Here is a 59,627-nt window from a genome sequence, read left to right on the forward strand (position 1 = left end):
AATTAGACTCAATGGAAGTTTGAAGATTGTAATTTGGGATTGTACAACATTTGGGCTAAACCTTATGAATTAATTCAGTGGATTTGGTTTCTGATTCAAAATGCTAATGAGAATCACAAATTTGGAATAAATATGCCAACATGCGTACAGGTGGCTAACATGTTAACAGTTTAAAACCTAAATCATGAAATAATTTATTGCTGTGATCTGTGCAGGAAGCGACTGTCTGCCAGGCGCAAGCACACTCTGAAGGTAGGCGTGTGTGTGTGTGTGTTTGAGCGGTAATATACTGCGTGCATATACTGTTTACATGTGTGTATTTGAGTACTTGTGAATATGTAATTTGTGGAATTTAAGTACTAACTGAGCCTGCGTCTGATGTCAGAGTTGCATGCTGGTGGTGGCCAACAACCTCCTGGAGGCCGAGGCTGCCGAGAAGGCCGGGGAGCGAGAGAGGTTCCTGTCCGACAAATGTCCTCCAATGGACATTCCATACTCGGGTGATGAGCTGCGGGTGAGTGAACCCCCACCACCTGTCTTTGCTGACATCAATATGCTCAAGCTCCTGCGATGTTCTCCTTAGGAGCTCTGCAAGAAACTCCGCGAGCAGATTGACATCAGTGAGGAAGAACGTTACTGTATTGAATTCAAGCTCAACATGGTCCTCAATGAGGTGAATAAAGTTTCTTGTGATATGGAAAAAAATCTGGAAGGTGGGCTTTTTGTGAATAGACCATTTATCGTCCATGGACCTTTGTGAGAACAGAACATTTTCTGGTCAATGTTATGTTTTGAGATCATTTCTACTAATAAGAGAACTTTCTGGTCCAATTATATATATTAACCTGGAGATTCAAAATTATCTCAAAGGCCAAAATGTTTTTTTTCTTTCAAATGTTTATTCAATTTTGTATCAAGCCTTATACTCGTATGAAGTCCACTGTCGTCCAGCACCGTTACATCACATTAGAACATTAGCTTAGCTCATGTGCTAAGCACTTATCCTAGCAGAGGACACAAGTTTGCGAGCCTACTTTTTCCAGTTTTCAGTCTTTATAACAAAGCTAACATCTTTACAGATACTCATGTCAATGTGCGTGATCGTCAGACTTAAAATCCTGGCTGGTATTACGGTGTAACACTGGGTTGTCAAACCGATTCCACATAGGGCCGCAGTGGGTCCTGATCTTTGTTCCAACAGATCCAGCACAGACAGTTCAACCAATGAGGTTTTAATTTTCATTTTAATGCTGTATCAGGACCCCTTCCAGAACTAGTATCAGTGCAACGCAAGTATGTATTTACGTATGTATGTACAGTATGTGTGTACAGGTAGTCCCCGGGTTACAATGTACCCGACTTACGTGATTTCAACTTTACGACGGCGAAGTCTCGTCCGCCATTCTGTCTCCAGTTGTGTTCTTTTTTTTTTTTTAGTCATGTAAACATTACCTAGTTCTTGCTACGCCCACCCCAACCTCATGTTCTTCCCTGGCCGCCGACAATGCGCCTTGTTCGATGCTGCTGCTGCCGCCGCTGCTGTTGCTTCTCCCCCGGCGCCGACTCCTCATGCGAGTACCGATCCGTTTTTTTGACGACTGGCTTGCGTTAAGAGAGGCGATCTGAGCAGCCATGATTTTTCCCTACTCTCTCGCCTCCCTACTCTTTCCACAGCGCCCTTTTCTCTCAGCAAAACAACTCAACGCGAGGAAAGCAAGAATAGGTTTTTTTAATTCAATTCAATTTTATTTGTATAGCCCTAAATCACAACAAGGTTGTCTCAAAGGGCTTTGCAGAGGCAATATGATACACAGTCAGAAACAGCAAATGAAGTAAATAAAGATGAATAAATAAAGTTCAAGTCCTGGGCATCCCCCATCCTTGGACCCTCCATGTCGGCAAGGAAAAACTCCAAAAACTCCAAGCTCTTTGGGAGAAAATGAGAAACCTTGGGGAGTATCACAATCAGGAGAGATCCACTCCCAGGACGGATAGACAGGATGCACCAGGACTGCTAATTGGAATTAGCAGACGGGGTTACAGTTTGTAAAGATGCAGTAGAGTAAAGGAACAAGAAGAGGTCCATCTAGCCAGATGAGACGGGGCTGGCAACGAGGACGTCCATCCAGCCAGGGGTCCAGATAGTCAGGAGGCTGCAGCTGAAAAATAGCCCCTCCCCAGAGGAGAGGGGGGAAAGAGGACACTGGGTGACTAGTGATGAACAGACTAGTTAACTAGATATTAACATTGGAAAATAGAAATAAAGTAAGACAAGTGGTAGGTAGGGTGAGAAAAAGGAGATAGAACTCAGTGGCTGTACTTCCCCCAGCATGGTAGCTCCTAGTGCATCTTAGACTGAACTGTGAGTCTAATGCGACTTCAACTAGCCTGACCATAAACTTTGTCGAATAGGAACGTTTTTAATCTAATCTTAAATGTGCAGACTGTCTCGGCTTCTTTAATATTAGCTGGAAGCTGATTCCATAAAACGGGCTTGGTGGCTAAAGGCTCTAGCTCCGACAGTACTTTTAGAAACCCTGGGAATTACCAGTAGACCTGCATTCTTGTATTTAAAAAAAAAAATTTAAAGCCCAAATAGTCATTCAATATAATAGCATTTAAGACAACGTACCGCAACAACATATCTTATTTTTTACATGATCTTATTACTATGACATATAATACATTTTTTTGGACAGTTATTTTGTATTTAGGGGTACTTAAAGGGTTAATTCTGACTTACTGGGAAATTCGGGTTACATCGCCAGCCTAGGAACGGCACTCATTCATAACCTGGAGACTACCTGTATTTTATGTGGCTTAATGGATGGTGAGATGAGGCAATTTCTTTTCAACTGGTTTTTATGAGAAGAAAAAAGGCATTTTTTTGGTGAAATGATTTTTTTTTAAGGACAGCGTGCCAGGAAAATGCTAATATGTTAAGAGTCGCGTAACAAATATGTTTCAAGTTTTCCTTCCGGTTTTACGCGGAAATCCGGGTTACATCGCCAGCCTAAGAATGGAACTCGTTCGTAACCTGGGGACCACCTGTTTTTTATGTGGCTGAATGGATGGTGAGATGATGCAATTTCCTCTCAACTGTTTTTTTTTTTTTCATGAGAAGAAAAAAAGTCTTTTTTTTTGTTTTATTTTTTTGTGAGATTATTTTTTTTTAGGACAGCGTGCCAGGAAAATGCTAATATGTCAAGAGTCGTGAAACGCACAGGTTTCAAGTTTTCCTTCTGGTTTTGTCTTGCAGGTCCGGGACCTGAATATCAAGATCGTAGACCTGAGGGGCAAGTTCAAGAGACCCCGTCTGAAGAAGGTGCGCATGTCAGCTGACGCCATGTTGAAAGCTCTTCTGGGCTCCAAACACACCGTCAACATGGACCTCAGGGCAAACCTCAAGCAGGTCAAGAAGGAGGTCAAGGAGGAGGTAAGAAGTGTATTTGGTAACAATTCGGAAGGTTACAGAGATATTTCAAGAGGTTAGATGATCCTTTAAAGTAGGGTTCAGTAACCTGTATGACTAACAGAGCCAAAAACCCACATATTTTAAAAACTTCATAAGAGCCACACGCCATATATAGTATATAAATGCCACACACAATGATACTAGAATACCTAGAACTGATCAACAGGAACCAACCTTCATCCAGAACTCAGTAGGGATGTGGCAACCATAGAGGCCAAGGCCAAGGTTCCTGTGGTGCTGGGAGGATAGCGTGGTTCCCGTGGTCATGGGAGAACTTTCCAAACTGGGAGAGTGGCTCCAGCAGATCCCAGGAACCTCAGAAGCCTCAGTTCAGAAGAGTGCAGTCCTAACAAGCTAAAAAGTACCGATTGGTATCAGATATTTAGACACGTTTGTTAATCGTTTAAATGTTTGAAGATGTTAACAGATCTTTGAAACTGTTCTTGAAATGTTTTGTCAAAGTATGTTGGCAGATTTCAGTAATCTGATCATATAGCTCTCGATGCATCTAAGAAATGTGTCAATTTTTGCTAGATGACAACATGTTTTGTGTCTTTTCAGGATAAGCAGCTGCGCGACGTTGGAGACTGGCGTAAGAACATTGAGGACAAATCAGACAGGAAGAAGATGTTCGACAGCTAAACATCGATGACACCTGGCAGCTTCAGCTCGTCTCGTCCCAAACTCAAGAGTTTTAGCCCAAAATGTGAAAGTGTGAAGACATTCAACATAATGTATTCTTTAGGTGCTTTGTAAGGTTCAGATAGAAGACAGGAAGTTGAAATAAATGATGGTTGGGTTTTGTGGTGTTTGTTAGCCTTCATGCTAGCTAGAATACTTGTTTTGTTTGGAATAAAACTCTTGTGCTTGAGCCACATTACTTGTTTCTGGGTTTCTTCTCATGTTCAATACTACAGAGCAGTGGCGGGCCGTTGCTCAGTGACCCAGCTCTCATCATACAAATGTTTGTTGGACATGTGAATACAATATACCTATATGAAGATTTGCATTTGGAATTAATTTCTACCTCTCTTTCGCTCTTTTTCTGTCTCTGTGTAGAAACCCTTTCTCGTAAAAAAAAAAAAAAAAAGTGCCAGTATGCCAGACCGATGACACTACCTCTTTCCCTCACATGGCAAAGCTGTTCTTGCAGGGACTTTAACGTAATTAATGATGACACACCTATCTATATGTTAGTGACTAAATGTAGGTAAGCTTCGCACTTAGTGAAGCTGACACTGGAAATAACTATTTCTTTGATTTATGTCCAAATAATCCATTTTCAATTGTTTACTAATTTTAGTTTTGTCAGTCTTTATTTTGATAGTACTTCTTAACATTGTTGAATCCTTCTAAAGTCAAGTTAGTCAACTAAAACAAAGTTTTCAGATTTTAACTAGGGCTGTCAAACGATTAAAATTTTTAATTGAGTTAATTACAGCTTGAAAATTAGTTAATCGTAATTAATCGCATTTCAAACCATCTATAAAATATGCCATATTTTTCTGTAAATTATTGTTGGAATGGAAAGATAAGACACAAGACGGATATATACATTCAACATACGGTACATAAGTACTGTATTTGTTTATTATAACAATATATCAACAAGATGGCATTAACATTATTAACATTGTGTTAAAGCGATCCGTGGATAGAAAGACTTGTAGTTCTTAAAAGATCAATGTTAGTACAAGTTATAGAAATTTTATATTAAAACCCCTCTTAATGTTTTCGTTTTAATAAAATTTGTAAAATTTTCATTCAAAAAATAAACTACTAGCTCTCCATTGCTGATGTCAATAATTACACAATGCTCACCCATAAAATCAGTCGCACCCAAACGCCAGCAGAGGGCGACAAAACACCAAAAAACAAAAGTAACAAGTAGACCTTACACTGTGCTGTCATTTTAATCTGTTTGAGCAGGGCATGTGCGTTAAATGCGTCAAATATTTTAACGTGACTAATTTAAAAAATGAATTACCGCCTGTTAACGCGATAATTTTGACAGCCCTAATTTTAACAGTCACATCTAACGCTTTTGTTATTTGACACAATCACTTTGTGTCAACTAATTGACAGAGAATATCAGTAATATTAATTGAGTTTCAATACTTTCACATTTATTTTACCTGAAAATATATAGTGGTGCTTACCTAGATTTATCAAGGGAATTTAGCTTCTCTTTAGTATGCTGAAGAAGTTAGGATGACTTGTTATACACCTTTGCTAACAGATGAGAACACTCACGCACGTCATGAATTCACCAACTATGGACAATGACAGTTTCATTCCGAGTTGAGTCTTTGCGCCATTCACACTATCGGTACCACTCGCGGTACTACACAGCTGCCACCACTAGGAGGAGGCTGTGTAGCGTTGCCAGAGGCATTCCCTGTCTCCCAGTCTTCATTTTAGTGCCATTATTTGCGTGAATGGTGCAAAGACTTTTGGATACAACTTCCGAGTTCCGTGCTGTACATAATTGGTGAATTCATGACATGTGTCAGTGTTCTGTAGATAAAAATATTTTTAAAAATAGGCCTAACTGTGTCTCCTGACCAAAGGGACGAAGAATTTCCTTCTTTATTCTAGTGGTGGGTAGAGTAGCCAAAATTTTTACTCAAGTAGGGGTAGTGTTACTAATATCAAAATAATAATAATATTACCTAAATAAAAGTAAACGTAGTCATCCAAAAAATATACTCAAGTACAAGTGAAAAAGTATTTGGTGAAAAGAATACTCAAGTAATGAGTAACACTATGAGTAACAGCTTACGATATTAAATTTTTTGTTGTTGTTGAAACAATGTTTTTTTTTTGTCTCAGAAGTCGATATGAACTCTTATGGAGTCATGGCTTTCGAGTCATGTTGATGGCAGTGCTCTATGTTAAATACTTCATTTTTTACGGTGCTTTAAAGACACCACGTGATTGTACAAGCTGGCGTCATTATAGCCCTCCGCCTTCGTGAGGTGGAGCTCAATATGAAAAACAGGGAGGTGGAGCTCATGCATTTGCGCATCAGGGCCTGGAGCTAGAGCGGACCCCATGCACATCCACCCTCTTAGCCACGCATGCAACCATGACGCAGCCCAACCCATTTGACGCAAATAAGTACATTGCATTGGTTCCTACGTTTCGCGACAGAGAGGTCGACTTGTATTTTAACGCCTTTGAGCGCATCGCCTCTGCTCTTGCTTGGCCGAAGAATTTGTGGAGCATTTAGCAAATTAGTAGGGAAGGCGCAGGAGGTGTGTTCATGTCTCTCCATGGACGAAAGCATGGATTACAATACTGTGAAAGCTGCTATGTTGAAAGCGTATGAACTTGTACCTGAAGCGTACCGACAGAAATTCCGGGAGTGTAGAAAAACGCCGACTCAAACTTATGTTGAATTCGCTCGTGAGAAGGCATTACTTTTAGATAGATGGTGTATGGCGAGCGAATTAGTCCTCCTTGAGGAATTCAAATTGTGTCTGTCCGAAAATTTAGTTATGTATTTAAATGAACAAAAGGTGGACTCCGTGTCTAAGGCTGCCGTTATGGCTGATGAATTCGTGCTGACTCATCGGGGCGTGTGGTCTGCTGATCGCCACGATTAAGTCTCGGTTAACTCTACTTTGAAAAGTCAAAAAGTGCCGCCTAGAGGGTCGTCGCGGCCAAGCTCAGTTTCTCCTTTTAATGGGGAGTGTTTTTACCGTCACCTAAGAGGTCATAGAAGTGCTGCCTGCCCTGTCCTGCAAAGGAAAGAGCAACGTCGGACCTCTAGTCCGCCCAAATCCGTTGGTTGTATCCAACAAACCTCTGCACCGTCCAATCTAGCAGCAGAGGGGGTTAATATTGACAAAATTAAGGAGTTGTATAGGCCATTCACTTTTGAAGGCCAAGTATCACTATTAGCTGATGGCAGTAACTCGGTGCCGATAAAAATCTTGCGTGACACTGGTGCAAGCCAGTCCTTCGTCTTAGCCTCTGTTTTACCGTTTTTCGGCTGTCTCGTCGTTTCGCTTCAATTCAATTTTATTTGTATAACCCTTAATCACAACAGAAGTCTCAAAGGGCTTTACAGAGGCAATATGATACACAATTAGAAATGAAGCAACAAAGATGAATAGATACAGTTCAAGTCCTGGGTATCCCCTATCCTTAAGACCCTCCATGCCGGCAAGGAAAAACTCCAAAAACTCCAGAGTCAATTGGGAGAAAAATGAGAAACCTTGGGGAGTACCACAGTCAGGAGAGATCCACTCCCAGGATGGATAGACAGGAACCCCAGAACTGCTAATGCTAATGACTTCAACTAGCCTAACCATAAGCTTTGTCGAATAGGAACGTTTTTAATCTAATCTTAAATGTGCAGACTGTCTCGGCTTCTTTAATACTAGCTGGAAGCTGATTCCGTAAAACGGGCTTGGTGGCTAAAGGCTCTAGCTCCGACAGTACTTTTATAAACCCTGGGAACTACCAGTAGACCTGCATTCTGAGATCGGAGTGTTCTGTTGGGGCGGTATGGAACCAGAGCATCGGTGAGATAAGGTGGCCCCAACCCATTAATGGTCTTAAATGTAAGAAGGAGTATTTAAAATTTAATTCTAAACTCGACTGGAAGCCAGTGAAGTGCCTGGAGCACAGGGGTGATGTGCTCTCTTCTATTGGTTCCTGTTAAAAGTCTTGCTGCTGCGTTTTGGACTAGCTGAAGACCTTTTAGAGAGCTTTTAGGACAAGCTGCAAGTAGGGAGTTATAGTAATCCAATCTCGATGTAACGAACGCGTGAATTAATTTTTCTGCATCGCTTTTAGATAAAATATTTCTAATTTTGGCGATGTTGCGCAGGTGAAAGAAAGCCGTTCTACAGGTTTGTTTAATGTGTGCTTTAAACGATAAGTCAGGGTCAAATAAAACTCCTAGGTTTTTAACTGTGGCGCTGGAGGCTACACTTACATTGTCCAGAGTGACTATCTGGGCAGCTAAAGAGTCTCTAACACTTTTCGGGCCTATTATAAGGACTTCTGTCTTTTCAGGGTTAAGTAGAAGATAGTTAGTGCTCATCCAGGTATTTATATCTCGGACGCAGGCGCTCAGTTTTTCTACTTGCCTGACCTGCTCAGGTTTAATTGATAAATACAGTTGTGTGTCACCAGCGTAACAATGAAAGTTAATGCTATGTTTTCTGATGATATTACCTAGAGGAAGCATATACAGCGAAAACAAGATGGGCCCGAGGACAGATCCTTGCGGCACACCATAACTAACTCTAGAGTACGATGATGATTGCTGGTTTACATTGACAAACTGGTACCTATTAGATAAATATGATTTAAACCAGCAGCTGGAGCTGTAGTGAAATCCAATGTGGACCGTGAAATGTTTATAAGGGCTCAGCAATGTAAACCAAGTATAGATTTGTGTGTGTGAAAGCTACCCTGCCGTGTCCTGACAGTTCCACAACTTTGGTAAACAAGGCCGTAGTTAATAAGTGGTTCCCTCCTTTTGTTAGTGACGAGGGGTGGGACTCTGTGGGGCCACCAAAACCTGGTAACGCCAATGTGTGCGCCCACTTGGCTAAAAGAAGACCCTATCGTGATTGGCCCTCCGAAATTTGCAAGTGTACTTGGGGTCGAACCAGCTACCGCTAACTATTACCGTTACAATAGGGTATAGGTTTGTTTTTAAGGTGGGGGGTGTGACGGCCCCTGGCCGTTTAATAGTTAATTTTCTGAGATTATTCCAGTCAGCTGATCGTCGCCTCCACCCGCTGGCTGCTTCCCCTCCCACTGTGACGACAGCTGATCGACGCAGGACGGACTGACGACGTCACCGCCGCTGATTGGCCACGAAAAAAGGCGCCAAGCTTCTTAAACCTGCCGCTGTCAACGCTCTGGGAGGTCGTATTTGACAGCATTCTGCCGTGGTCCTCCGCGCCAGCTGTTTGCCCGCCATTCACTCTCATTTGCATTTGATCGCTAGTTTGGTACACTCCCGCTTTTTCGGTGAGGTCTTTTGTGTTTATTCGTTATTGGATCGTTTTTGTTCACCACTGTAAATAAGAGCACTGAAGCAAGTAGGGGTAAGTCGCCATTTCTGTTCAATCCGTTTTCTCCTGTTTTGTTTAGCGTAAGAAGCTAGGTTAGTGGCTGTCTTTTCTTTGTTCTTTTTCATGATCAGGGTTTAGTTAGCGGGTGGGGTTCAAGTGTAGATTCCTTTTGTTTGTTGTTTTGGCTTGGGCTTACCCTGAAGCCGCGCTTCATCCACCTTTTGTACATATTCATTGCGAGTTTGATTCTTGTGTAAATAAATTTGTGCCACTTGTGAATTTGTGTGGCTCGTTTTATGTTACGCCCTTCGCGAGCCGTCCTTGGGACGTAACAAATGGCAAGCTTGAGTCTGATTGGTATAATGGAGTCATGTGATTTTTGTTGCATCGTCTCTGGTGAAACTGGTTGATCTACTGTTGGCATTGCGGCACAAGAAAAAGTATAATCTAATATGTACATTAAAGAGAAAAATGTAATGACTAGTGTAGCCCAAAATAGGACATGAGTAGGGTTTCTTGTTCACAAATCTACTGAAGTAGATGTAAAAAGTATGGCTTAGTAAAACTACTCTTTGAAGTACACATTTCTCAAAAAGGTAGTTAAGTCAATGTAACAGTAAATGTCATGCGTTACTACCTACCACTAGTTAAATCTCGCAAGTTTTACAATATTTATTAATCCAGTGTTTTTTCTTTTCTGAGTGACTGCACATTTTTACAATATTACTATCTTGAAGCACACCACAAACTGAAAATGTTCCAAAATTACTTTCTGTACAGTATATTTAGTTATAAAATGTGAAACATTTCAACAAAATGTGTACATGAAGGTTATGCTGTCATATCATCAGTACCAATGTTGAGACCAAACTTACGCCTTGTATAGGTCAAAAACTATTTTGCTGCCACTTATTGAGCAAGTTATGTTATTGTGTAATGATGCAGAAAATAGGTATTTTCCCAATAGAAAATGTTCCATTCAATACTTTGCAATTTAATATCGAGTTTAGACCGGAGTTCATATAAGGCCACTTAACAATAGTCAAATGAATTAGCATTGGCTGCAAGACCAATGACTGCAAAAAGAGTCAAGAACCAGCAACAAATGACCTGTGACCAAACTTGCAGACAACAGACAACACATTTCTCCTAAGAATACATGGAGGAAGCTTATCTGGGGCTTCTTTGCTTCATCTGGCAAAAGATGCCCTGAATCTGTGCAGTGTACAATGAAAGACTATCAAGGTGCGGTAGGTAGCAACAATAAGAAAATGTTGGTAATTTGAGGGTAATATCTCTCTACAACTATCAACTAGTTAATTTTTGGAACAGTGAACATAGTTTGAAATTTGAACTAATCAACAATAGACTGAATTAGGTCATTATAAAATTTGTGAACCGAACTTTGAATAAGGTCAGGTAGGAAAGGAACTCTCTTGGTCTAAAATCACTGGTAAAATTCAGGTTTTAAAAACATTCTAAATATCTTGCTCACGTGTGTGGGTGTACAACAACAAAACAAACCATTTCCGCTTTCTGCCAAAACCCTATGATGAATAAATGGTCATTCAAAGGGGATGTCCAGGTAGTCTCCTGGGTTACGAACTAGTTCTGTATATGCTAGCGACGTAACTCGAATTTCCTTGAAGTCGGAATTTATCCTTTAAGTACCCCTAAATGCCCCCTAAATGTCAAAATAACTACCCAAAAACATGTATTGTGTTAAGGCAGGACAGGTGAAGCCAGTGCGGACCAAAATGCGACCCGGAAGCAGATGAACTGAGAAGTGATATTCATTGAACACAGGCAAGGTGTTGGGTGGCGGTGGGGGGGTGTGGGGGGTGGAGGGTAATGAGCCAGTGTATAGCTGTGGCAGGTGGCTATGTTCTGAGGGGAGGCCTGGCTGGGTGGTTTTCCAGAAGGAAATGATGGAATTAGATAGCATTCAACAATGAGAGTCAGGCTAAGGCCATGTCCACACCAAGCAGGGCTTTTTTTTTTTTTTTTAACCAAGGATGGTGCCCTAATACATCGGGAAATTTTTTTTACGTCCACACCAGCACGTTTGTAGAAGAAAAAAAAAGCTTCCGCAGCCAACCACATTCATTCGTTTTTAAGTATGAACATTAATAACAATGCGCAAAAAATAATTGTTCATAATACGCAACACCAATCCTTCGCATGTGTTCTTTAATACGAAGCACTGCAAGAGTTTGTAAATAAATGGAAGCAAAAAAATTAAAATTAAATATAATTTACTCCAAATGTAAACATTGGTCTCATGTGTGATGTAGGGAAACAGTTTGTCGCAGTTGGTGACGTTTCCACAGTTGTCAGTTATCAGTTAGAGTTATCGGTTATCAGTGTCCACATGATGGTGCCACAAACGCAGAATTTGCAAATCTTCACTTCTGAAGGAGTTTGTAAGAACTCTCTTTAAATGCACGTGTGGATGATAGGCCAAACCGTAGAAACATTTCTTCTTTTTGCCAAATACCCTGCTGCGTGGAGACATGGCCTTAGTTGGCCGATGTACCAATGTTCACAGGCAATCATCTGGCCCCTGCTTGATGCCCAGTCCGCTCCTTAAAACCAGTGGTGCTTGCAGATGAGCTGCAGGTGTACTCCCAGGTTTGCCACACCCAGCCTGCCAAGTTTGAACTAATGCCACAGGTCAAAACAGAAAGTGTTACAACAATAAAAGTAAGTAGAGGTGGATGTGGGCAAGGACCACCACATATTATACATCATACTAATAAAATAAAGTTAAAAAAAGATACTGTACTTACCATCAATGCTGAGAGGTGTTTCTTTTTTGGGGACATGATGCGAAGACAAAATGGTGGATGAGACTCTGGCGTCGTAAAGTTAAAATCAGGTCAGGTACGTCGTAACCCAGAGAACTACCTGTATATACATGGCCAAAAATTTGAATGCGCAAAGGGTTAACCGAGGGAGGGTTATCAGGTATAAAATAAAGCTAATTGAGCATATTCATGTTTTTGAATGTGTTTAAATTGCGTATGACACCAAAAAGCATGTTTATTTCATATTTCACGCGATGTTTTATGCTCCTGAATGAAATGGACCGCTTGGATGTGTGTGGAAGCGATCGTTTTATATATTCAATTTTTGAATCCCGTGCCATGAAAATGAGTAACTTCCGGCTTCAGTCTCGGGTTTAGGACGAATGCGAATGTGACGTCACACAGGTCAGCATCTCACAATCCAGCATTGCTTTATAGCATGCAGATGGACTGCGGATTCAGCTGATTTTGCTGATTAATTCATTAATTTTCACATCACGCCAGCCAAACGGCTCCAGAAAATTAATGCTGCACCAGGGAGCCTTGTTGAGTTTCAAAAGGTTCCCGTTCACAGCGGATATTGGTCAAAACAAGTCAGACAACTGTGGGACCATTTGACTTACGAGAAAATGAGAAAACTATGTGTTTTGTATTATGTCAAAAACTGGGATCATGGCACACGTTTTAATACAGAGGTGGCTTGCATTTTGTGGCTTATTGTCCACCGAAAATGCAACTCGGCTGACAACCGGCAGCTTGTCGCCCCCCACCCCAATACTCGTGCTATACTGGGCTTATTGCCCTCTTCGTGTGCCCGATGTTCTGTAAAAATTTCAACCACATCAGAAATTGCAACTTTGTGTTAAAAATGGCCGCGAATACAGCGATTACAAAGTAAACACTACAAACTTTCTTTAAATAAAGGACTATGTACTTACGTTTGATCATGGACGGAAATGTAGAAAAGTTCTCCTCAGACACAACCTGCCATGTTAACTGCACGGCACTCTCTGTTTACGTTTTCGCCGTGTAGTAAAGCATTATTTTACGCCAATCAGCAAAGACAATCAACAACCGCGCTATCGTGTGTGTGACATGATCCGGGCTAGTTTTGTGTGATTTTTTGCTTCGAAAAGCGAAAATAAGACTGAGACGTCAATCAGTTCGGGTTAGCATGTCGGCTTGCTGTCACACCTCTTGTTTTGTATAAATTCTCCGAAGCCGGGGCAGGGAAATGACAAAAGCCTGACTAACTACAGTGGCATAAAATATCGTTCAGGGGGTGTGACAGTAAAGGTGAAGTTGACAGTTTTGACCATTGTGGAGTAATATTGCCATGTCGTGCTGAATAAATGCATTTTTATTATTTCATATTCCATTTAGCAAGAATGTTATTAGTCATGACCATCCCATTTATTTAGCAATTGGGGAAAAATACTTCGATAAAAAGAATATCCTGGAAAAATACTGGAATAGAGAGACTGAAACAATGACATTTTGTGGCTCTCTTCGTCGCATTTTTCTCGTTCTGAATAATTCCCCCTCAATGGGTTGAATTCTAAATTAGATGAAACCACGACCCTGCGTACGTCATCCTCCTGTTGGGGACGCTAGAGCCCTATAATTGTAAGTGTGGCTAAACGGCAGATTAAAAGACTAATTTCTCGTCATCAGCGCTTTGCCAAATCGTATCAAAAATTATGATTCTAATTCACATAATAATACTGTTTGAGACTTTTTTTATCCTGTCGTACGCACTTCAAATGACGGTGTTTCACCAGGTTACTGCCTGACTACCCTGATTATTAAAGGGTTATTTACTGCATGTAAATGTAGCCACTAATCACAAGGCCAGCGTGCTGCTTACTATGTGGACAATTTTCACGATAAAAATATCCTGCCAGTAATGCAGAACCCTCCATGCAAGCGGAGCCTAAAGCAATTAGTGAGGAAACCAAATCCGAGCACAAATTGAAGCGCAAGTCTGGTGCCACCATTTTTGCAACAACAACGCACACTTTTTAAGAATTTGCCACCCTATGCTGGCAACCTGTTAAACGGGCTTTTTATATACTGCATCAATGTCAAAGTTGTTGGGAGCATCAACTGTTATGGAAACCCCCTGTGAGCCTTCGGCGTTAAATACACACTTCGTGAGTTGTTTTGAGTCGTTAGCCCTGTACACGTTAAAACTAACATGCTAAAGGTGTAGCACTGGAGGCTGTTGATGTTATTTCGACCTCATACGTCTTTTCCTTTTAACACCTTTGCAAGTTATTTGCACCAAGATGTTGATGAAACATGCTAAAGCAATGGTTAGCTCATTAGAGGTAAATATTATTTTTAAACCAACAAAAAAATTAAAACTAAAGTAGCTTCTAAATGTCCTCACACGTTTTGATCACAGTTTAACATCAGTTTCAATGCTAAGATACTCATAATTCTAAGTGGAAGTTGTTTCTTCAGCTTTTTTCACAAAATTGCTGGCTGATGTCACCCATAGTGTTAGCCGCCATGCAGGCACCATATTTTTTCTAACAGTTCGTGAAGCCCATCTTTGGGGTAGTTGGATGGTTCTTGTTTTCTACGTCATTCTATGGGTGGGAACCTGGCCATTAGGGTGTGTCAAGAAATAAAAAGTTGAGAAATGAGAGGGGGCCCTATGTTTTCAAGTTGTCTTATGATATACTTGATCATAATCAAAAGCAAAAAAATAGTTTTGACTTTATTTACCTACCCCCTTTTTTGATTGAAAAAAACAGCATTTTTTGGGCGTTTTTGCATTTTTTGACCATTTCCGCCTAAACCCTGTTTTTTCAGATATGTAATTTTTAATGCAATATTTTTCATCTCCATTTAAAACCAGATATTTACTACAGTTGAAAATGGTCCCTTTAAAAATAAAAAAATGGTCCTTTTAAAAATTAAACTTATTTAGTTTCCAATAAAACTTTTACTCTTCTAACATGCCAAGACATGCTGCCGGCCATCACAGATCATTAAGAGAACACTTTGTACCCGAACATATTTGAATTGAACTGTTGAACCTTTTTATTGATAACTCCTATTGAGATGGGTCCCAAGACCAGGCATGAGGCTGGTACTAGTCTGGCTGATGTGACAGGTCCAGGAGAACCGATGATACAAACTGAGCTCCCTACCCTCCGGGGTGTCCTGAGGCATGGCATCTACCTGCAGGAGAAGAGGCTGTTGGTGGATGGGGTGGATAGGAGGAACTACAGCATCAACCAGCTGGTCAAGGATGTCAGGGTGGAGTTGGTGGGCTGTTGGCAGAGGGCAAATGCTCAATTCAGTCCCCCGGTCACCATAACAGACAAGTCCATAGAACGGAAAATCCAGGTGGCCTGGACTGCTCTGGAAAACTTCGCCTGGAACAGAGGGGGCATGAATTGGTCACCAGGATTGCCCCAGAGTGAGCAAACCATGCAGAGGACCGGACAGTCGGCATGACGGTCAACTGCACCACCTTGGGCTGGGTGCGGAGGCAGGATAGCTCAAACAGGACATTCTTTGGACCATCCACCCAGCTGTTGTTGACCTTTACTTGGAACCAGCAGGGGAAGTAAACATTAATTATGAAGGAGATAATCTCCATCAGCGGCCACCAACGGCCACCAGTGTCACCTGTCCGATGGCCCCCAGGCAGCAGTTTCATTCTTTGCCTGACACACATTGGGATGATTACACACACAACTGGGTGCCACCAGACTTTTACTTCTCAACCCTTTAAGGTCTGGGCCTATTTTGTCTGATTTTGCATGCCTTTGAAGTTGCCTTTATATTTCAAAGAAAGAATTGTTTACGATGGCCTGGTTTGGTCCCTTTTTTTGTGACACCTTGAACTTCATGTCCAAACTGTTGTTTCCTTCACTGACTAATTATAAATCATCATTTTGGGCCCAAAAAGACCAAAAATTCCAAAATCGTTTTGTCAAAATTTTTAATATTGATGTCCAATTGACAACCAAACATGCGTATCGAACCGTTTTGAAACTTTGTAATATTTATTCAACATGTTAGGATGAACATTCAACCAAAAAAATTTAGAATAAATAGTCTTATATTTCACAATTCAACATAAACAACAGGTATAGCCATAGGCGTTTTTTGCCTTTATACATGCTCTTGTCAAAACAGGTTATATACAGCAGACCAAACAGTGAAGAACAGTGAAAAAATATATACCATCTAACACAAAAAGTGTTTAGAGGCCATCTCTTTATGAGTTTAGGTATTGCGGCCCATCACCTGATGAAAACTATGTACACACAATCAAGCTTCTTGAACAAACATTTATATACCCAAATTGAGAAGACTTATTGTGGGAAAAATATATATATATATAACGTTGGGAAAAAAAGTATTTTCAAAAATATTTACAATAAACAAGTTAAACTATTCGTGCCACGTGCCAGGACAAGTGGTTACAGACCAAAAAGTAGGAAGTCAACTCATGTGATTTGTCCTAATACTGGGTTCCCCAGTACACATTGCTAACATTGCTTACACACTAACCTTCTGCAGTCACACTCATAACGGCTCTATCTTCCTTTTTTATGCTACGACTGTTGTACTTAAGGTTTTAAACCAGCAGGAGGGCAGCGTTCGCTTCTTGACGTGCATGGGCAATAGGTGTTCGCATTTTAGAGCGAATAAGAAATGACCCATCTCGAGACGGCCGTTGTTGTTGAAAGTTTTTTTTTTCTTGTTTCAGGTGACAAAAAGTATAATTTGACTGCGTATATTAGCGGATTGCTTTATTTTAGGATGATTGTGATGTGTACTGTGTGTTAATATAGTTCAGAAATATGTTAATCATTAAGTATGTTTATGTATGACAGCAAATGTGTTCGTAATGGCGAGCGGACGACAAGTGAAAGCTAGTAGTGACTAAAATGCAGAAGTTAAATGTTTTGTCACAAAAACTTGTATTTATTTATTAATATAATTATATAAGTATTCACATTTTAGAGCGAATAAGAAATGAGCCATCTGAGCAGCAATGCGAGACAGAAGCTGTTTTTTTTTTTCTTGTTTCAGCTGTACAAGAAAAATGAAAATAAAACAAAATTAAATGTGTAGCAACAGACTGCAGCATTTAATCTCTGTCTGCAACACGCTACAGATGCATAGCTATCATTTCAACTGACTGCCACACGCATCATAATTTTCGTTCTCCACTGCCGCACTTGTCCTGAATGCCGCCTGATCACTGGCTTGCCAAAGCAAAAAATGTGAGTGCCCCTTACTGGTTGCTGTTTTTAATGCTTCCCCAGTGGCCCTTGCGCCCACCAGGTTTTCCCCGAGGTCCTAGCGCCCTTCCAATTCCATAACTTTTTTTTTTTTTTTTTTTTAATAATTGAAGATTTGCGAGCCAGATGCAGGTGTCAAAAGAGCCATATCTGGCTCACGAGCCATAGGTTCCCAACCTCTGGGCTAAATGATCAATGCAAAATAAATCTCTATTGACTTATACTTTCATGTGTATAGGTTCGGGTGATACAACGTTCGATTCAAACTTTTGTTTTGAAAAACTACCAAAGAAACATTTTGAAGTGCAAGTCCCTTTATTTAAAAACAAACAAACGTGGAGCTATCCATAAAATGCGTCCATTTCTGGGGGACACTCGAGCACCCTTTGACTTAAACTAAAGTACAGTGGTACCTCTACATACGATCGCTTCGACACACGAACTTTTCGACATCCGACGTAAAATTTGACTCGCCATTTGTTTCTACATCCGACGACATGCTCGAAATACGACGACAATGGCAGCACCGCAGACGAATGCACGGCGGATTTTCTTGTGTGACAAATCAACACAGGTTTCAGAAAAGGTTGGTACAGGTGGTGAAACAAGGAAAAAGTTGATGCTTACCTTCGAAATGAAGATGCAAATGACAGAAAAATATGAGCGTGGGGTGGGCATCCGTGAAATGGCTCAACAATACATCTCCACGGTCCTCCTCCGACCATCGTTCGCCAGTCTTTATAAATTAAGCTGACAATTCTTATTGTCTCCAAAGAAATCGCCAGCTTCGCCACGTTTTCATCATTTCTTTTACAACTTATTCAACACAAAACGCCTGCTGTCTGCCTCAAATGATGGTGTTCTCAAGAGAACATTCAAAGTGAAAGTGAAACTCAAGCTCACCGGTCTGTTTCTGGCACGTGAGCCCCGCGGTGCGTTCAGGTACACAAAAAAACGTCCGCCTTATTAGAACCCGATTCGTTACACTATTACAGGAATTATTATTATTCTTTTTATTACATTATTCCAATTTTGATTTATAATTTATTTGTTTTGCTACGTGTAATTGCCATTTGTAATAGCACCAGCAGTATTTTTTAAGGATTTAGTGCAGGTTTTTGGGCTGTGGAACGAATTAATGGAATTATAATGTATTCCTATGGGAAAATCCTGCTCGACATACGACCATTTCGACTTACAAACAAGGTCCTGGAACGGATTAACTTCGTATGTAGAGGTACCACTGTATTGTAATATTCAAGTGATTTTGGAAAAAATTAAAGAAAAAAAATCTGGGCTATGCAAGGACCGATCTAGCTGAGGCATACTAGATTACCCCAAACTCAAACCAAAGTACTCTCATGAAATTCATATATATGATTTCATTTCACAGATTTATTTTTTTCATGTCAGTTAATGTTCATGTCAGTGTCCCCCTGAAGTGGACCCAATCTTGGGTAGCTCCCCATTTTTTATTAAAGGAACTTGCACTCTGAAGCAACCACGTTGCATTACCATAATGTACATAATGCAAACAATGATCCAAATGAGGGGCAGCTAGCTTGACTTCATTGCTCCTTGTGGAGGCTGGCCTGACCAAAGTAGTTTTGCTGGTTGACAAGTTCACACAATTTAATGTGATAGTAACTCTGATGCAGGTCAGACTTTCAGTAGCAAAATTAGTGGTGTTTCCCCCACCTCCACAATATTGACATCTTTTTACTTTACTTACAGTGACTGCTGCTGCCCGAAAAAAAACTTCAAATATCCCTCCTCTTTGAAGGAGCAGCATCTTGTCGACATGAATCTGTCAAGGTTATGTGAGTGTGCGTGTGTCTGTGTGGCGTGGGTTCATGTCATCATCAGCCAATCAAACGTGCGTTGGAAGGGGAAAAAATCACATTCAGCAATTGAAAAGGGATAAATGTAAGTCTGAGCATAGTGAAAATAATTCACTTAATAATGGTAGTGTCTATTCTATCCTTAATACATATGGGAAGACAATCAAAATTACCTATATTACTAGACACATCATTTAATGCTAATAAGGTTGCTTACAAGTTGGTGGGCACAATTTGAGCAGACTGAAAAGTTGGTAGTGTTAGGTCCCCATCGTCCCGATGCAAACCTACGACCGTGGTCTGCCTAAAACTTCCGTTTTCAATTTTTTTTACCATTGACTTCAATGGCGCTGGAGTGGGATCACTCGCTAAAAACCCTGAAAAACCACGATTTGGAAATACCGCATCGTTCTGCCATCTCGACATGGGAAGACAACATAAAGAAGGGGCCGAGTGTGACCACAAGTAAAATATTATCGTATTTTATTGAATCTATGGGCACTGAATGGAAACGCCTTCAGGAAGCTCCGAGGCATTCCAGTACCTGCACAGCCACAAAGATGGATGTGTCCTCATACACGAATACAGGAATTTTGTCTTCATGAAGGTGAATGTAGAACCAAAGCAGTGCCTCAATGCACGCTTCGCAGCGCACCGTCAGCTCATTACCGAGATCCAACTACAAGCTATAACTGCAGCAACTTTAAGATATGCTATTGGAGCTGGAATTACCAAGGACAGCGGGAGAAAGCCTGTCTCAATGCTGCCGAGGGTCTCGTAATGTCGGGTGAAAGTTTAGCTCCCTTAGGCACTGCTGTCTGACAACACATTCCTCGTATGCTCAACCTTTGTTAATATTTTTCTAATCATTTTAATAAATTGTGATTTATTGACCTGTTTTGTACATTCACCAATAGTTTTAAATGAAACAAGAAATGAAATCATGTTGTCCAAATGTTTTATGGCGATCAATACCTGCAATGAAAAAGGATGACATACTATTTTTTGTTTATATGTACATACCTTGTAGTATTATTGCCTTGTAACAACAAAATTCATGTCAGCCCTTCTGCGTTCGGCATATGTAATAGAATATGTAATTTCACCTCATTTTGGTCACTCAAGTGACCGGCGTATCAATCTACACATCACGTCAACACAGGTTTACAGGTTGTTATAATTTTTTTCACGAATGATCAACGAAATGAGAACAATCATACAATCTCTGTCGTGCTGGGTGCATTTTTGGAGATTCTGTGAGTTCCTCTGCTTTAATGATGCAGTTTTGACCTTATCAACACACTGCTTAATTCATCCGTGATTCATGGTGTTTTTTTTTAATCGGTGTCCTGCCAAAATGTCCTACATCGGCCACACGTCTACATGAGGCGAACTTGACAGTACTTGAAGTACTACTGTGCGCTCTCAACTTGTTTTGTTTAGATGGATACAGACAGAACTTACTGTAAAATTGCCTTAAGAAAATACTTAAATGTAGTTATATTTGGCCAAATTGGGGGTCTTGGAGCGGAACTTCAAGTCACCTGAGTGTTTTTCGCCATATATAAATATATACAGTACATACATATGTGTGTGTGTGTATGCATAATATTTATACAGAAATCTTTATACATTCTTGATTTTTTGTTGTTGTTAAACAAATATGAATTTTTTTCTTAAGATATGTTTGTTTTAATATGCAAAAAACAAAAAAAACCAAACGCATTTGTCAATTACTGGATCTACCAGTAAATAGTTACAAGTCTGATTGGCAGGCACATTCAATTGTTCACTGATTTTTTAGTTTGTCTTTTATTTTTTTCTTGCGGTGATGGCAACCTTTGTAAAATACTTTTTGCAAGTATAATTTTGCATTAAATACTCCACTTATTCAAGAATGACTTCATTTTAAGCCTTTATCATCACAGTAATTATGGTGAGGAGGTGGGGTTGTAAGGCTCCTCCTTGGTCTCATAGATTTGGAGAGGGAGTTGTTACTTGATCAGTGGCAAGCATCCTTGTCTTTTCCATAAAGAGGAGCACTCGTATTTTCATCTTGATATGTAAATCTATACGAGTATATATTGGGGCGCGAGAGCCTTGTCCACTCTTACCGCTGCCTTTGCTGCTGCTTCTCCTTGGTCGTCTTTTTCTTCCTCGGCACAGGTGAGCTGGCTTATCTTGTATGTGCTTCTCCTTCTTCTTCATTGACCTTCTGACCCCTAGGCCTCCTTAACAAGCGTTTGAGCACCTGCTGTGTGCTTCACTCTTGGTGACTTATTACGCTTTTTGTAGTCACATGGTCTTTTCTGGAGAGCAATGCTAAGTGCATGAGCAGTTTGTTTGTTTTTTTCTAGTGATTGTCCAAGTGATACCAAGTTATACCTTCAAAAGTCGGTAGCTTTCCAAATACCACCAAGATCACCAACATTAAAATACTGGAGCACAGTCAAACCACAGATTGGATGACCTGTTCTACCAAATGAGTCACAGACCCCCAACAGGACAAGTGTATTTGCCTATTGGTGGCTGGTGACAGCAGCTAGAACAGCACAAAAACAAAACAAACTCAGCATGTCCTTGCTCTCTCATTTTTATCCAACCAAAACATGGTATAAACATTGTTTGACATGATTTAAGACGTTTCTTCACCTGGATTTCAAATTATCTTTATTTATTTTGCCATATATGTTTATGTTTCTGTGTTTTTTTTCCCATAAAGTCAATTTTTTTCCCAATATTCTTTTAAATGAAAATTGTGCTTTGTATTGTATACTGTATATGACTTTCAGAGGTAGTTTTTCTTATTTTAAGAACCTATTTACATTTGGTCTCTTTAAGTTCTTGATTCTAATTTTCATTAATAGAATGTTTACATTTCCAGGTAATTACTTTATTAGTTTGTATTTATTCATTCCTTTGTATTTGAGGAATGTGTTTGATACATTTTATTTTTTATTCATTTGGGGTTTTTTGTTTTGTTTTGTTTTTTGAAGAATGCTTCTTTACACATTATATATTTATTTACATTTAAACCTTTTAACCTGTATATTTTTTCTTGTATTTAATTTTTATTCATACATTTTTTTATCTTTAGATAATATTTAATAACAATTCAATATTATTCTTTAGTTCTTTGAAGAATCTTGTTTTTTCAATTTGATTTCTTAATTTTTCACTTTTCACAATTTTATTTTTTCACGTTCTTGGTTTTTAAATTCATTTTTCAATACACTTTTTGAATTGTTAGGGTACGGGATGCTTTGGACGTTAGTTTTGTTGTTTGTTGCAGGGTTTGGAATTTGTCGCAATGCTTTTGATATTGCGGATGTTGACAGTTTGGATCAGCTTGTTATTTGATATTTGTCAGCTTTTGGATGAGAACAGACCATCAACGTGGTCAAGTTGCGCTAAACTGATGATGATGATGATGTCTCCTGAGGTTTTTAAGGCGATGAAGCTTTGCAGTATTTTTAGGCGGGCATTGGGCGCTGGCGCTCGACGTGCTGCAACAGCTTTTCCTCAACAAATTCTTTTCCGTGAAAGGAGTCTCGTCGGTGTGGATTCCACTGAGAGATTTGATTTCTCGCTATTCGCTAAGGAGATTAGTAGGGGCGACATTTGACCCCCAGCTGCTATAAAGTCCAAAGTTAGCAAATCGTTAAGGTACCACATTTGGTTCCTCTTCTAATTTGTCCTCTTCTTTTTGTTTGTGGTCGCAGCTCACAGCCCAGAACAAAAGCAAACATGTCAGAGTAAGTTTTAGGATTTCAAAAACACAAACTTTTCCTCAAGGGACCTCAAGTGTGATTTTTATTCATTTACATTTTTCAGAAAAAAGATGTCTTCCAGCCGCCGGCATCACTTGAAGGTAACCCTTGATAACATAGGAGCACATTGTTTTTTGGGGGTTTTCTTTAAAAAAAAATTTCAATTTTTTTTTTTGTTAGCAATTTGGAAGAAATGTTTCTTTTCCTCATCAATATGACAGCGGTAATGAGAGAGAGAGAAAAAACATTAGGAGATTGATAATCACCAACAGTTACAGCAGTAATGTTGTGTTCATTATTTTTTTTTAACCCAAAAAAATAAAAGAGTAAAATGTGACATTCAACAATTGTTAAGAGCTTTTTAATTGATTCATTGATATTTATTTATTTACTGATTGATTGATTATCAAAAACTTTTTTAATTTTGCCGATTATTCGTTTAGACAACAAAAATGCTGGATGTAGGCCTACATAAAACAATTTTAGAGCTGTGGTTCTCAGACACCTTAACATTGTAGCAACTTAAGTTATTTGGCCCTTCAAGTCAAACTATTATAACAATCTAAAATAATAGGCCTGAGTTTTCATCAAAATCAGGAATTTTTATGCTTCTCAAGTTATGATGTAAAGGGTGGAGAAAGTTAAAAGAAAGCCCGCCCGTCTCATCAGACCACAGTAGATGGTTCCAGTAATCCATGTGCTTTGTGGACATGTCTTCAGCAAACTGTTTTGCGGGCTTTCTTGTGTACCGTCTTCAGAAGAGGCTTCCTCTTGGGGTGACAGCCATGCACACCAATTTGATGTAGAGTGCGGCGTATGATCTGAGCACTAGCAGGCTGACCCCCCCACCTCTTCAATCTCTGCAGCAATGCTGACAGCACTCCTGCAACAAGTCACATGACATTTGGGAGGGAAAATGACAAGCAGTACTCAATTTGGACATTTAGGGATGTACGTAGTTCCCAGGCAGTGTACTCATTTATGTTGCCAGGGGTTTGGATATTAATGGCTATATTTTGAGTTATTTTGAGGGAAACATAAATGAACTCTATTATATAAGCTGGACACAGACTACTTTTCATTGTGTCAAAGTATCATTTTGTCAGTGTTGCCCCCATGAAAAGATATACTTAAATATCTGCTGAAATGTGAGGGGTGTACTCACTTTTGTGATACACTGTAACTTAAGTAGCAACATTATCATGATGTGCTAGGCTGTGGTCTAACTTGAAATGAAAAACTTAAAAAAAAAGAAAAAAGTATTGAACAAACATGAAGCTCTTTTGTCAAAATAATTAATTAATTAATTAATTAAATAATTTAAAAAAAAAAAAAAAAAAAAAAAAAAAACGGTTTAAACCACAGAGAAAAGCGGCTCATACTCCCAAAAAGACATTAAATGTTCTCGAGGATTTTTTTTTTTTTTTTTTACTTCAAATTGTCCTTAAACAACAACAATGGTAAATTGTAGGAGAATGTCAAAAATACATGAATTATTCGGGGGAGTTACTCTACTGAAGCATATTTTACTTTGTACCACGATATGTTGAATGTAAAAACGTTTTACCTTCACATAATTACGATGGCGGGTTTATGTTTAAAGCTGAGATTTAAAAACTTCAAAATGCAAAGAGATGATTTTTTGGGGGGAGGGGGCCATGATAAGTTCTACAGAGTGGAACTTCCTTGTTGTGACTGTGTGTTTGCTTGCAGAGTTTGATCCTTTCGATCGCCTTCAACTGGATCCAGCAGGAGAAGAAAGATCTGGTGGTGGCCAAGGAGAACTACTTGGCCGAGGCGTGCCCCAAGCCCAACCTCAGCGGCGACCAAGCAACACTCATGGTAAGCTTAACTCATCCCTAATATGTCCATTCTCGTCTCTACATTATATAGGGATTGTGCATCCCAGCACAAAAAAATATTGCATAATCGTTTGAAAACCAAACCAAACCATTTTTATTAAATGTAATATGGGAGAAAGATGTCAATAAAAGCCAATCTTTCCAGGAAGTAAACAAAATTGATGTAAGCAGACAGTTTCACATACCAGAACTGTTCAGCCAATAAAAATAAATAATTCAGATGGTCTAACATTGTTTGTAACATCAGTTCTACCCACAATTCACTATAGGCAATTGCAATGGCAAAGTTGTTCACATGTGAGTCCTGCTGCTGAAGGCTGGTCTATGTTTATGCAATTTGGATCAGTTTTGCATCTCCCAGTCTGCTGCTCTGCAGTGCAAGTGCGCTCCCTGTTGTGTAGTGTATAGACATTTCATACAAAGATTCCATGCGTGGCTTGTACTTGAAAGAAACGGTATAAAGAAAAGGAGAAAGCCATACCAGTATGCAACAGTATTCGGCTTACTTTCTTCCATGGTGCCAAGGGCTTGTTGAAAGGTTGGCGGCACAGTGCACACTATTTACACCTATAAAAACCTTGTTTCTTCTCCTTAGCACATTTTCAGCCCAGTTTTTATTTGAAACAGTGGTCAGGCAAGTCGGAAAACAGGAGAAAAGCAAGGCAACGGGTGGGTTGAAAAAGATGTTTCGTTTAAGAAGACCATTTCACTTTGCTCAAACCCAAATGTGGAACAGCTTTTGCTTACATGCAAGATAGATAAAAGACAAAGAATGAGACACCGGAATAGGTATACAGTAGTAACTTTAAATAGTGCAGGGTTCTCATCTTATAAAATTTGTTTAGAGCAGTGGTTCTTAACCTTGCTAAAGGTACCGAACCCCACAAGTTTCACATGTGGATTCACCAAACCCCATCGGAATTAGAAAATAAAGTTATTTTTTGTCAAATTCAAAACCAATATATCTAAGCTAGCAAGCTAATAATTTAGCAAATTCCCCCGAACCCCACAAGTTTTACATGTGGATTCACCAAACCCCTTCGGAATTACATAATAAAGTTATTTTTTTGTCAAATTCAAAACCAATATAGTGTGGAACAAATAAGTATTTAGTCAACCACTAATTGTGCAAGTTCTCCCACTTGAAAATATTAACGAGTCCTGTAATTGTCAACATGGGTAAACCTCAACCATGAGAAACAGAATGTGGAAAAAAAAAACTGAAAATCTCATTGTTTGATTTTTAAAGAATTTATTTACAAATCATGGTGGAAAATAAGTATTTGGTCAATACCAAAAGTTAATCTCAATACTTTGTTATGTACCCTGTGTTGGCAATAACGGAGGCCAAACGTTTTCTGTAACTCTTCACAAGCTTTTCACACACTGTTGCTGGTATTTTGACCCATTCCTCCATGCAGATCTCCTCTAGAGCAGTAATGTTTTGGGGCTGTCGTTGGGCAACTCCCTACACAGATTTTCTATGGGGGTTGAGATCTGGAGACTGGCTAGGCCACTCCAGGACCCAGAAATGCTTCTTACGAAGCCACTCCTTTGTTGCCCTGGCTGTGTGTTTGGGATCACTATCATGTTGAAAGACCCAGCCACGAGTCATCTTCAATGCCCTTGCTGATGGAAGGAGATTTTCACTCAAAATCTCTCTATACATGACCCCATTCATTCTTTCCTTTACACAGATCAGTCGTTCTGGTCCCTTTGCAGAAAAACAGCCCCAAAGCATGATGTTTCCACTCCCATGCTTTACAGTGGGTATGGTGCAATTCAGTATCCCCCCCCCCCCAAACAAGAGAACCTGTGTTTCTAACAAAAAGTTCAATTTTGGTTTCATCTAACCATAACACATTCTCCCAGTCCTCTTCTGGATCATTCAAATGCTCTCTAGCGAACCGCAGACGGGCCTGGATGTGTACTTTCTTCAGCAGGGGGACACGTCTGGCAGTGCAGGATTTGAGTCCCTGGCGGCGCATTGTGTTACTGATAGTAGCCTTTGTTACTGTGGTCTCAGCTCTCTGTAGGTCATTCACTATGTCCCCCCGTGTGGTTCTGGGATTTTTGCTCACCGTACTTGTTATCATTTTGACACCACTGGGTGAGGAGGGAGTTGAAAGTCCGTGTTGCCCAATGACAGCCCCAAAACATCACTGCTCTAGAGGAGATCTGCATGGAGGAATGGGTCAAAATACCAGCAACAGTCTGTGAAAAGCTTGTGAAGAGTTACAGAAAACGTTTGGCCTCTCTTATTGCCAACAAAGAGTACATGACAAAGTATTGAGATGAACTTTTGGTTTTGACCAAATACTAATTTTTTACCATGATTTGCAAATAAATTCTTTAAAAATCAAACAATGTGATTTTCTGTTTTTGTTTTCCGCATTCTGTCTCTCATGGTTGAGGTTTACCCATGTTGACAATTACAGGCCTCTCTAATATTTTCAAGTGGGAGAACTTGCACAATTAGCGGTTGACTAAATACTTATTTGCCCCACTGTATCTAAGCTAGCAAGCTAATAATTTAGCAAATTCCCATTCAAAATTCTTTTTATTTTGACAGCATGGTTTACAAAAAGGTAAAACTTTAAGACCACGCTGCCCATTGTTCTGTTGTATTTCCTCATATTAAGTGCGAGTCGGCCTTTCACTGAGCAAACCAGTTCCTCCTCCCACAAGATCGAGGACTAACAGTTAAAAGAAATGGATTAAGCCTGTAAATTGGGAGCAAACCAGTCCAAAACCTGGTCTTAAAAGCAACTTTGCCAATTTAATCAGCGTATGAAAATAGGGCTCTGCATTTCTTTATCTTCGCCGAACCCCTTAGACTTACTCACCAAACCCATGAGGTTCGATCCAACCCAGGTTAAGAACCACTCATTTAGAGTGAGGCTGTGTGTGTTTGTGTGTTAGTTTAAATCAAGTCAAATTGTGGCAGTTTTTGTAATATTTGCAGAAATCATATTGTTTTCCAAATAATTAATAAATCACATTGTCATGAAATTGAATATCTATATGTCACTGGGTGATGCTGTCATATGTTGACATAATATAACGATGATGTCATCTGGTGAGGGTGTCATGATATTCCAAGATGTAATAATAATTAATTAATACATATATACTGGAAATGTATTACAAGACGCCCATTCTGATGATATGTGCAGGACACGTGCAGGAAGATTAACGCTCTCATCGACAAAGTGGACGAGGAACGGTATGACTTGTCAGTCAAAGTCGGAAAAGCTGACAAAGAGGTAAGCGAGCACAGCATCAAGTTCGCGTTCATTTCATTGGCATCTTGTTGGACTACTAATTAACATATCTGCATCACACTTCTGCCTTTTGGCTGTTCCGATGCTGGCCTTTATTAAGGGATTTGTATTCTCTTCTAAAAACATCTCTGGAAACCAGCTTAATTTGGGACTAAAATGAGTCAGAATGTGCACTACAGTATACGCGCCCTGCCATTTAGTGGCAACTCAGCCAGTTGGTTGATATCATAGACTGTAAAAACCTAGATATAGCGATGGTGATGTTACCTAAAGTGTTCACATGCTCACATTTTAATCGCAATTTTTACTGGTCAGGCCGCCACCATGACACAATTTACATGACGCCCGCCTGTTACAAGATTTCATTTTTAAAATGTATTTATTCATCAACAACTTTGGCTTTGTGTTGAGAAGTGTTTTTTCTCCAATCGAGCTTCTAACAATGTGCAAAGCAATGTGTTGGATGATGGAAAATATTGACACTAGGCATGAGATTCTGACGGTATGATAACCTTAAGCCAAAATATCACAGTTTCACGGTGTCACGGTATTGCAGTTACAGCTCTAAAATGTGTTACTTTGAGATATCTGGGTTAATTTTTGTTTTTTTTTTCCATTGAACAGGATTTTTATTTTTCAAAACATATTAGCAAATTGGAACATAAGTATAATGCTAAATTAAAATAAATAAATACGCAAAAAACAAAATATATATATATAAATAAAATGAATATAAATGCAGCCCCTTAGGTGAGCCTAATCCCACAGCCACAGCTCAACATTAATACCATCAGAACAAAAATAATTAAATTATTTTCCATAAAAAGAATGTCTGTATGACTCCTATCATGTTCACGCACACACTCTTTCTCAACACAGACAGTTGCCAGAGAGAAAAAAACACCACGTTTTATCCCAGCTGGACACACTAAACACACTAGCGTTAACTCTTGTAGTTGGTGGGAAACGTTCATGACAGGTGTTTACTAACCTTTAATTTTGTATAAATGTGAAATCATATTGGAGGGATTGCCTCCTCCACAGCCACCCTTCGCTAACATGTTTTACATGTCGGTTGGCCCTCCTCGCGGCAGTCTATAACTTTTCTGTAGCCGAAGTATTCCCATGCCCGAGATTTTGTTTTCTTCGATGGGGGAAAAAGTTCAGGAGTTTCACCTCCTCCAGCCATCGTGTAGCACATCTGACTCACTTACACTGAGCAACAACTGGTGGGGGAGGGTTGAGCCTTGCAGCTGCAAGTGAGGGATTTCTTCATGCATTTTTGGGACATAACAAAAAAAAACTAATACCTTAGGGACGGTAAGACGGAAAATGTTTGCGGTTTTAAACCCGTGCCGGCACATGTCTAATTGACACAAAATATCGTTGTGTTACTTGAAATCTTGAAAATCATCAAGAGAAAAAACAGTCCATCTAGCACAAATACAACATTGCCATTGCTTATGGCTAAGCCAATAAAGTTAAGCTATCAAAACTAAGTTAACATGCTCTGGGTCTTCATGCCTAGATCGAAGACCTGAAGATCAAAGTGATCGACTTGGCGGGCGTGAAGAAGCCAGCCCTGAAGAAGGTGCGCATGTCGGCCGACGCTATGCTGAAGGCGCTGCTTGGCTCCAAGCACACAGTCAATATGGAGCTCAGGGCCAACCTGAAACCCGTCAACAAGGAAGTCAAGGAGGAGGTGAGAACACACGCGATGTACAACAGTAGGCTACCACGATACTCATAGTATAGACTAAGAATATATTGAACTCAACACTTTTTATGGGTCCATTTTTCATGTATGAAGTCAAAGGTCAAAGATGTTTTCTATGTGCACAAAAGGATGAAAGTGTAACTGCCACATCAGGAGAAAAATGTTAAATACAGCATTTGAGGCTGGATAAAAGAAAATAGTACATAGGATTTAGTCATAGAATGTTGGACATTCTGAACAGAATATAAAACAAAAAACTAAATGTAAAAGACACACTGTGGAATGATGGAATTTAAGGGTAAAGTACATACAGTGCCTTGCAAAAGTATTCGGCCCCCTTGAATCTTGCAACCTTTCGCCACATTTCAGGCTTCAAACATAAAGATATGAAATTTAATTTTTTGTCAAGAATCAACAACAAGTGGGACATAATCGTGAAGTGGAACAACATTTATTGGATAATTTTAACCTTTTTAACAAATAAAAAACTGAAAAGTGGGGCGTGCAATATTATTCGGCCCCTTTACTTTCAGTGCAGCAAACTCACTCCAGAAGTTCAGTGAGGATCTCTGAATGATCCAATGTTGTCCTAAATGACCGATGATGATAAATAGAATCCACCTGTGTGTAATCAAGTCTCCGTATAAATGCACCTGCTCTGTGATAGTCTCAGGGTTGTGTTTAAAGTGCAGAGAGCATTATGAAAACCAAGGAACACACCAGGCAGGTCCGAGATACTGTTGTGGAGAAGTTTAAAGCCGGATTTGGATACCAAAAAATTTCCCAAGCTTTAAACATCTCAAGGAGCACTGTGCAAGCCATCATATTGAAATGGAAGGAGCATCAGACCACTGCAAATCTACCAAGACCCGGCCGTCCTTCCAAACTTTCTTCTCAAAAAAGGAGAAAACTGATCAGAGATGCAGCCAAGAGGCCCATGATCACTCTGGATGAACTGCAGAGATCTACAGCTGAGGTGGGAGAGTCTGTCCATAGGACAACAATCAGTCGTACACTGCACACATCTGGCCTTTATGGAAGAGTGGCAAGAAGAAAGCCATTTCTCAAAGATATCCATAAAAAGTCTCGTTTAAAGTTTGCCACAAGCCACCTGGGAGACACACCAAACATGTGGAAGAAGGTGCTCTGGTCAGATGAAACCAAAATTGAACTTTTTGGCCACAATGCAAAACGATATGTTTGACGTAAAAGCAACACAGCTCATCACCCTGAACACACCATCCCCACTGTCAAACATGTTGGTGGCAGCATCATGGTTTGGGCCTGCTTTTCTTCAGCAGGGACAGGGAAGATGGTTAAAATTGACGGGAAGATGGATGCAGCCAAATACAGGAACATTCTGGAAGAAAAGCTGTTGGTACCTGCACAAGACCTGAGACTGGGACGGAGATTTATCTTCCAACAGGACAATGATCCAAAACATAAAGCCAAATCTACAATGGAATGGTTCAAAAACAAACGTATCCAGGTGTTAGAATGGCCAAGTCAAAGTCCAGACCTGAATCCAATCGAGAATCTGTGGAAAGAGCTGAAGACTGCTGTTCACAAACACTCTCCATCCAACCTCAATGAGCTCGAGCTGTTTTGCAAGGAAGAATGGGCAAGAATGTCAGTCTCTCGATGTGCAAAACTGATAGAAACATACCCCAAGCGACTTGCAGCTGTAATTGGAGCAAAAGGTGGCGCTACAAAGTATTAACGCAAGGGGGCCGAATAATATTGCACGCCCCACTTTTCAGTTTATTTGTTAAAAAGTTAAAATTATCCAATAAATTTTGTTCAACTTCACGATTGTGTCCCACTTGTTGTTGATTCTTGACAAAAATTAAAATTTTATATCTTTATGTTTGAAGCCTGAAATGTGGCGAAAGGTTGCAAGGTTCAAGGGGGCCGAATACTTTTGCAAGGCACTGTAACATGGAACAAGGCAAAATTCATAACGTATAGAATATCATTTACCATCAATTGTAATGTAAAACATCTAATTTACTCTAGACTCACCACATTTTGGCAAACAACCCAGAAATTGTAACATAGAAATGGAATTTAGGGTGACAGTTGATAGAGAGCATGTTTGTTTGTTTGTGTGTGTGTGTGTGTGAGTGCAGCCAGCAGAGGCAGTGGGCGACTGGCGTAAGAACATTGAGGACAAAGCAGACAGGAAGAAGATGTTTGAGTCATCTTAAAAACATTTATTGTAACCAAAGAAATGTGTGTTGTTTCATTAAATGTTTTTCAAAGGAAAATTTTCAACTGTGGCTGTGTGACTTCCCACCAACACTTCTCATCCATTTCACACAGTTATGAGTAGGCCTTTCTTTTATATTATGGTAAGTGTTTGACTGCGGTGACAGATTTCTTTTGTGGAGTGAGTGTCACATAATGGATATCGCAAAAGTCTTTGAAAAGCACCAAAATCAATAAAATTTTTATCTTGTAAATCGAACAGCAAATAATTTGTTTTCAATTTGTATTACCTCACATGTACAAAATTTTTAGTTACTTTGAATTTTGTGGCAAATTATATGATCAGAATACCCTCCCAGAAAAAAAATAAAATAACATAAACCGTCACTCCCAGCTTGATGTCGTCAGAATTGTATTTATTGATTACGTACCAAATTTTGCCAGTATGTGCTATTCTGTATTTTAGCCACACGGTGTCATAAAAACACTTGCTGTTGGTGTCTGTGTTTGAATTGTTAGCTACTATGCTTGATACAATTTATTGTTTCAAAACCGTATTGCTTTCACACTACGATTAAAAAAAAGTTTTGTCATGACTTTGCAATTTTTAAAAATGTTTTAACGGTTTAAATTTCATGCTAAAATGTGATAAATGTATGTTTTAACTCATCATTACGAGAACCAGTATTTTACAGAAGTAAAAAAAAAGGTCAAATAATGTCATAAACCATGACTAAAATTTCAAACTTACTGTATCATATTTATTATATAGAGAAAATATACTAAAAATAACCGGTTTTACTTTACAACCGATTAAATTTTAAAACAGAAAAATATGTTATCTTTTAATGTTAAAATCGGAAAATTATCACTGACAGTTCCAATTTCATAGACCAAGTGTAGATTATCAAGTAAATGGTTTTTCTTGACAGCCTCACCACCGCATCTAAATTAAAATTTGGTAAATCTGGCTTCACTAAACTGAGAATAACAGAGCATGCGAAACCGCATCCTTTTTGTACCCATGCCAATGAATGGCACTTTGGCGCAAAGTAGACCATCGATTTTATGCAGTTTTGGTGAGCCCAAAGCGAAGGCAGACTATGTGTGAGCTCTGCTGACATTAGGTAGATATCATGTTTATTTCATTCAGGTGCATATGTGCAAGTGTTCCGCATTGCAGCATGGGATGAACTCTCTGAATCAGTTTAGAAATTATTTCTTTGAATGAAAACTTGTTATTCTGAGCGCTGTTATTATATTTTTAAGAATAGTCACACTTTCACACATGGATAAAAATGATCAAGAAGGAAAGGGGTCTTCAAGTGCCCATCTCACTGCAATGATCTCCCTTTTCAACTTCACAAAATGTCTCAGTTATATCTGCTTTTACTTAATCAAAACAAGTGCATGTCAAACATCCACTGAACAAACCAGTTCTCCATCTGTCAAGTAGAGGGCGCTGCAAAGAATTTCGCTGATGTTACTGAAAGGACATGCAATTAGCCTGTTTATTGTTGAAAAAGAGTCGGCGTGTTCATTCTGAAAAGCGACAAATTCAACCCTTTCACCAAGGCGCAGGCTTTCATATGTCTACAAATTGGTCTTTTTAAAACTGATTTAACAGTTTCAAAAAGACAATATGAAAAAAGTATTTATGTTCATTCGACCTAATGGAGCCTTCAAGGTACATTAAGCATTTTCTTTAACTTTTCATTAGTTACCCAAAGTTTTGTATTTATAATTGTATAGTATGTATTGAATTATTTTGACTCACTTTTATACACACTTTCATCTGCTTTTACAATGAATTTAAAATTTCTGTGTAAATATCATTTAGCTGAATGTTAATGTAACTACAGACATTACATATTATACTAGAATGTAAGTACCCTTTTTTCCCCACAACCCTGAAGGATTGGTCAATGTTTAGACACAGTGACAAATTTTCTCAATTTATTTTCCACTGAAACACAGTATAATACACGTCCTTTATTTATTTTCTGTTCTACAAATTTTTAAAAAAAAACAGTACAGCTGGTTTAATGGTAAATGGTAAAATAATATTCTTGCTGTGGTAGCTTCAAAAGTTGCAGAAACTTAACCTAGGCTCTAAATAACTTCTCAATGTCATTTTTTCGGCCCAACCCTTTAACCTCTTAACCCCCATAAGAACAGTTGCCCGGCCATCCCCCACCCCACCAACAACAACACACACACACAGCTAGCAAAGGGCGGTTTTGTGGTCAAGGGATGGCTGAAGTATTTTCAGGAGCTCATACCATCAAGCAAATGCTTCCTGGTCCCAGTACATATAAAGCCTCTCTGAGACATCAATGTGTGGACGAGCTGCCTGGTACACAATCTTCTCCTTCTCTTCTTCAACTTTACTTTGCAGGTGAGATACACTTTCGACGACCAAGCAAACTTACATCAATATGAGTTAAGATTTAATTATCTTTATCAGGTTTACATTAAAATTAAGATCACACATTTCAGCCTTGTGTTGTGACATCATTTGAATAAGAGGAGATTTTATGTGTAAAATGGACTGTCAGAATTTGAGTTGAATCTGTGACAATTTACACTTTACAGTATTTTAGAAAACGCTCCAAATTTGAGGACACTGATCTCTGACAACACAATAAATTTTATCAATCTCGTACCAAATCAATGTTTATAAGATAAAGTGTGCCATGTGTGACAAAACATTTGAGTCACATCTTCAAAATGTTTTGATGTAAATGAAGTGACAAAATAGCTGAGCGTTAAAAATAAAAAATGTCAAAAAAGTAAAACAAGGTTTGGTAGAGTAACATTGACTAGACACGCATTGACCTGAGTGACGTGAAACAGTGAGTTACAGGGTAAATAGATGTACAAATAGTCAATAAGTCAATCGAATTTGGTAAGATTGCAATTAATTTACTTCAGTGACTTTTTGGGAAACTAAAGAGGAATATGAGTTGAAATAGTCTAAACATTCAATGGGGTTCCGTTACAAAATCCTGAGAGGAGGGATGTTAAAAGCAGAGCATCTCGTAAAAATAGTGGAGATGCGAACAGAGTTTGGTCATTGGTGTCATCTATTCTTTCACGTGACCTCCTAAATGAGGTTGGTCAAGTGATCCATGACCTTTGAATATGAGCCAGGATTAGCAAGTGCGACTGCAACTTCACATTCCAACAAAAAAAAACAAAAAAACTTTGAGGTACATGAGAAAATGTATATGTTAAAAAGTCAATAACAAGCGACACCACCCAGAGACTAAAATTCATCCAAAATAATATCTGAATCTATATTACTATTAAAATTGTGAACTTTTTAAACTTATTCTGTTCAGAAATTAAAAATATTTATTTATCTATTTATTTATTTATTTTATTTTATTTTATCTATTTTCCCTTCAGGCATGACAAATCCAAAGAAACAAACAGCATTTATATGTGTTTACAATTAATTCAACCCGAAAAGGAAAGGGCTGACGGAAGAGGGCGAAACTTATTGAGACCCGTCCCCAGTATACCATATAGGACACAGAAAATATCGAATATCAATTTTTGACATTCAGATTTCGTAATGATTACAAGTTGTTGTTTTTTTTTTTTTCTATAATAACCACCCCCTCTGATTGTTCATTTTCCCAATAGTCCATAGTCGATCGAGGCAATGTGCTCGTTATGTTGATTAGATCCAGTAGAGACAGAGACAGATAACGGAGCTCAGGAAAATGCATCCTTCGCCTTCGAGTGTCTGAGTAGTTATGCATATAAATGCATCAGTATTGTCCATAAGAGTTAATTGTGAATATTGTTGTTTTTTTTTAATTGTCAAATTTTGAAGATATTTAATTTTTTTTTTTTTCATTGTCAAATTTTGAAGATATTTAAATGTCATTTAATAAAGTACTATTAAACACTTTTTGGGGATTCTTGATAGAGCCTGAAGGAAAAAGCAGTCATCATGTCTGAGTAAGTAACATTTGCAAAATTTAATACATTTTGATTAATTTTCTAAAATGGGTTTTTTGTTTTTTTTCCCTGTGTTTCCTGGAGGGTGAAGAAGATGTCATCGAGCCGCAGGCACCACCTCAAGGTACAGTAATTTCGCCACCATTCTATCAATATTTCATTCATTCATTCATTCATTTATCTTCTATACTGCTTATCCTCACGTGTCGCGGGGTTTGCTGGAGCCTAGCCCAGCTAACTGTGGGCAGGTTAGCGGGGTACATCCTGAACTGGTTGCCAGCTAAATCTCAATATTAGCAAAATAAAATAAAATACCCAACAAGAAAATTCATATTAACTGAGTAACTATGAATTGATTAACCATTGATGCTAAATAGTTGGATCTCTTTCTGCTTTGTGTTGTTGCAGAGTTTGATCCTGCAGATTGCAGCCAAATGGCTAGAGCAGGAAGCAAGCAACATTGCCTCCACTAAGGCAGCTCACATATCTGAGTCATGCCCAGCCCCAGACCTTCGCGGAGACCAGGCATCACTCGTGGTAAATGCGGCAATAGATCAGCCTGGTTTTCATTTTAGAAATTTACCTGATTTTTAAAATTTAAATTAAAAAATTTTTTAAGGCGCATTTGAAATACTTCATATATGGATGAATTCTGGGTTTGCTTCATGACCTCGAATCATATGCGAAGATTAAGGAGAGGTCGGCATAGCCTTCCCCCGGTAGCCGAAGATTTCATTGCATGTTGACGTTCCAATATATTAATTTAAAATTAAGACTTTGGCGGTGAAGTTGTAAAGCAATAAAACAAACAACAAAAATGAATGAAATGAAAAAAAGGGAAATCATAATGGGTCAAAATTATTTTTCAAACAGGTCATGTGATTTGTACTTTAGAGATGGTCATTTACTTTGCTTAGCAAAAATAAATAAATAAATAAATCAACTGTAAATAATAGAAATAAATAGTACGCTAAATAATAAATAAATTACTTAATAAATAAAATAGCAATTACGATGTTAAAACGATATTAAGGTGCACCATATGTATTTTATAAAATAAACTCATTCATTATAGTTCCAAAAATATGTTATGACATGTTAGAGGAAGTCATCTCACCTGTGAGAACATCAATACACTTTTGAGCAAAGCTCCCATTTGAGGAGATAATTTTTATGGAGATCTTTCCGTTTGAAATGATTATCACGTTTGGGAAGAATATTTGATGTTTTTGAAATTAGTTTCATTTAGTAGGACATAATCTCCCATTTGAGTAGAGAATCTCATTTTGTGGGGGCCAACTCTTTTTTGAGAGGATCACCTCATATTTGAAAAGATTATGTAAAGTTTGAGAAGGTTATTCCATTTGTGAGGAGATCCTCTGGCATTTGAAAAAATCATCTTACTTTTTAACACATTTCAGAAGGCCACATCTCATTTGAGAAGTTTAGGTCATGTTGAGAAAATCACATAACATTCAAGAAGATAATCATCACAGATTTTAAGAGATAGTAATAATTATGTGATCTTATCAGTTTTGATGATATCGTCTTCAATTTAACATTTGTCTTTGTCACTTGTAGGAAATCTGCAAGAAGATGGCTCACATGATAGACAACATCGACGAGGAGCGATATGACTTCGAAGCCAAAGTGATCAAGACAGACAAAGAGGTAAAGAGGATATCCAATTTCTTTTTGATGTCTCATAGGCCTTGTTGGTGACAAACGCCATTTCCTGCTTTGCGACGTCAGATTCAAGACCTGAAGATGAAGGTGATTGAGCTGGCTGGTGTCAAGAAGCCAGCTCTGAAGAAGGTACGCATGTCCGCTGATGCCATGTTGCAGGCGCTGCTGGGAGGAAGGCATAAAGTCACCTTGGACCTTCGGTCCAACCTCAAGCAGGTCAAGAAGGAAGTCAAGGAGGAGGTAGATCAAATGACACGTCACATGACACACGGACTGTGTTGGGATTCACGCGTGATTCTTGTATTGTGGACTCTTAACGTCTCTAGTTTGAACTACATCTGTAACAGCTCTCTCTGCTGCTCAGAACTAAGCATAGCACTTGACTGAAAACCTGCCCCATTGAATGCCACCAGCCTGACCGAATCCAGCCGTACCTTGACATACGATCGCATCGACATACGATCCTTTCAACATTTGACCTAAAATTTGACTCGTCATTTGTCTCAACATAGGACGACATGCTCAAAATACGGTGATTTATGACAGTGTCGCAATTTCATTGTTTTCCCCAAGACTGAGACACGGTGGATTTGCTTGTGAGAGAAATCAACATGGTTCCCAAGAATGTTAGTGCAGGTGGTGAAAAAGGGAAATAGGTGATGCTTACATTTGAAGTTAAGATGGAAATGATAGAAAAAGATGAGCGTGTTGTGCACGTCTATAAACTGGCTCGACGATACGGCCAGAATATGTCTACGATCTCGGCGGACATCCTCTGACCTCCGTTGCCTGTCTATATGAGTTAAGGTGAGAATTATTATTATTGTAACATCGGGAAGGAAGTCGCCAGCTTCGGCAGGTTTTTAATCATTTATTTCAGAACTTGCGCAACACAACACGGATACTGCCCACAACAACAACAATATGAAAAGAGAAAGTTAAAAGTCTTCTGCACCACTCTCACTTTGTCGTTAGTCACACGTTGCGTTCAGGAACAGCATGTAAAACTCCCATATTAGAACTCGATTTGTTACATAATTCTCATTTATTTTTGTTTTATTATCAGTCCAATTTGTTTAATTGCTATTTGTAATTGTACCAGCACTATTTATAAAGGATTTTGCATAGGTTTTTGGGCTGTGGAACGAATAATCGAATTATTCTTATGGGAATGTTTACATGATAATTGAGAAGTCAGGTAGGGTTTCAATAAGTTTTCTTCATCCCACTCCATTTCAGGCATTTTTGTTGTTTGTTGAAAGCAAAACTGTATTTGTAAAAATGAATGTAACTGCCTGAAATGAAATGAAAAAAATAAAATAAAATAAAATTAATCCCGCTCGACAAACGATCATTTCAACTTACAAACCAGGTCCTGGAACGAATCAAATTCATATGTAGAGGTACCACTGTACACCAATTGCACAACTCCAGCACCACCTGTGTAGGCAACTGAACAAAACTACTTACTCATGTTTGACAGACCAACCAATTCAACTGAAAAACAAAAAAACAACAACTCATCTTCTGCCCTGTCTGTGTTTTGGTAGACTTTATGAAGACATTATCATGATGGGTTAAAATGAAGATTTTTTACCATAGACCTAGACCATTATTATTATAATTGTTTATTCTGTTCTATTAGTATATACAAATGTAGAATGATTCCCAACACAGCCCACAATCACATTACGTTACATGACATCACTTGACATCAAACGTGGTGTCCTGCAGGCGGTGGAGGCAGTGGGAGACTGGCGTAAGAACGTTGAGGACAAAGCAGATAGGAAGAAAATGTTTGAGGCATCATAGAGAGACAACCCCCACATCCCACCCCCACCCCGACAACTTTTTTCGTTGTCAATTTTGATTTTGATCATTTTTTCCTGTAGTTCTTCAAATGGATTTCTGTCAACTTTTGCTAAACCGCATTGATCACAATAAACCAACATGTCAGTACAGACACTTTTGGACTTCCCATGCTTTACTTCCAGAGTAACAAGATTAATTAGAAAAGATAAAACCTCCCCACTTCAACATTTTTCACAATTAGTCACCGTTGTTTTTCTTGAATGAATTCATTAAATAGCGATTGGCAATACAAAGGAGACTAGTGTAATTTTTTTTAAAGGTTTTGATGTGCTAATAAACAGCATGAACGATTGAAAATGAGTGAAATAATCGATGGAATTTCATTGAGTCAAATTGCTTAAGCGTTAAAAGAGGTAAACACTGAGAAACATGACAAAAACATTTAAAAATAGTCTAATAATCAATGGATTGGTAGGAATACATTTTTAATGTTTGCATTCAAATACTTAGGAAGTTGGACACACTCTGAGCTCTACTGTATTTTCAAATGTTTATGTTTTTAATGCCCAGAAGAAGTGTTTTCATGGAAACAAATAGCAAAAAAATAAAAATAAATACTACCATAACTATAAGTATATATAAGTATATCGCTACATGGTATAGCGATGCAATTTGGGGCACCCCTTGAATTCAGTGACTTTGTGACCAGAGTGATCAGATAATCAGAAGCCAAATTGTGAGTCTTCTTTATTTTTCTTTGTTATTGATGTGTTAACTGTCTTGTGAATTTTTTTCTGTTTGAGAAGAAAAAAAAAGTTCTAATGTAAATAATACAAATAGGCCTCTCATGATAATTATGCACTATTTTGACTTATTGTTTCATTCATAAAACGGCCAATGATTGTTATTTACTATTTTACTATATCGACTCATTGTTCGATATACTTACAAATCTGTTTTTCAGGGTGCGATAAATGCCATCGACATTCATTTGCGCTGCTAGTTCTCTTTCTTCCTCTGTAAACAAACGAGCTCTCCCATAAAAGCAGGACTCGCACACAAACATAGTGTTCAAAATAATCGTGCATGACTTAGTCCAAGTAACTACAGGGCCAGTATTGCAAACAAAGAAGTTATTTTATATTTAAGGCAGATTGCTCATTGAAGCTAAATGTATTTAATTTTTTTTTTTTTTTTTATGATTAATTTATTCATTTTCCGAGCCGCTTATCCTCATGAGGGTCACAGAGGAGTTGGAGCCAATCCCAGCTAAGTATGGGCAATAGGCGGGGTGCACCCTGAATCGGTTGCCAGCCAGTCGCAGTGATTAATTTATGTATTTTTAATATTTTATACCACAAGAAAAAAACAAACTATCATTTATCACAAGATTTGTAGGAAAATATATCATTGTGGTTCGGGTGATGAGTGGTTAGCAGGTTAGCCTCACAGTTAATCAAGGGTTCAATCCTGGCATATGGCCTTCCTGTGTGGAGTTTCCGTGATCTACTTGTGCCTGTGTGGGTTTTCCCCTGGTACCTCAGGTCCTTCCCACAACCCAAAACCATGCATGGTAGACTGATTGGACACTACACATTCTCCATTGGTGTGAGTTTGAAAGGTGGTATTCAAAACAAGAGGTTTTCACTGTTTTACACTTTTTTTAATGGGTTCGTGTAATAATGGCCCAGAGAGGGAAACAATAAGAACGATGTAGCCGGCAAAAACAATCAATTTAACATCCCTGGTCTAGGTATTTAAAAATTGCTTTATTAGGCATCCTAAAACAGTTTGGGTGGCTCCACCCTCCGTTCGATTGTGCGACCATTCCTAGAGTCGATGCAGCTGACGCCATTGCTGACTTTGCTGTTGCACGTCTATAAACGCTTCTTTTTTTAATCACTGCCACTGCCTACTTCCTGTTTCCTTCCCCTCTTCACTTCATCATCCTCAACATCATTCACAGTCAGAAGTCCACGCAGGAAGCATTTGCCACACTCACAGGTTGGAATTTTTATTGTGGTTTTCATTTTAGCAATAGTCCTTTCATCTATTGACCAAATGTCGAACCAAACGTTGTTATCCTTTTGTTTATTAGTTGTTGTTTAAGTTTTGAATGTAATTCTTTAGTACGTGTGTGTACATTTTTGTGGGAGTGCTTGCGTTTTTGTGAATATAACAGTGTTTGTGCGATTGTTGTGTTACCTACGTTTGTGTTGTATTAGAGTGTGTGTTTGGTTGTGTACGTGATGCATTTTTGTATATGTGTTCATCTGTAAAGATCTGTGTGTATGCTTGATAGTGACCTTTACTTCTACCTCCAAAATTAAACAGTTTGTGTTTGTGTGGGTGCGTGTTTATGTGAGTGTTTTTTGTATTTATTTGTGCGTAGTTGTGTATGCCTGTCATTGTGCATTTGCGCGTGTATATGGTTGCAAATCTATTAGCCGCTGTGTGTATGTGTGCGTGAGTCTTGGGGTGGACTGTGCAGGTGTGTGTGTTGTTGTGGGTGTTTATATATGTGTTTGTGTGTATTTACAAATGTGTGTGAATGTGGTTGTCAGCGTTAATGGCCGTGCGTGCTCACCTGCTGTCTCAGTGGCCTTTCACGTAGCAGCAACTTTCAAACCCTGGAACACACACACAAGGCGGGAGGGGTGGTCCAGCTAACCCGAATTAGCTTTTAGTGGTCGCAGGTGTGGGAGGTGCGAAAGTAGGCGGGGCTTCCGGTTCTTGCCAGCCAGTCTGAATGCAGATATTTTTTTTCCCCGAATAGACGCTGAACAACAACAGAAGCCGATATGTCTGAGTAAGTCTGAGCAATTACTTACATTTAAATTTTTTATTTCTACTTTTTTTTCCAACCCAATTTTGTAGTTACACTAATTTATAAAACATCAGAACTGCTATAATATATGCAGAAATGTCATCATGCATTATACTTATTTTTTTAGTTTGTTTCGACTTTTTTTTTTTTTTTTTAGGTAATCTAATAATTAATTACATTTTGTTTAAGAGATTTTTATGGTAAATTTAGTTATAAAATACCTCTAACAGTTTTTGTGTCATGTTTTTGAAAATCTTGTATCTGTTTTGTATTTATATTTTTGCAACTTATTAACATGCTTATTTTTTATTTATTGGGGAAAAAAAACTTATACTAAAAACTTAAAATATGCCTTAATCAAATGTTACTTTAAAAAAAAAAGCACATAAAAAATATTTGTAGCTTGTCAATGTGACTTTTTACATTTTAAATTAGATTTTTGATCACTTTTTGATAGATTTATTCATTTCTTGTTCGTTAACAAAAACATTGTTCAATTTCTTTTATTTACAATTTTTGACAGTCTAATAACTTAAGACGACACTGAAAAGATATTTGATAAATAGGCAAATATAAAATGAGTGTGATAGTGATTTGATGCTAACACTATGCATGAGGCTAATTTGTGCCAATTGAATTTTCCTTTCACAGCGCAAAGAAGCTGACTTCTAGTCGCCGACATCATCTGAAGGTGAGCTGACTAATGCTAACGGCAGCGCTGATTTTAACTGGCTTTGCCTCCCTCCCCCACAGAGTTTGATGCTCCAGATCGCCTTCAACTGGATTGAACAGGAGAAGAAAGACCTCGAGGCAGCCAAGGTGGTCCACATGGCTGAGACTTGCCCTAAACCAGACCTCAGCGGGGACATGGCCAGCTTAGTGGTGAGATATGCTCCGCCTCTTGGCTATTTACCAATGATCTTGTGTGAGAAAAATTATAGTTTTTGTGTGTTAAGTGCTAAGAAAAGCCTGCCAAAACATGTCACCACATTCTTGTGAGCGCCTACCTGTTTTGATGTTTATTGGTATTTTTTTTAACCCTTTGTCTGATACCATATAACAAACTGAAAAATTTTAATGTCTGTCTTTGTTGATTTGTTTTAGCATTTGTGTTAATACGTTCTTGATTTTTTTGCTACCAGGAAATCTGCAAAAAGCTTCAGTCAACCATTGACAAGATCGACGACGCTCGCTACGACGTTGAGGCCAAAGTGCTGAAGATTGACATTGAGGTGACTAATCTTGTAAAAATGTGTTAACCTTGACTCACAAGTTTTATTTTTTTTTTTATATTGCAAAGCTAATAGTTAAATTTATTTGTAAATTATTATCATTATCCCTGTCAAATAGAATTGTAATGTAGTAATCCGTTTCAGCGTCAATCACATCACCAGAAATTTTTTATGGTTATGTCTTTTTATCCCATTGGCTGCCATTGATGTACACGCCCAATCCATTTGATTGGGAGTCAAAATATCTAGCAATATCAAAAACACACTGAAAGCTGAACATTCACAGCCAGTCTTCCCAGTCTGAATAACGGATGTCCGTCTTTGTCAATGACTTAAAGAGCATCAAAATTCTTGTAAATATATACTATAAAACCAAGCTGAAAGAAATAGAGAGTAATTCGGCTGAAAATTGCAGCATCTCCATGTTGATGTGCTTTGCTTTTAAAAGAGCAAGGCTTCGTGAACCACATCAAAGGTTATGGAATGACACATGGGTGACCATTTTCACAACGCCAAAATGGAGTTCAAGTAAGGGGGAAGAATCATAACATTCAACTTAATTTCCCTTCCCCCCAACAATACAATTTCTACAGGATAACAATGATATAATAATTCAGGGGCGGAGTGGGACTAAAAAGCAGCCCTGGACTTTGACTCAGCCCAGCCCACAAGAATCACTGTACGAAAGGAAACACAGACCCTCTAGGGGGGTCTGGGGGCGTGCCCCCACGGGAGATTTTTTTTTTTTTTTTTTAATTTTATTGTAAAATGCAGTGCACTTTGAGAGAAAAAAGAAGCGGCTATAAAGAACTACACATTGCATTATAATCAGGGGTGAAAGTGGCTAGAATTTCTTCCCGGAACTCCCCGATGTGAAGGTCCCCAGAAATTTTCTTTATTTTTTCTTTATTATTTGGGGGGGGGGGGCTCTTAAACTACTGAAATGCAAAGAAAACTGTTTTAGCACAGTTATTTCTATAACATAAAACAACTGATTTTCATTCAAAATTGTATTTTTTCAATGATTTGAAAAATAAAAGTTAACAAAAACAGCAATAACCCAAACCATCTCCTCATTTTTATTTTCCCTCATTTCCTCACATACTAAATACCAAATCTCAATTTTAACTACTTAAGAAAATAGGATGTATATTAAAATTGAAGTTAATGTAAACATTTATTTATTTATTTATTTATTTTTTAACAATAAAGATATAGGTAACATACATTCAGAAAAATACGTACAAATGACTTATTTATATATTGCAGAGTGAAATTGAATATATTTTGAAGATCACGCAAACATTGACTTTTTTAAATCATAAGGAAATGAATATATTAGGCTAACATAAATGAAGAAATATAAGTCCAAAGTGCACATCGGCAGCTAAGATGTTCTGAACCTCCCCATCAGAGCAAATAAAAGCAAATATGATAAATAAGCCTCCGCAACTCTTTCGTTGCTCTTAAAGATTTGATCCATTTTATGTTGCATTGCCCTTTTTTTTGTCAAATCAATTCAACAAGCTTTTTTTTCTTTTCTTGCTGTTCCAGAAAAAATGCACGTTTGAACCAATCAGAGCTAACTTCCTTTGCTGATCACATGTCAGCATGTCAGCCAATTGAACGGATAAATGAGTCCTGGCATTTTGCTTTGCTGCGTGCATCCGCACATTGACGTGACTCATCATCGTCAGACTCAGATAACTGCAGCAGCTGGGGAAACCTCCATGCCGTCCATTGAATAAAATAAATATTGGTGGAAACGGATACGCTACACAAGCACTTTATTATGCTTGTTATTAACACTTGTGTATGTAAATCTGATGTTGGTGGATTGTTTTCTTCTTGGAGATGAAATGCGTGTGTAGCAGCTTAGTTTTTTTTACATAGCGTTTTGACAGTTGCTGTCATATTTTCAGAATCAAAGCACCGTGTACCGGAACAGCATTCCGGCCCTGAATCTTATACGGGAACTGCGTTCTAGCCCTGAATCTTATACCGGAACTACGTTCCTGACCGTTGTGGCCCACTTTCACCCCTGATTATAATACATATACAATATAGTTTATGATTTTCTTCGCAGTATGTTAGCCATTATCTATCTGTGCCATCTTTGCGTATGAATACTCTTTGTACAGTCAGGTGTTTTGTCTTCTTCTGAGGGTGGTAAGTAAAAAATGTGTCTAGACTGTGACTGTCTGACTTAGGGCGCTCAAAGTACTGCAAGGCTGAACCGGAGTTCGATTCATCTTCTGCCCTAGCTCTATGATCAACCTGAATAAACAAATAAAAGAATTTATTTTTTTAAAACAAGTTTTATGTATCCAATTGATTATAATAGCACCAATCCCCTGTGTCTATAAAATGACTTCATTGTTTATGCCATAATTAATCTTGCCACACAAATAATACATTTCAGTGAAAATACAATAAACATTTCAAGACAAATCCTGTATACATAACCTTCATTGGAAAGTATTAACCAGAAAACAAAACGATATATAAATGATTAAATAATATATCAATTTAACTACCTAAACTTTAAAGTAAAACCATTCATTTTATTAACATTTTTGTTATATTTCCTCTGAATTAGTATTGCTGCTGCGTGTGCATACGTTGTTTTACAGCTAAAATATTTTTTCTTAGGAGAAGGATAGTAGGACTAGCATACTGTAATTTGACACGATTGCAAACGGGGACATGGACTAGCTGGCACTAACCGTTTAATTGTCATTTATTTCATTTAAATTGCCAATATTCATCACAAAACAAAGTACAGTATTCGTGATAATTTAATTAATTTAATTATCTGCTTGCAGTATTTTAATTCGGTCATTGCATCGCTCTAACAAAATGAAATGCTGCAAAGTAGAACATTTATGGCTTTAAACGTATAAATTTTGCACATAAATAAATAAATGAAAAAAAAAAAACATATTCCAGTCATTTACAAAATTGAAAAATACCTGTATGCATATAAAACGGTTTAAGAAGCCTGAACTAAAGAACGACATTCAACATAAGGTACATTTTTTAAAATGTAAGTAGAAGTTGTAAAAAAAAAGTTCCAAATGAACTACGACCACCTGGCACCCTCTACTGGCTACATAGGGACCATAAATCTAGCCTGGCTCTGCCAGACTATTCTCCCTGTATTTTTCAAACACTGATAGTATAGTCTGGAAACCATCCCATTAACGGCCTTTTCGAGCAGGTACAAAATCAATCGACAAATCAGATTCGTTTATTTGCGTGACGTGTTCTTCACGAGCAACGTCACTCTTGCGCGTCGAAAGTCGTCTCTTCAGCAGCACAGATGGTGAACGGCAGAGCCGAGAATATGTTCCAATCCACGGTAAAATCAGTTTTAAATGACCAAAAACACATCGACACGAGTCATTGACAACAGTCTGTCTCGCGCTAGCCATGTCGAATAAACTCCGCTCTCTTCGTATGTTTATTAAGTCCATCGTCCTGCGGTCGCCATTTTACTAACGTCACGTCTGCCCGTCGCTGATTGGTCCACTCCGCTGTCTGTTTGCTGTGGCTTGCTCCGCCCTGGAAATTGTTTCCGTGGGAATGGTGGCCAGACTCAATAGCTGGAACAGCGTTGAGTCTGGTGTACCAGGCTACCATAAATCTGCCATTTATTAATACAATTAACCAGCCCTGAGACAATTTTTTTTTTTTTTTTTTTGGAAAGAGCGCTCCATGTATCGATAAGTTTACATAATGAGAACTACAGCTTTATGAATAAATTGAGTTACAAGCTTGGTTATGGAACAAATTAACCTCATAAGTCTCAGAGAGTCCTAGAGTATTACACTGTAACAAAACTTGTTGACTGTGGAAAAGTCAAAAGGTAATTGAATCTCTGGCCTCTCTTCCAGATCCAGGACTTAAAGCTAAAGGTGGTTGAGCTGGCAGGCGTGAAAAAGCCAGCGCTGAAGAAGGTGCGCATGTCGGCCGACGCCATGCTGCAGGCGCTGCTTGGCGGAAAGCACAAGACCACCATTGACCTCCGGTCCAACCTGAAGCAGGTCAAAAAGGAGATCAAGGAGGAAGTAAGTCAAAAACCCGACCAGATTCGATATTATTGCTTTCAGATTCAGCACAGTGACTTTGTGTGGTCAGCGTTAATGCGTCAGAATTAATTTGATTTTGTTAAATTTTGTTGGGCTTAATCATAATCTGAACTGTTTCAGATGAAATATGTTCTCTGTCGTGTAAATCAGTTCAGCAATCTGTGGTTTGTTTGAATTCAGTTCAGTTCTAAACGGCTCAGTTTCAGTTCTGTTTGATTTGAATGGTTGAAATTCAACTGATTTCAACAAAGGCATAACCCTTTCAACTCTGTAACCTGGTCATTTGATTTTAAACATTATTCCCCCTCCATGAAACCATTTTTAAAGTGAATATTTATTTGGCCATGGAAACCAACCATCGACAAGCATCATGGCCATGATATGTGTTGTCCTATTCAAATGATCAATTTTAATACATTTTGATTTCTTTTCGTTTAAATCAATCCAGAAATAGTACGATGATATTGGATTCAATTCGATTAATTTCAAATCATATCTGATGAAAATTGGTCCAAATTCAGTTCGAGCTAAATTTGTTACGGTTTAATTCGATGGGATTCACTTGTTCTTTAATGCAAATGTGTAGTTTCTGCAGTTCGGTTTAATTTAATTTGCTTTGATTTCCTTCAAATCCATACAGAATAGGTTCTGCAACACTTGAGTAAATTATGTTCAAAATTAATACAATTGAGAATTGATCCATAAGTACTTAACTCGATTCACTTCAGTTTAATTTTAGAACTGAATTGCTGTCTGTTGTGTTTTGATTAAGGAATTTGATTTATTTCTCTTCAGATTATAATCTATTTATATTAAAATCAAATCATTCCCAGATGGTTGGAATTCGGTGAAATTTGTTTCAGAATCAAAATTGTTCAGTTGGATTCTGTGCGGTTGAATCCAATCCTGAATTGGTTTAGTTTTTACCAATGACTGTAGTTACAATCAAGCACGGGCATCACTAGATCTAATACAATACTGGCACACGGCAGAGCTCTGGTTTATTTTATTTATGTTTTTAGCAGTTATGTATCATAAAGAGTCAGACATAGAGCTTTAAACTATGTATAATCAAATCAAAATACATGTTTCTGTAAAAAAAGTGACTTTTTTCCCATGCCATCAGTATTCAAAATGAAAATTGCGACATCCCTTGCTGATAGTCAATTCACCTGTACTCATGCTCACCAACTTGCATCTCTCCTTCACTACCTCTTCCTGCTCTCTGCTAACACTGTAACTGTTATGCAATTATATCAGTTTTTCTCAACTGGTAGGTGGTGACCTAAAAGTCATTTACGTTACTTAATACATTTTTTATTTATAGAGCGCTTTTACCGGTGCTCAAAGGCGCTTTACAGTTGAGGGAAAAAAAATAAAATAAAGCTCACACAACGTGGGCAGTACAGAACAATAGAGAAAAGAATTAAAAATTAATCGCCAGTTTAAAAAGGTGAGTTTTTAAGTTTTTTGAATGTGGGAAGATCAGAACAGGTGCGGATGGTTTTAGGGAGTGCGTTCCAAAGTGAGGGGGCAGCAACGGAGAAGGCTCTGTCCCCCCAAGTACGGTGTGTTATTTGTGGGGGCAGTGTAAGAATGTTTCCATTAGATGAGGATGAGATGAGGTGACGGGAAGGGGTGTGGGGACAGAGATGGTCCGTGAGGTAAGGAGGAGCCAGGTTATTGAGTGCTTTGTATGTGAGAAAGATGATTTTGAAATGTATCCTGTGTGAGATGGGAAGCCAGTGCAGTTTGTGAAGGACGGGGGTGATCTGATTCCTGTAGGGGGTACGGGTAAGAAGGCGTGCAGCGGAGTTCTGGATATATTGTAGTTTATTGAGGAGTTTGGCTGGAGATCCAAAAAGATTGCTGTTACAATAATCGAGTATGGAGATGACGAATGCATGTGTGAGGGTTTCTGCAGCAGAGTAGGTGAGGGAGGGGCAGAGGCGGGCTATGTTCTTGAGGTGGAAGAAGGCAGTTCTGGTGATGTGGTTGATGTGCTGATCGAATCTTAGTCTATTGTCGAAAATGATACCTAGGTTGCGGGAGTGTGTTGAGAGAGGGAGGGTGCAGTTGTCGATGGTAAGGGAGAATTGACTGTTTTTGATGTGAGCTGTAGGGTCTATGATGATTATGTCAGATTTGTTGCTGTTGAGTTGAAGGTAGTTAAGTTGCATCCAGGATTTAATTTCGCTGAGGCAGTTGTGAAGTGTAGATTTGGTGCTGTGTGAGATGTTTTTTGTGGAGATGTATATTTGGATGTCATCAGCGTAGCAGTGAAATTGCAGTCCAAATTTACGGATGATCTTAGGACGACTTAGGTCCGTTACCTAGCTTACCTGTCTAGTTCCTCCTTGCTGATTAATCATTGCTGCAAGCAAATAACTTTCTTATATCCATTTGCAAGAGTAATGCTGTTTGAGTCAAATAGATATGAAATAAATAAATAAATACATCTTGTTACAATAACTAACAAAATGCTTGTAAAACAGCTAGAAATAATGATGCGCACACATACAAAATTGTTAGAGCTTATATCCTGAAGATAGGTAATTAATTCACACAGATTGATTCTATTCATTATGGTCTTTTAAGCAAATAGCAATAAATAGCATCAGTATTAATTTAGTTTAAATATCACATATCAAATAAAGACAATATTAGACAAAGCTCTTGATTGAGAGCCTCTCACTCAAATCACATTTAGTTGGACTAAAAGCCTCTACTTAAACCCTAAACCCTGACCCTCATTTTATAAGACTGCCATAAGGCCATCATAATTATGACATGACATTCTCATGGTCATTAATGAATGCTTATGACATATGTCGTTAAGTGTCATCTGGCAAATTATATCACTAACTTCATTTATGTCCAGCTCCGATCTTTTACATCCACTCAGAAGAGAGATAATTTGCCGGATGACATAAAATGACATCTATCATAAGCATTCATTATTGCTCATGGCAGTGTCATGTCATAATAATGATGATCTTATGAGAGTCTGTTGGTGCCACTGTCAAATAAATTGTTGCAAAATTCCATAACTAGCAATTAATGAAACAACTAAAACAGTAACTGAAGAAATGGTTAGCATAGAACATGAATTTTTATTTGTTATTTACATCTGTAGGGCTGCAATGCATGCTAGGAGGCATGTTGGACTATAACAGTGTTGACAGCAGGTGGCAGCAGAGGTTGTCTCCCCCAAGCGAACAGTGATGGCCAAATGAAGCTTCTAGGAAGCAATGAAGCTTTGAACCAATTGGCTGCAAAGCCTCATGGTGGTTCCTTTGGTCTTATGACAGTCTAATGATGCCGCTGTCAAACAAATTGTTACCGGTTGATATCTTTTGGTGTAAATATCCCATAATATGGTGAGGACAGCTGTGACTTATAGTCCAGTGCGACTTATCTATGAAAAAAATGCCGTTTTAGTGTCAAATTTGGTGGGTGGCAGCTTATAGTCAGGTGCGCCCTATAGTGCGAAAATTACAGTATAGCCTGTTAGCTAAATGACGGCAGCGAATCTGCAAATTCAGTTTGCGAACAGAGTAGTTAGCGCAGTTAACTGGCTGATATGTAAAGAGTAAAGTTGAACCATTTAAATTCACAATTCATAAGAATAGGCAGCAAAACAAACATTGAAAAAGAGGTAAAAACGAACAACAAGGGTGGACAGTTTATTTTGCGCTAATCCGTAAAGCAGTTGGGAAGATGTAATTTGCACCGACTACTATATGAGTGGCACACGCACTGTAATATTGATGCTGCATTCACGTGTTGTTAAAGTAATCGAAAAAATGATTCTCTATTACGTAGTGTCGTTAAAAAAGCGCCAAACACTCACTCAACTTGTGATGCATTATTGAAGCATTAAAGGCTACTCTTCTTTGTTGTAACTATGTTTTTATCCCTCATTACAACTTTACAACACATTAAAACGATCTTCTAACTTGGGAACTCAGATCTCCTGACACACATGAATGCGGCATATCTGCCGAAGGTGCTTCGTGGAAGTGTTACCTCATATGCCGATCCCTTCCAAAGTAATGTGCATAAATTACCATATTAAGGAGCCATGTGCAGATTGTTTTATACAGAGTGAATAGAGTAATAAAACCATATTAAATAGGCACATTCTGTAGATTATGCTACGTAGACTTGAAACTCCAAAGTATTTTTTATTTCATTAAAAAAAAAAATTTTTTCATTTTTTTTTTTTATTATGTGTCTGGCGATGAATATGCAATCAGATTAAAGATTTCAGGTGGAACTCAATTGTTTTTTTTTTTTTACATTAATTGAAGTCAATGTAATCCAGTGTATTTATTTTGATTCGTTTTATTTGTTTATTAATTTTCACAATAAGATAAACAACAGTCATGAGCCAAGCTAAGGCTAGCCCGCTAAAGCTAACATACCACTTGTTCTTGTGTTTAGCCAACAGAGGCAGTCGGCGACTGGCGCAAGAACATCGAGGACAAGGCTGACAGGAAGAAGATGTTTGAGACCTCCTAAAACCAAAACAACAACAAACAAAAATAATAATAAATCTGGACAAATATTTATGACTTTTATTCTCATCTTCATACAAAACATTTTTTCCATTGGACAAAGCATTTTTTCTCTTCCCTGTTATTTCTTTGTTTTCTTTCTTTCTTTCTTTCTTTCTTTCTTTCTTTCTTTCTTTCTTTCTTTCTTTCTTTCTTTCTTTCTTTCGTTCTTTCGTTCTTTCTTTCTTTCTTTCTCTCTTTCTTTCTTTCTTTCTTTCTTTCTTTCTTTCTTTCTTTCTTTCTTTCTTTCTTTCTTTCTTTCTTTCTTTAAAATAATTCATATAATTCCATCTGAGATAAAATTACATTGTTTAGTTATTTTTAAATTTGCCACAATTAATCGAAAGTATCATTGGAAGAAAAAGTATAAGCGTCAAAACCTATATTTAATATAAGTATAAATGAAAAAATAGTTATAGAAATAATTAGATTTTTTTAAAATCTAATTCGGAAATTAACATTTCTAGGATCCTTTAAGGTTGCGTAATAATTGAATTAAAAATTGTATAAAAATGAGAACAAAAAAATCATTACAAGTAAACTACGTAGCCCCTCAAAACATTTCTTATACATTAGAATCAAATAACTGGCCACAAAACTTGCATTTAAAAGTGAATGAAAACAGCAGGATGTGAAAACATTAAAATGTCTGTTGAGTCTGACAGGAGTGTCTCAGTTAGAGGAAGGAGAGCCGCGGGGGTGGGGGTCATGGTGGTCCGAGCTTGGGTATATTTCAGGAGCTCGCGGGCCCATTGGCCTTCCCAGGAATCTGCTTCCATAACGAGGACGCACACATTCTTGTCACGCCGCATATATAAATGCACAGAGGATGGCTTCTCTGAGGATTTGGCAGCGTCTCCACTTCCTGGTCCTCTTTATCCTTCTTCCCGGCCACTCAGGTGAGCTCCAAAATTCACTGGTTGCACCTGCACCTGTCTGTTGAATACATTTTTCCCCTTGTTTTCCCCCCAAAAAAGCCTTTCAACTTTGGCCTAAGGGGTCACCAACCTGTTTTGAGACATGTACCAGTTTCACATCAAGACTTTTATTACCCTGAATGTCGTTTCAATCAATGGTTGATCCAGAACCGGTGTGTTTTGTTTTTCCTATGCTTTTTGAAAATGACTTCATGCCACCTGAGCCTTGAACCTTTTCTTTTCTTTTTTTTTTTTTTTTTTTTTTAAAATAGCCGTGTCCAATACTGTCAAATACTACTACGTATTACCCTGAATTTAAGTTATTGCGATTAATGGATTTCCTGAGCTGTTTTCTGTCTTGATGAGCCAGTTGTTTATTCTCTTGGTATTTGTTGTATTTCTTGCTTGCACTCTGTTTTCAAGCAGTTTTAATTACTTCAATGCAATATTTGCAAGTAAGTCTGTCCGCACATAGGGCAAAGATTAGGCCAGGTCAGTGCATTAGAGTCAACTAGGAGTGTCAATGATGTCAAATGAATGAAAGCAGCTTGGATTTTTGAAAAAGCTCAATAAGATTTATGAATTATTTTTTTTTACTCATTTTGTGGCTTATTGTAAGATGAACATTTTTGTGTTAATTCTTTTTAAAATAGTGCTTCGATCAGAAATTGATCAATAAAATAGTTTCTGCTGTTGGGATCCATCAGTATTTCTCCACTTGGATCACTATGATGACTTGGAATTTTCCACAAAGTTGTGCACATTTATCACAGCTCCAATTTGACCGAGCAAAACCTCTCATGGAGAGAAAGCTGGAATGAAGATTGTTAGCAAACCCAATGACTTTTGACGAGGTGATTATTCAGCAAAAATGGGTGAAATTTCACTTGTCGTCATATACCGAGTATGTGGTTCGTAATTTATCTCAAAGATGTTCAGAGTGCATTTAGGATCCTACTTGTTTTTAGTTTTTCACTTATTTCTTTTTAAAATCTTACCTTACATATTTATTATCTGTCTTGTCATCAATTATTTTATTTTTTAAAACTCTATTTCTATCTGATTTTAATTACAATTTACATTTCAGGGATTTTGGCGTTTTTATTTTTTTAATGTATTTTTGTACTCTTTTTATTTCATTTGTTTATTTTAATTTATTAATTTTTTAATGTAGGCATTTATTTTTCCAAAGGTTGTTGATGTATTTTTTGGAATTAAATTCAACAAATCAAGGAGTAGAACATTGTGATTTTGTAGAATTTTTGGGGTAGAGGGCTCAAAGAAACAGTTGTTGAAGCTTGTCCAGATGTGACACCTGATGCCAAGTGTCCCAGTTTAGTGCTCGGGTGTGCTGGGATCACATTCCCACCCGAAAATGTCGCTGTACATCAATCAACACAACATGCTGATTTCAGCATTCATGATGATGTGCGTCATGTTTCATAAATCTTTTATTTTTCTATTTCATGTGTGCAGCTGCTGAGACGCACCACACGGCAACATGTCAGAGTGAGTCACGTTGTCATGGCAGTCCCAGTTCTGTGTGTATATGGTGTGTTGGTTATATTATTGAATGTTTTTTTCATCCTATATTTTGGCAGGAAAAAAATGAACTCGAGCCGCAGGCATCACCTCAAGGTGACATCATTTTTGATATCGTACTGTTGGTATTTTCTTTTTCATTTAAAAAGAAATCGTGATTAGCACCAAAGCACTGTGTAGTAAAATTAAAATGGAATAAACAACAATAAATACAGCTTAAAAATTTTTTTGTTTCAATTATTTATTTTGCAGTTACTTTTTTTTTTAGTTTCCTTTGAGTAATGAAATAAAGTTATAATTAAAATTATTGAATTTACTGATATACTGTATATACCGTAATTTTTGGACTATAAGCCGCTACTTTTCTCCCCATGCAGCTTATTTGTTGATTTATTTGGGTTTAAAGGTAACACTTTATTTGACAGCGGCGTCATAAGACTGTCATAAGACTGTCATATCTATAATATGACACTGTCATGGACATTAATGAATGCTCATGACGGATGTCATTAAGTGATACCCGGCAAATTTTGTCACTACCTTCATTTATGTCCAGCTCGGATATTTTACATCCATTCAAAAGTGAGATAATCAGTCTTATGACGCCGCTGTCAAATAAAGTATACCGGTTAACATCTTTTGGTATCCCATAATACAGTGAGGACAGCTGCAGCTTGCAGTCAGGTGAAGCAAATCTATGAAAAAATAGCGTTTTCATGTCAAATTTTGTGGATGGCGGCTTATAGTTACTGTAAGTGCACCTGATAGCCTGAAAAAAAACAAGGGTTACTTATACTGCTTCATTAACTAGTTGTTAATTAGTTGTAAGCCAATATAATACAATTAAATGAATTGTATATATTCGACATAATGATATACTATTTCATATAACCATTATAGCAAGAATTTAAAAAAATTAATAAGTAGCTTTACATATCTGAGACGTACTCTGGTTTAAAAAAATCTTCCTTAATCTTAATATTGCCCAACAATGGGTTGTTGTTGTTGCAGAGTCTGATCCTGCAGATTGCTTTTAGCTGGCTGGAAGATGAGAAAAAAGCTTTGGCCGAGCAGAAGAAAGCTCACATGGCTGAGAATTGTCCCCCTCCCGACTTGAGTGGAGATCAGGCCGCGCTTATGGTGAGTGCTTAATAAGGCATTACCATAACTTCTTGTCTGTAGTACTCAATTTTACGTTATAAGCACCCTATAAATTACCCTTGGAGAGTTGATTTTCATTTAATCATAACTAATTCCCTCCCTCGATTTTGCTAGTTACCATACTCAATCATGGAAGTATATATTATCTACATAGTTGAAAGATTTTTGTGTACAGAGAAGTTCTCTTCTCTTCCTAACAGCTTCTACACGCCAGATTTGTCCCAACATTTATGTTTGGTAGGAGAAGGGCAGTGTATGGTGGCATGGGTTGTTCCGACCTTTCCGTCTATTTTACTCTGACAGACATGCTCTTCTGATTTTGTGTTAATTGATCAAACCTGTGTGAGAGGGGCAATTATTTTACAAACTTTCAAAGGGACGCCCGGGTAAGATATTTTAATGCATATTGTTGTCATAGAGGTGTCCCTCCAATTGTATGTCCATTAATGAAACTGTTCGACAGTAGCTATTTTATTTGAAATTTGTTTTGGGATACCCACATATCCCTTATCAAAGTTAGGCATCATTTTGCAGGACAAATTACATATCTGTCAAGTTGTACTGTTTCAGCGTAATTTGTACAAGTGATCAATGATTTTTAAATGTGTACGCTGTATGTTCAAAATCTGTACGTTTTTCGTGCATTGTTTTTTTTCTCCGTTCGGATTTTGTCACCGTTTCGGCAACGAGACAATGTGCATTACCATGCATTACTACTTTGGTTGAATGACGCGGGAGTGGGAAGAGGTGGGAAGAGTGTTGTGACGCTGTCGAAAATGCGATGCTAGGCTAGGTGGCTCCAATATTTCCTAACTGTAGCCGACAGCCTACAATCTACGCCCACTTGATGCTACACTTGATAACTTATGCACATAAAACTAGATGCAACTCAGCGGCGTTAGTAAACAGTAAACGCCATCATAAAGCAGTAGACTTCTCATAAAGGCTCTGTTGAAGCAAACCTAAGTAACTTTTTATCTAAAAGTCTCCTAAATCGGCAAAATTTTGACTTGACTCTAAATGATGAAACAGTTTTAAAACTTTCACATGTCGAAAGTAGACAGAAGGGAAGTAATGCAAAAACAATTTTAACAAATTTACAATTTTAGCAATTTTTACAACTTTAACGGTTGATTCACAACATTACATGACTTCCAAACGTTACTATTTATTTATTTTTTTTAATTAAAAATAAAACATGAAAGAAAACACCAGTTACGAAGTAACTAATTACTCTTACATTCAAGTAATTGAGTTACTAACTCAATTACTTTTTGGGAGAAGTAATTTGTAACTTTAATTAATTACTTTTTTAAGATTAACAACACTGTTCATAAAGATGCAGTCTGCAGAATGAAAAGCTAAAGTGTCCTCCATAGTTATTGGCACCCCTGAAAGAGATGTGTTTTTTAGCTTCTCATAATTTCCCCCCCCCCAAATAATATGGGACCTTAATAGAAAAAAAGAGAAAAATCCAACCTTCCGTACAAGCGCATTCATTTAGTGAAAAAAATCCCACATAAAGAAATAATTATTTGACATCAAATAATGTGTGTCACAATTATTAGCACCCCTGGTGCTAATACTTCGTACAACCCCCTTTTGCCAAAAAAACAAGGTCTGAGGACTGAGATGGCCATGGGAGGAGCTTGATTTCGTGTCTGGTGAACCATTTCTGTGTAGATGTAGCCATATGTTTAGGGTCATTGTCTTGCTGAAAGACCTAGTGACGACCCATCTTCAGCTTTCGGGCAGAGGGCAACAGATTTTGTGCATCTTTCGTGGCACCCCAGACCCACTTAGAGTGTTTGTTGCCAAAAGCTCAATCTTGATCTCATCTGACCAAAGCACATGGTCCTAGTTGAAGCCTGGGACCGTGTGTATTTTTGTGTGAGTCTTAGTGGGTCTGGCGTGCCATGAAAGATGCGCATGCTGAAAAGCACCTCATACCCACTGTGAAGTATGGGGGTGGGTCAGTGATGCTGTGGGGCTGTTTCGCTTCCAAAGGCACTGGGAACCTTGTTAGGGTGCATGGCATCATGAATGCTTTGAAATACCAGGACATTTTAAATCAAAATCTGTTGCCCTCTGCCCGAAAGCTGAAGATGGGTCGTCACTGGGTCTTTCAGCAAGACAATGACCCCATTTTTTCCAAAATATTTTTTAAATCCAACATTTATTTTATAATTTATACAAGTTCCACAGTTTCACTATCAGATTCCAGCCTTGAAGTTGAGCTAAATTAGCTTTGGTTTTGTCATGTTCAGGATGTGTGCAGGAAACTCCACGCCGCTATCGACAAGCTCGATGAAGAGCGCTACGACGCCGAGGCCAAAGTGAACAAAACCAACAAGGAGGTAAAAGAGTGCGTCCAAACGAGAGCAAAGAGGAAAGTGATGACTGCTTTATTCGTTACGTAGATTGAGGACCTGAACATCAAGGTAGTGGACTTGCGTGGCGTGAAGAAACCGGCCCTGAAGAAGGTGCGCATGTCGGCTGACTCCATGCTGAAGGCACTGCTGGGCTCCAAGCACACTGTCAACATGGAGCTCAGAGCCAACCTCAAACAAGTCAAGAAAGAAGTAAAGGAGGAGGTGAGACAGGTTTACAGTAGCATTCCTCTTGTCCTCAAGCGCAACAGCAAAGCAAGAGCTATCGACAAGGCCCATCCATCCATCCATCCATCCATCCATCCATCCATCCATCCATCCATCCATCCATCCATCCATCCATCCATCCATCCATCCATCCATCCATCCATCCATCCATCCATCCATCCATCCATCCATCCATCCATCCATCCATCCATAAAATCAAGATAGCTAACAATCTCTGTACAGTATCTGTTTATACATTTATCCTTTGTTCATCCATAATCAATCTATAAAAACACTCAACACCCCATCTAACTACCGCATCCACATATCCATCATCCAGCGCCCATCTACCTATTCATCTGTCTATCTATACATCCACCATCCATCTCTCAACCATTCTTTATCAATCATCCATTCACCATGAGCTCCTTATACATTCATCATCCCACTATGCAACCATGAAACTAGCCATCATCTATCCCATTAATCCCATGTGTCCCTGCATCATCTGTCAATTCATGAATTTGTCAATATACAATAGCCATTAATTCATTTATCTATTCACCAAGACAGCCCTCTCACATCTATCCATTATCCATCTGTGTGTACTGTATGTACAGTGTAAACAGCAATTATGTTTGAATATTTCCCTCTGTTTTCATGTGGATTCAGCCTACAGAGGCAGTGGGCGACTGGCGTAAGAACATCGAGGACAAAGCTGACAGGAAGAAGATGTTCGAGAGTTCCTAAGTGGATTTTTTTTGTCTTCCTGGTGTTTATATGAACTTCCAATGTGTTCTGGTAGAAGGTTATCTCATATGAGAGGACTCCTCGTTATTTTTTTCATTTTCTGATGAAAAGGTCTTCACATTCTCACTCAAACTACACAATAAAGTTTTCATAGTTGGGTTTGTTTATGTCTTTTCTTAATATATCTCAATTTATATAGACAC

The 59,627-nt window shown here is 38.3% G+C and overlaps 5 protein-coding genes across 5 annotated transcripts in view; all 5 read left to right on the top strand.

Annotated features, from left to right (window-relative positions):
- The window catches only part of tnni2a.2 (troponin I type 2a (skeletal, fast), tandem duplicate 2), a 10,756-nt gene extending 6,393 nt beyond the window's left edge, over window positions 1-4,363 (top strand). The window contains exons 3-7 of the mRNA XM_057837278.1: window positions 216-252; window positions 386-514; window positions 584-673; window positions 3,260-3,436; window positions 4,037-4,363. Coding sequence (XP_057693261.1) covers window positions 216-252; window positions 386-514; window positions 584-673; window positions 3,260-3,436; window positions 4,037-4,117 — 514 coding nt within the window. The 3' untranslated portion in view covers window positions 4,118-4,363. The remainder of the gene's footprint in view (window positions 1-215; window positions 253-385; window positions 515-583; window positions 674-3,259; window positions 3,437-4,036) is intronic.
- Window positions 4,364-21,456: 17,093 nt separating this feature from the next.
- On the top strand, window positions 21,457-32,811 carry LOC130916504 (troponin I, fast skeletal muscle-like). Its single transcript, XM_057837279.1, has 7 exons — window positions 21,457-21,603; window positions 23,160-23,192; window positions 23,272-23,308; window positions 24,921-25,049; window positions 28,246-28,335; window positions 29,882-30,055; window positions 32,200-32,811. Exons 2-7 carry the CDS (start codon window positions 23,185-23,187, stop codon window positions 32,275-32,277), a joined length of 516 nt encoding a protein of 171 aa, XP_057693262.1. The 5' UTR covers window positions 21,457-21,603; window positions 23,160-23,184; the 3' UTR covers window positions 32,278-32,811.
- Window positions 32,812-36,028: 3,217 nt separating this feature from the next.
- Window positions 36,029-39,934, top strand: LOC130916699 (troponin I, fast skeletal muscle-like). The gene is made up of 6 exons (XM_057837601.1): window positions 36,029-36,250; window positions 36,335-36,374; window positions 36,659-36,787; window positions 37,832-37,921; window positions 38,003-38,176; window positions 39,671-39,934. Exons 1-6 carry the CDS (start codon window positions 36,243-36,245, stop codon window positions 39,746-39,748), a joined length of 519 nt encoding a protein of 172 aa, XP_057693584.1. The 5' UTR covers window positions 36,029-36,242; the 3' UTR covers window positions 39,749-39,934.
- Window positions 39,935-41,618: 1,684 nt separating this feature from the next.
- LOC130916700 (troponin I, fast skeletal muscle-like) lies at window positions 41,619-52,468 on the top strand. Its single transcript, XM_057837602.1, has 7 exons — window positions 41,619-41,752; window positions 42,525-42,557; window positions 43,227-43,266; window positions 43,329-43,457; window positions 43,718-43,807; window positions 47,704-47,877; window positions 52,345-52,468. The coding sequence occupies exons 2-7, from the start codon at window positions 42,550-42,552 to the stop codon at window positions 52,420-52,422; spliced, it is 519 nt and encodes a 172-aa protein (XP_057693585.1). The 5' UTR covers window positions 41,619-41,752; window positions 42,525-42,549; the 3' UTR covers window positions 52,423-52,468.
- Window positions 52,469-53,286: 818 nt separating this feature from the next.
- Window positions 53,287-59,424, top strand: LOC130916645 (troponin I, fast skeletal muscle-like). Its single transcript, XM_057837519.1, has 7 exons — window positions 53,287-53,356; window positions 54,851-54,926; window positions 54,976-55,012; window positions 55,928-56,056; window positions 58,345-58,434; window positions 58,498-58,671; window positions 59,347-59,424. Exons 1-7 carry the CDS (start codon window positions 53,287-53,289, stop codon window positions 59,422-59,424), a joined length of 654 nt encoding a protein of 217 aa, XP_057693502.1.
- The last annotated feature ends 203 nt before the right edge of the window (window positions 59,425-59,627 follow it).

Source organism: Corythoichthys intestinalis, chromosome 5 (assembly GCF_030265065.1).
Source record: "Corythoichthys intestinalis isolate RoL2023-P3 chromosome 5, ASM3026506v1, whole genome shotgun sequence".
NCBI classification, from domain to species: Eukaryota; Metazoa; Chordata; class Actinopteri; order Syngnathiformes; family Syngnathidae; genus Corythoichthys; species Corythoichthys intestinalis.

What these genes read in the sequence shown, in the direction of transcription:
- LOC130916699 (XM_057837601.1), top strand. An exon ending in GCCGCAGGCACCACCTCAAG is followed by an intron (nt 36,375 to 36,658) that starts GTACAGTAATTT and finishes GTGTTGTTGCAG; the next exon opens with AGTTTGATCCTGCAGATTGC. An exon ending in AGAAGGAAGTCAAGGAGGAG is followed by an intron (nt 38,177 to 39,670) that starts GTAGATCAAATG and finishes GGTGTCCTGCAG; the next exon opens with GCGGTGGAGGCAGTGGGAGA.
- LOC130916700 (XM_057837602.1), top strand. An exon ending in GGGACATGGCCAGCTTAGTG is followed by an intron (nt 43,458 to 43,717) that starts GTGAGATATGCT and finishes TTTTGCTACCAG; the next exon opens with GAAATCTGCAAAAAGCTTCA. An exon ending in AAAAGGAGATCAAGGAGGAA is followed by an intron (nt 47,878 to 52,344) that starts GTAAGTCAAAAA and finishes TCTTGTGTTTAG; the next exon opens with CCAACAGAGGCAGTCGGCGA.
- LOC130916504 (XM_057837279.1), top strand. An exon ending in TCGGAAAAGCTGACAAAGAG is followed by an intron (nt 28,336 to 29,881) that starts GTAAGCGAGCAC and finishes CTTCATGCCTAG; the next exon opens with ATCGAAGACCTGAAGATCAA. An exon ending in ACAAGGAAGTCAAGGAGGAG is followed by an intron (nt 30,056 to 32,199) that starts GTGAGAACACAC and finishes GTGTGAGTGCAG; the next exon opens with CCAGCAGAGGCAGTGGGCGA.
- LOC130916645 (XM_057837519.1), top strand. Translation starts at nt 53,287, where the DNA reads ATGGCTTCTCTGAGGATTTGGCAGCGTCTCCACTTCCTGGTCCTCTTT. An exon ending in GAGATCAGGCCGCGCTTATG is followed by an intron (nt 56,057 to 58,344) that starts GTGAGTGCTTAA and finishes TGTCATGTTCAG; the next exon opens with GATGTGTGCAGGAAACTCCA. An exon ending in AGAAAGAAGTAAAGGAGGAG is followed by an intron (nt 58,672 to 59,346) that starts GTGAGACAGGTT and finishes ATGTGGATTCAG; the next exon opens with CCTACAGAGGCAGTGGGCGA.